Source organism: Rissa tridactyla, chromosome W, assembly GCF_028500815.1.
Source record: "Rissa tridactyla isolate bRisTri1 chromosome W, bRisTri1.patW.cur.20221130, whole genome shotgun sequence".
Classification (NCBI taxonomy): Eukaryota; Metazoa; Chordata; class Aves; order Charadriiformes; family Laridae; genus Rissa; species Rissa tridactyla.
In genome coordinates, this window is record NC_071496.1 from 26324619 (window position 1) to 26396707 (window position 72089).

Below are 72089 nucleotides of genomic sequence, written 5' to 3' on the forward strand. Positions count from 1 at the left end.
GCTAGCAGGTTGAAGAAGGCGATTCTGCCCCTCTATTCCGCTCTGGTGAGATCCCACCTGGAGTACTGCATCCAGATCTGGGGTCCCCAGCACAAGGCGAACATGGACCTGTTAGAGCGGGTCCCAGAGGAGGGCTATGAAAATGATCAGAGGGGTGGAGCACCTCTCCTATGCTATGAAGACAGGCTGATAGAGTTGGGGTTGTTCAGCCTGAAGAAGAGAAGGCTTTGGGGAGACCTTATTGCAGCCTTTCAATATTTAAAGGGGGCTTATAAAAAAGATGGAGAGAGACTTTTTACCAAGGCCTGTAGTGTCAGGACAGGGGGAAACAGTTTTAAACTGAGAGAGGGTAGATTTAGATTAGATATAAGGAAGAAATGTTTTATGATGAGGGTGGTGAGACACTGGAACAGGTTGCCCAGAGAAGTTGTGGATGCCTGTGACGCAAATGGTAATGCAGTCTGACAACATGTTATAAAACATAGCTTTGCTGAGGCAGTAGGAAAGATGAACAACAATGCATCATTACAGAGACTCAGCTGATCACTAATAGCAAACACAGGATCATAAGTGATGCCATGGCTCTGGTGGACTGCCAGGGACACTTGGTGTCCAGGTCATCTGACAGCAACAGCCAATTGTGCAAATGCCTTTTGAATGTAAGAGTTGTGCTGTCCCATGGCTCCACCAATGGTAGTGTGATTTGAGAGAATCATACCTTACGTAAATAATGCGGGTGGCATTCTGCCTATGCTGCCAATGTCAGTCAGGGGGCAGGGTGTCGGCAGTCTGTCTACACTGCTGATATTGGTCAAGGGGCAGGGTGTCAGGAGGCAGAGTGTCAATCATTGAAAGTGTTCAAAGTCAGGTTGGAAGGGGCTTTGAGCAAGCTAATCTACTGAAAGATGTCCCTTCCCATGGCAGGGGGGTTGGACTAGGTGATCTTTAAAGGTCCCTTCCAACCCAAACCATTCTATGATTCTAGCTCCTACCACCTGCTACTGGTGGTAGAGGCGGGGATGGGTAGAAAAACAAAGGCATGTAAAGAGAAAGCTCTGATCTCTGTGCCATGCAAGGCAAGGAAGCAGCTGAAAATAGCAGACTAGCGGAATCCTTTGTTGTGAGGTGATTGAGGTAAACTTGGAATGATATACATATTGTTTACAAGTGGAAAGCAACATGGCATGAGGGCAGAGCTGATGGGAGCAGCGCAGGAACCTGTGTGGAACAGTGCTGTGTATAACCAGAGTGCTGGGTGCAGGAAGCACTGTGGGGTGTAGGGGCACTGGTCACAGTGCAGAATGAAACTGCCCTCTGGTGTGTAGTTCTGGTTAGGGGGGAGGGAAAGAGGATGGGAGGACTCCGTAGCCTACAGTGTGGGGATGTGCTGGGGATGTAGGAACACAGCTAAGCTGTTTTTTCACACGTAGTCCAATTCAGGCCCCAGTAAGGAAAAGGTTCCCAATCCCCCCAAAAAACCTTTTTGTATCTTGTATCTACTCAAGCTAGCTCTAAACCTGTTGATGACAAAAACATGATCTCTGGCACTGAAAAGGTCAACAGCACACAGAGTCTGTACTTCCATTATTTTGCAAACTTTCAAATCAAAACAATTTGATGGCAAGAACAATATGGCAAGAAGATAAGTGCAGTGCAATTCATTAGCTCAGCACGCTATCTGCAAGAGAGGAGATAAATATGGACTTGTACATTCAGGTGCATACACCAAGATGGACATCCAAGAAGAGATCAACTGCCATTTAGACACCCAGCATTTGGCCATGTTTTAGGAGTTGAGCTGTTCTGAATATTCAGTGACAACTATACTTGGAAAATCTGTTGTCATCGCGGTTTTTTTTAAGATAAGGACAGTTCCAAGCAGGGACACATTTTGGCTATCACTCATTTGAAGGCTTAAGACGTATCACAATCAGCTTAATTAGATAAATTCTGCTAGATACCCAGTTGTCCCAGAAGAAGAAAAGATGACAGTGAAATATGAGAGATTTATATATAAAAGAGACTCTACTACTCCATTGGATTTACAAGCTCTTTAGAGTGGAAATCTCTTTGCTGCTAACAGATATATTTCTATCTGAACTCTTTCCGAGTTATATTTTTTCCTACTAATTTGGATTTTTTAGAATGTTTATTTTTTTAACTACTCTATGACTGAGGAATGCTCATGTCCTGAAAATCCTCAGAATATATTCAGACTATTAAGTGATCAATGCTTTTTTTTAGACCTATAGACATGTTGTACTTTCCAAGATAATATTTTCTGGCACAGGAAGGATCGTGTCCGACACAAATATGAAATCATCTGACCAAACCACAGAAAGTAATGACAACAATCCTCTAATGGAAGCACACATTTTGAATAGCCAAGAAAATACTGAGAAATAGATCCAGGAAAGCTCTCATATTCTGAAAGAAAAGAAACCACTGCCTCTGGCATCTGACAATTTGATCTTTGCTTTTTGAACTGGCCAGTGAGAGAGAGTCCAGTAACATACAAAATGTGTGATTTGAAATACAGAAGCAACAGCCTCAAACTAGGCAGTACATCAGGTGATGTGATCACTAGTGATGTGCCCGCCCCCCCGGAAAGAAAAAACAGCAAACAAAACCCAAAACACCCCAAAACAACAAAATTTCATGAATACCAATACCAATTTCATTAAGGGCATTACAAGAAGAGTGGGTTATATGCTACTTTGCATAAAAATCAATCTTTAAGGTTTTCTGGCCAATTTGGTTTGGTAGAGGACTACCTCTAAAAAGGTAAAGCAAAAACACTGAGAATCCCAGCAGTAGGTTGCATATGTACCTGCAACCATAGAATTTATATGAACATGGTGCCTTCAGAACAGGTTCCCAAATACATAAACCCAGACACTTCTTAAAGGAAACTTTCCCATCTGGAATCCCTTACAAATATTTTTTAAGGCATTTAAGGTATTAGCGAGAAATTAATATTTTCACTTAAATTTTTATTAATTAGTTTAATATACTTTGAATTGTACTGCAAAGTCTTTTTGAAGCTTAAGTGAGGTGCAAGGCACAAGAATCATAGAAGTAGAAATAGGCTATTACCTCACCATCTGTAATTTGGGCAGGATGCCTTAACTGGCATGACTGCTGTACTCTTAAGCATTAATTTTCACATGGGAGTGATTCCTCTCCCTCTATAAGAGCCATCTTATGGGCATAAACATGGTGGTCACCATGGAGACATAATATCCTGTTATTTGGAGGGCTGAGCAATAAATGAGATTTGCTGGCTTGTCAATTAGCACTCTGCGAGATCATTTTATTTGGGACTAACCTGATTATAAGACTGACAACTCTATATCAGGCTGGGTGGAGAATGGATTGAGAACAGCCATGAGGAGAAGGACTTGGGGGTGTTGGTGGATGAGAAGCTCAACATGAGCCAGCAATGCATGCTCACAGCCCAGAAGGCCAACCGTATCCTGGGCTGCATCAAAAGAAGCATGGCTAGCAGGGCGAGGGAGGTGATTCTGCCCCTCTACTCTGCTCTCGTGAGACCCCACCTGGAGTACTGTGTGCAGATCTGGAGTCCTCAGCACAAGAAGGACATGGACCTGTTGGAGAGGGTCCAGAGGAGGGCCAGGAGTATGATCAGAGGGGTGTAGCACCGCTCCTATGAGGACAGGCTGAGAGAGTTGGGGACCGCGGAGACCAGCTTCAGGGCAGGTAAGACTGCGCTGGGGAAGGGATCTGCAGCGAAAAGGGCCAACAAAAAGCTCTTTTTGGGGCTTTTGGAAGCCGGCAAAAGCCCTCGGCCTGTGCTGAGGGCTGTCAGCTAGTGAGCGGGCTGCTGAGTGAGCCTGGGGGCGGAGCCAGCACCTCCCCCAGTTGATCAAGCCACCAGGTTGTAAGAAGCCTCCGGAAGGGCAGGGACTAGTCCCTGACCACAGAGTGAGCAACCAGTGCTCACCCCAACTGACCTTCGAGTCACAAGGTGTCACTTGCGTGTAGAGATCCAGCCATGGTTGCTACCCGGTTGAAGGCTGCTGTTAAAAGAACTGTGGGCACCCAGACAGAGGCCCCACGCAAACATATGGGCGTCCAGGCCTCTGGCTGCAGAGAGTGCCGGAGCCTGGCACTTGCGATGGAGGGCAGCAGAGACAACACCTGTGCCAGATGTGAACAGGTAAATGATCTGCTCATTCTGGTGGCTGAGCTAAAGGAAGAAGTGGAGAGGTTGAGGAGTATCAGAGAATGTGAGAGGGAGAGTGACTGGTGGACCCACTCCCTGAGAGAAAGGGAACAGGTTGAGGCCCCACACAAATCAGAGGACCCCCTCCCCTCTCATCACCAGGCAATAGGAGGGGATCGCAGAGAAGAGGGGGAATGGAAACAGGTCCCTGCTCGGGGAAGCAGGCGAATCCCCTCCCGGCCCCTCCCACCTTCCCAGTTACCCTTGCAGAACAGATATGAAGTCCTGCAGGAGGAACTGGCTGTTGGAGAGGAGGATGATACACCCAGGCCAGAAATGTTAGAAAAACAAAGTCCCCATGGACTCAGCATCACCACTGGCTCCAAAAGGAAAAGCAGACGGGTCATTGTTGTGGGTGACTCTCTACTGAGGGGGGCGGAGGGGCCAATATGCCGTCCTGACCCACTTCACAGGGAAGTCTGCTGCCTCCCTGGGGCATGGGTCAGGGATGTGTTGGACAAACTTCCGGCCCTAGTAAACTCCTCTGACTATTACCCCCTCTTAGTATTTCAGGTGGGTAGTGATGAAGTGGGTAGAAGGAGCCCAAAATCAATTAAAAGAGATTTTAGAGCCTTGGGGCGGCGGCTTAAGGGATCAGGAACGCAAGTTGTGTTCTCCTCTATCCCTTCAGTGGCAATCACGAATGAGGAAATTAACAGGAAGAGGCATCAGGTCAACTCGTGGCTCTGGGAATGGTGTTATTAGCAGGGCTTTGGGTTTTTTGATCATAGGCTGCTATACGAGACACCTGACCTGCTGGTGGCAGGTGGGATGCACCTGTCCCAGAAGGGGAAAAGAATTTGGGGGCAGGAGTTAGCAAGGCTCATTGACAGGGCTTTAAACTAGATATGAGGGGGGGAAGGGGAGATAACTGGGCCTGTCAGGAATAAACCCAAGGGAGGCATGCCAGGGCTTGAAGGATGGTTGACTAGCGAGGACTCTCACTCTGCCATTTCATTTGAGAGAAGGGAGAGACATTTAGAAATCATGGAAGCACCTGAGAGGGGTCTGGTAGGAAATGGGGCCCACACTCACAAAAAGGTGTTGGAATCGTTAGCGCATCTGAAGTGCATCTATACCAATGCACGCAGTATGCGCAATAAACAGGGGGAGCTTGAAGCCATGATGCACCAGGAAAACTACGACATAGTGGCTATCACAGAAACGTGGTGGGATGCCTCTCACAACTGGAGTGCCACAATCAATGGCTACAAGCTCTTCAGGAGGGACAGACAGGAAAGGAGAGGCGGTGGAGTGGCCCTGTATGTTAGAGAATGCTATGAGAGCTCAGAAATCAAGTATACTGATGATGGGGTGGAGAGTGTTTGGATTAGGTTAAGGGCCGATAAAGCTGATATCGCTGTGGGAGTCTGCTATAGACCTCCCAACCAAAGCAGTGAGGCGGATGAAGCTTTCTATAAGCAGCTGGGGGAAATCTCGCGGTCACTTGCCGTTGTTCTTGTGGGGGACTTTAACCTCCCGGATATCTGCTGGGAATACAACACAGCAGAGAGGGAACAATCCAGGAGGTTCCTGGAATGTGTGGAAGATAACTTCCTCACACAGCTGGTAAGTGAGCCGACAAGGGAAGGTGCCCTCCTGGACCTGCTTCTTGTGAACAGGGAAGAACTTGTGGGGCAAGTAAAGGTTGGTGGCCGTCTAGGGCACAGTGATCATGAGATGATCGAATTTCTGATTCTTGGAGAAACAAGGAGAGGGGTTAGTAAAACTGCCACCTTAGACTTCCGGAGGGCAAACTTTGACCTGTTCGGAAGACTGCTGGACAAAATCCCTTGGGAGGCTGCCCTGAAGGATATAGGAGCCCAGGAAGGCTGGACATACTTCAAGAGAGAAGTCTTAAAGGCACAGGAGGAGGCTGTCCCCGTGTGCCGAAAAACAAGTAGGCAGGGAAGGAGACCGGCCTGGCTAAATAGGGACCTTTGGCTGGACCTCAAGAACAAAAGGAGAGTCTATGACCTTTGGAAGAGGGGGCAGGTCTCTCATGAAGACTATAAGGATATAGCGAAGCTATGCAGGGAGAAAATTAGGAGAGCCAAAGTGCAGCTAGAGCTCAACCTAGCTACAGCTGTTAAGGATAACAAAAAATGTTTCTATAAATCCATTAACAACAAAAGGAGGGTTAGGGAAAATCTCCCTCCCTTATTGGATGCAGAGGGAAACATAGTCACAAAGGATGAGGAAAAGGCTGAGGTGCTCAACGCCTACTTTGCCTCAGTCTTTAGCAGTGGAACTAGCTGTTCCCTGGGCACCCAGCCTCATGAGCTAGGAGACAGGGAGGGGAAGCTGAACGAGGTCATCACAATGAAAGAGGAAGCGATCAGTGACCTGCTACACTGCTTGGATGCACACAAGTCTATGGGACCGGATGGGTTACATCCAAGAGTGCTGAAAGAGTTGGCAGACGTGCTCGCCAAGCCACTTTCCATGATCTACCTGAAGTCATGGCTAACTGGGGAGGTCCCAATGGACTGGAGGGTAGCAAATGTAGCACCCATCTACAAGAAAGGCAGAAAGGAGGATCCGGGAAACTATAGACCTGTCAGTCTGACCTTGGTAGCAGGGAAGGTCATGGAGCAGATCATCCTGAGTGCCATTACAAGTCATATAATGGACAAGCAGGGGATCAGGCCTAGTCAGCATGGGTTTATGAAAGGCAGGTCCTGCCTGACGAACCTGATCTCCTTCTATGACAAGATGACCCGATTATTGGACGAGGGAAAGGCTGTGGATATTGTCTACCTAGACTTTCGAAAAGCATTTGACACTGTTCCCCATAGAATTCTCATGGAAAAACTGGCTGCTCATGGCCTGGATGAGCATACGATCTGCTGGATCAAGCACTGGCTGGATGGGCGGTCCCAAAGAGTGGTGGGGTTAAATCCAGCTGGCGGCCGGTCACAAGTGGTGTCCCTCAGGGCTCGGTGTTGGGACCATTTCTGTTTAACATCTTTATTGATGACCTTGATAAGGACACAGAGGGTATCATCAGCAAGTTTGCAGATGACACGAAGCTAAGCGGGAGTGTTGATCTGCATGAGGATAGGGAGGCTCTACAGAGAGACTTGGATAGATTGGACCGATGGGCCAATGCTAATGGAATGTGCTTCAACAAGGCCAAGTGCCGGGTCCTGCACTTGGGCCACAACAACCCCATGCATCGCTACAGGCTTGGGGAAGTGTGGCTGGAGAGCTGCCTGGCAGAAAAGGACCTGGGGGTTCTAATTGACAAATGGCTGAACGTGAGCCAGCAGTGTGCCCAGGTGGCCAAGAAAGCCAATGCCATCCTGGCTTGTATTAGAAATAGTGTGACCAGCAGAAGGAGGGAGGTGATTGTCCCCCTGTACTCAGCACTGGTGAGGCCACACCTTGAGTATTGTGTCCAGTTCTGGGCACCTCAATACGAGAGAGATATCGAGGTGCTGGAGCGAGTGCAGAGGAGGGCAACGAAGCTGGTGAAGGGCCTGGAGAATAAACCACAGAAAGAGCGGTTAGACACTGGAATAGGCTGCCCAGGGAGGTGGTGGAGTCACCATCCGTGAATGTGTTTAAGACTCGTTTAGATGTGGTGTTAAGGGATATGGTGTAAGGGAGAACTTTGTAGAGTGGAGTTGATGGTTGGACTCAGTGATCCCAAGGGTCTTTTCCAACCTAAATGATTCTATGATTCTATGTTCAGCGTGGAGAAGAGAAGGCTCCAGGGAGACCTTATAGCGGCCCTCCAGTATCTGAAGGGGGCCTACAAGAATGCTGGAGAGGGACTTTTTACAAGGGCCTGTAGTGATAGGAGGAGGAGTAATGGCTTCAAACTGTAAGAGTGTAGATTTAGATTAGATATTAGGAAGAAATTCTTTCCTGTGAGGGTGGTGAGGCACTGGAACAGGTTGCCCAGGGAAGTTGTGGATGCCCCATCCCTGGAAGTGTTCAAGGCCAGGCTGGATGGGGCTTTGAGCAGCCTGGTCTAGTGGGAGGTGTCCCTGCCTAGGGCAGGGGGGTTGGAACAAGATGATCTTTAAGGTCCCTTCCAACCTAAACCATTCTATGATTCTATGATCTCCCAACTTCATTTTGATGTATTCGTGTATGATTTTTCCCCTTGCTAATTTAGTTTAGTTTTTTTAAAAAATCAAACTACATAAACAAGTTACGTGGATTGATATTTCTTTCTTAAAATATTTGGGTTTTAATTAGTGAGGACAGGACATCAGGTTTGATAACAGACAACTTAGTCTTGTGCACCCACGCTTGGTAAAATGGCCTGGGTAAGAACAGACGATAAGATGCTAATGTGAGTAGGTGTATTTGGTCTGGCTGGGATGGAGTTAACTCTCCCCATAGAAGCCCTCGTAGCACTGTGCTTTGTATTTGTAGCTAGAAAGGTGTTGATAACACACCGGTGTTTTGGATACTGCTGAGCAGTGCTCCCACAGCATCAAGGCTGTCTCTCCAACCCTCCCTGCCCCCAAAGGCCATTAGGCTGGGGGTGGGCAAGAGATTGGGAGGGGACATAGCTGACCCAAACTGACCAAAGGGCTATTCCATACCATATAACGTTATGCTCAGCAATAAAAGCTGAGAGAAAGGAGGAGGAGGGGAGGCATTCATTATTCAGGCATTTGTCTTCCGAAGCAACCACTACACATACACAGCCCTACTTCCCAGGAAGTGGCTGGACATTGCCTGCTGATAGGAAGTAGAGAATAAATTTGCTTTGCTTTGCTTCTGCGTGCGACCTTTGCTTTTCTTCACTAAACTGCCTTTATCTCAACACATGATTTTTTCATCTTTTATTCTCCCTCTGTTCTGCCGAGGAGGGAAAGTGAGAGAGTGGGTTGGTGAGCACCTGGCAGTCAGTCAAGGTGAACCCACCACAGTGGGTGAGTGTAATAGTGGGTGTGAATGGGACACCCACAACTGTCTGAGAGGGCATTTGCCCTAAATTGACAACAATGAAGAGGAAGATGACCATCACCTGATTTAAACAGCAACCAAGGAGTTATAAAGAGACTTTGTAATTACAAAGGACACTCTATTGGAATTCCCAACGATATTCCTTGGGCTTTTTTTTGGGAGGGAAATAATTTCAGCTACTCCTTCTGAACTCCATCATCATATCCAAAGGAAACCCAAACAAATGAAAAAAGCCCCAAATACCCCTTTATGGCATATATCACCAATCCTCATGGCAACATTAGGGAATGGAAGCTCCCTATGAAAATAAGTTTCAGTAGGTAAGCCAAGGGTTGGCATGGCATTGCCTGAGGGTGGAAATGCTTGTACACTAATGCACGCAGTATGAGAAACAAACAGGATGAACTGGAAGCATTGGTCAGCTCCCAGAGCTACGATATCATTGGTGTCAGTGAAACTTGGTGGAATGAGTCCCACAGTTGGAGTGCTGGGATGGAGGGCTACAGGCTGTTCAGGAGGGGTAGGCAGGGCAGGTGAGGTGGAGGTGTTGCACTATACGTAAGGGAGAGGTTTGACTGTACAGCCCTTACAGTTAGTGATGATGTGGTGGAGAGCCTCTGGGTGAGGATTAGGGGGATGGAAAAGAAAGGAGATGATGTAGTGGGTGTCTACTATCAATTGCCCAGCCAGGATGTAAGCACTGATGAGTTATTCTATAAGTAATTAGGAGAAATTTCAGAATTGGTAGGCCTTCTCCTTATGGGAGATTTCAACTTCCCAGGCATCATCTGGGAATATCACGTTGCTGTGATGAGCAGGTCCTGGAAATTCTTGAAGTTTGTGGAGGATAACTTCTTGTCACAAGTACTCAGTGAGACAACTTGGAAAGATGCCCTCCTAGACTTGCTATTTGTGAATAGAGAAGGACTCATGGGGGATGTGATGGCAGGTGGCTGTCTTGACCACAGTGATCATGAAACGGTTTAGTTTAGAATTTTCAGTGTAATGACAAAAAAGGAAAGCAGAGTTGCTACCCTGGACTTCAGGAGAATAAACTTTAAGCTGTTTAGGGAGCTATTTAGCAGAGTACCTGGGGAATCTGCTTTTGAGGGCTTAGGAGTTCACAAGTGCTGGCCAGTCTTTAAGAACCACCATTTAGAAGCACAGGAGCAGGCAATTCCACTGTGTCGTAAGTCAAGTAAGCGGAGCAGAAGACCAGCTTGGCTGAACAGGGAACTCCTCTTGGAACTCAGGAGGAAAAATAAATTGCAGGATCTCTGGAAGCAAGGTCAAGCTTCGCAGGAAGATTACAGAGCTGTGGTTCGCATATGCAGGGAAAAGACACAAAAGTCCAAAGCTCATTTAGAGTTGAAACTGGCCAGTGTTGTGTCAGACAATAAGAAAGGCTTTTTAAAGTATGTTAATAGCAAGAGGAGGTCTAAAGAAAACATTGGACTGATACTTGTTGAAGATGGTCACCTGACTAATAGGGATGAAGAAAAGGCAGAGGCATTCAATGCTTTAATAATACTGATAGACCTTGGGCTGCCCAGCCCTCTGAGTTGGAGGACTACGACTGCGGGAACAGTGACTTTCCATTTGTGGACACTGAAATTGTAAGGGACCGGTTGTATCAGCTGAATGTTCATAAGTCCATGGGGCCTGATGGGATTCATCCCAGAGTGCTGAAGGAGTTGGCAGAAGCTACAGCAGGACCCCTCTCAATCAGCTACCAAAGGTCTTGGGAGTCTGGGGAGGTCCCCACTGACTGGAAGCTAGTCAACATTATTCCAATTTACAAGAAGAGAGTGAAGGAAGACCCAGGAAACTACAGACCTATTAGTCTAACCTTAGTACCTGGACAAATTATGGAGAAGATCATACTGTGTGGGGGGGGATAATTTCAGCTACTCCTTCTGAACTCCATCATCATATCAAAAGGAAACCCAAACAAACAAAAAAAGCCCAAAATGGCATATATCAGCGATCCTTGTGGCAACGCTAGGGAATGGAAGCTCCCTATGAAAACAAACTTCTTTGATGGATGTTCACTCTCACCGATCTTGAACTGGTATACGTAAACTGTGGCAACAGTGTTCTTTTAGAATTTGCCCCTCCCTGTCTCTAGGAAAGTATTAAATTTACTTGAAAAAAAGGAAGTTCTATAAATACTGACTTTGCAAGCAAAACACAGGGTTCCATCATGCAAAGAGAAAGCAAGTTCTACTTCGATGAAATATTTTTATGCAATTAACAAACAAGCCAAATAGGACCATTGGCTATAGACTTTCAAGTCTGTCAAGATGTGCTCACATTTTACCTCCTAGAAAAATCAGAACATTAAAAAAAAAATTCCTTACATCCTCAGACTCAAAGACATGGCAAATCATTTTGTATTGCTTTTTTCCATCTTGGGAGGGGTGAGATGCTTCCACATTGTCCCGGGAATTTGATCGCGGCATTCGTCTACGAGCCATCAGAACAACTATATTCCCTATATCCGCAATGTAAGAAATGGTCCTCAGAGGATGATCCATCATAGTTTCCTGTAGGATATAAAAAAAGGTATCAGATGATGTTTTAAGCAAATTTTTATTACACTTTTGGTGTTTTATAAAGAGATTAATGACAGTATGACACCTTTATTAAGAAAATGCCTACAAAAAGGAATAAATCTCCTTTATGAAAGGAGGTGCCAAGAGGAACCAACAGTCTCACTTTCAAAAAAAGTAAACCAAAAAAAAGCACATTTTGAAAATGAAAGTTACTGTGGAAAAGAACACAAAGACTTGGGTATCTTGGCCTGAACACACACAACATGCTGAGGACTAAGGACTTCAAATTAGTTATCACAACCAAATACTTTAGGCTTGTCTGGGGACAATTGATACTTATCATATTATGATACTAGACTGCCTAGAATGATGTATAATGTGAACAAAGCTTCTTATCTTTTGGGCTGACTGCAATTAGCATACCTGCCAAATCAGTCAGACAACTCTGATTAATTCCATGCGTGACATGGTTCTTCAGCATAGATTTCTGACCAGGAAGTCTTGGAGGGAACTATAAGAGCCAGCACTCCCTGAAAGTCAAATTTTGGCAGGTAGACAAAGTCTGTTTCAAATGACTATTATTGTAACACTGACAAGGCCTGACCTGGCAAAGGTGCTTCTTTGTCCATACCTGTGTGTCTGCATTCAATACTTTTATTCTCTGTGTAGAAATGAAGAGGTCCACTTCAGTCACAGGTTGAGATTCAACTTCTGGAGCCTGCAAATAAATGGAATAGGGTCAATAACATTAGGTAACACCCTTAATAATGATATTAGATCACAAACAAGACATAGTCACCAGAACAGCAATTCAAAACAAAGTATTAGATTGCAGAAGCTAAAGATAAACAAAAAAATATGGAAACACTGTACTAGATATGGAAGTCGGTTAGATGCAATTTGTAAAATTTTTAATCCCATAAAAGCCACTCTTACCTCCCTTCCCATACAGGGGCTTAACAACAGTGACTGCTCAGAATAATGGAAAACTGTGTATCACGGGTGCAGTTTTAAATAACTTAGAGTGCGGTTCTGGCAAGAGGGTCTTCACTGTCAGACAACATACTATTAACGTGCTAACTCCCTCCAGAAGCTGTACCTTTGTAAACAAAAAGCAAATGCTTGCAATTTTAAGTGCCTTTTAAAAAATCTGATAACTTTTAAGAACTCCATAATCATAACATATTACTAAAATATAGGTCAGTCAGCATATAATTGTGTGTCTATACTTTTTTCCTCTATTTGACACAGCTGTGAATGAAGCAAAACTCTCTATAGAGGAATAAAAAGTACTTTTTTTTTACAGTTTACAGAATAAAACCTTTGACACATCAGTCCTATTTCTTTGGTATGCATTTCCAGTACTACCTGTATCCCTTTGATAAGTCCAATCTTTATCCTATTTCTAACACAAAATGTCTAATGATAAGCAACGGATAGTGACGGCCAAACAGGCAATTGATTTCTGAGAAATGTTAACTGATATGGTAGCTCAGAAATAATCCTAAAAAAACTTGCTGGATGCAGAAAAGCAAAGCACCAAATAAAAAGGCAAAAAAATCCAACAAAGTAAACAAAAGAACAGACATAACATCAAGCTGATGGTGGTTGTACTGCACCTTCTTCCTGCCTTTGGCTATCTGGGCCATCTGTTTAGCATGCAATAAACAGAGATGAAAAATAGTTAGAGAATAACTTGCAAATACTCTTAAGTCAAACAGGAATCTATACACTAATGCCAGGGCTCAATCTATTAGCTGTTCTTGATTAGTCTCTGCTTAGATTAATTTCCTCCTCTTCTTTTTGGATAAAGAAAAAAAAAAAGCTTCACGTTTAACAGTTTTTAAAAAATGAAGAGAGATCTGCACCAGAAGAGTATATAAAAGGATTTTTTTCCCCATTTAAACATTACTCTGAAGAAACAGTTTCCTCCCCCACTCTCCAAGAGCCTTTCCTCATTTACAGCAGTACAAATTGAGAGTGGCTCCTCCAAAGTAAAGTCAGTATAAGATGGAAGAAAAGAATCCCACCCATTCTTATGCCAACTTTCTAAGATTTAAAGAATTTAAATACAAATTGCTTAATGGTTTCACACACACATGGAATCATAAATCCCAAAGCTTGCGATCTTTAATCCCGAACACAGAAATATGTTAAATTTTCTGGGAAAAAAAAATGGAAGTTATATCTGACTGAACCCTTCTGCCCCCAACTACATCTCCTCCTATGCAAATACACCCATGCATTTGGAGACCAGATTTTTCTGTGACACCTTCATAAGGATGTTTCGTCACATTCTTCCAAGAATGGGGAAGATAATATACTTCATAAACACGTGAAATTTTCTCTTATCATGAAGCAGTATTAGTGTAACTCTAACTGCTCTATACTGAAAGATATTTCATCCTAATCCCATGAAAACCTCTTATGTACTATTACTGTGACAACAATGATTGAAAATAAGCATCATTGCCATTCTATTGCTTTGCAATTGGTTTAAATATAAACCCAAGGAATCTAAAGACCTGAACTTATGGACCTGCTTATTGAAGAAATGCAAAATTCACCCTACTGGCAGATATCCTTTTTACTTCCAAGATGAATATCTTTTCTTAGATAATTAAGTTAACAGGTGTTCTGTGAGGGGGCAAGGGCCTATTATGCTAAGGTCTTTTATGCTCAAAATATTGTTTATAGTCAAAGAGGAAGCACACCTTTTTAAAAAATATATATATTCAAGAATTTATTGTTGGTATAATTGAAGTCTTAACAGTCTAACCATTATTAGTCCAGATCTAATTATTACAGAAAAAGAAAGAATAATAGTAAAGTTGAAATTGTTATACACCCACTCCTTAGTTTCTACCCCTGTTCCTGGTGTTGTGTTCACCCTTCCACTGCTCCTCTTGGGCCTAAAGTTTGTGGTTTCATTCTGGTGTGGGGGGGAAGGGGTGTGCTACAGCAATTTGTCAGCATCTGGAGTCCCTTCACCAGGAAGAATATGATATTCATGTTGGTGGCGTCTTCTTCACTCCAGGATCCACTTGGAGTAATACGTATATGTTTGCTAACATGCGTTTACAGTCTTTGCTCTTTCTTCATTCGTCTGCAGCTCCAGGTTACATCCGAATTTACTATATATGGTGGCTTTTTACAGATGCTAGGTACTATTTCAATATTCTCTGTTACCTATAAAATCAATTTTGTCCAGCTCCAGGTCTGCATTTCTTTAATTGACCACTGGTGAGTTTATAGCCATGGGGTATCCAGTGCCAAAAGTCTGTGCATTCTTATCATCCCATGCCTGTACTCCTCTACACTGCATCCTATGTCTCCAATTCTCAAGCCCCCTGCTACCATACCAGGCCTGTATTTCTCTACACTACATTATTATGCTAGAATCATAAAACCCATTATTATGCTAGAATCATAAAACCATGGTGGCACCGTACAAAGATAAACAAAATAAAATAATATTATCCATAGACACCTGATCAATTTTACTTTTCCGATTGTCTCCCCCATTCCACCAGGGGGGAGTGAGCAAGCAGCTGTGTGGTCCTAGTTGCTGGCTGGGGTTAAACCATGACACAGCTAAACCAAGTTAAACAAAGCTATGGGAAGATCAAGAAAAGTTCAGACAGAGCAGGTCCGACAAACTTCAGTCCTGAGGCCTTGCAAACTCAACACAAAACTGCCAATGGAAATACAGTATTAGAGGACTACAGGATAACACTTTATAGATAAAGATTTAAAACTAATTAGTATTAGGAACTGCAAACAAAAAGCCTGAATCATGGATGCATTCAACATTTTATGTTCGTGCTCACAACTTAAGTCTGCCAGATTTACTTTAAACCAGTGTGAAAGCAGCCACTGAAACATTAGATTCTGTTTCTTATTTACAAATAAAACCAAGCATTTTCATATTTCTAATAATCTTTTTCAAATAGAGAAATATGCTATAGTTTGCTATCACCAGGCTATTGCAAAAGCAATTGGAACTGGCTCATACTGAAGGCTCTCCATTAAATTAATTGACAATGACATTAAGAAATAACATACATATCCTGAACAACAGCTTCTGCACACACTGGTGTGGGATAATTGATTCCCATTTGACCACTGGTTAAAACTGAAACTGCTGTTGACAGCGATGATGAGATTCACACCACTGTGTGTACAATTCTGTGGTCACCGGCAGAATTGGAAAAATTACAGAAGAAATTCTTCAGGCGGTCAGGGGAATCGGAAGTTGAGTATGTGTGGCGAATTTCTCTTGCGGGGGGAGACAGAATTATGTTAAGTGAGGAGGAAGCCGGAGGCTATTGGAGACCAGGAGTACTTTTAATCACCATGCCAGGAGATCATAATTATTCCTTAACTGCATGAGCAGCATACTGGGCAGGTGGTATAAATCCCCAGGAGAGAGGGGAACTGCTGGAGATTAAAGCTACAGGCTACTCCGATCTGACCGAGGCAGTACAGAAAGCAGCCTGCATACAAGTGATGTATGACAGAGATGCGTTAAGGAAATCCCCAATGCTAGCTCCCATCAACCCAGCACGATTAACCCCTCTTATTTGCGGTCTTCCTGATTGTCTTAAGATGTTTGTAGCAAATGCTCAGGACCGCATACAAGCTGCTTGTGAAAATGCTGGTCATGGTCGTAGACAAGATCAGCAAGCCCCTATACCCACCTGGAGCGAGTTTGTACAAGAAATAGATAGGTATGGATGCCAAATGGGCTGGGTCAGTTCATCCAGTGGAAAAACCCCGGATCTTGCCTGGCAGGTACTAGCAATTCAATGGCTCTCTAATAAATGCTCTGAACCTACTATTACCATTCCCGTTAGACCCTGAAAAATATTGGTAAATTTTCTCATTGATACTGCGGCCCAAATCACTAAAGAAACAGCACAAGCCCTTGGCATAAAACCTGGCCAATGCAGGGTTAAAGTCACAGGAATCGAGGGAGCAGTGAAGGAATTCCCCACTGCAAAAGTAACTCTCTGGTTTCCAGGGGAGCGGAGATTAACCAGAGCAGAAGTATTAGTCGGTGCCACGAACACTGACATTCTAGGATTTGATATACTGTGTGGACGAATGTGGAAACTCCCAGATGGAACTGTGTGGAGTATTGCAGGAAATAAAAAAGAATTGGGCACAATGAAATTGAGACTGTTAGAAACATCTATACCCTTATCCCCCTCTAAAATCACTGATGCTTGGCAATATCCATTGCCAGCAGCAGCACTCATGGGGATTGACAGTGGTGACAGAATTGGAAAAAAGAGATATCATTAAAAGGACTCATTTGTCTTACAGTTCAATGGTGTGGCCAGTAAAGAAACCAACCAGGCAATGGCATTTCACAGTGGATTATCGACAGTTAAATGCTAACACTGCACCTTTAACTGCTGCAGTTCCAAACATCGCTGAGATAGTAACATTAATATAGGGAGCTGCTCATCCTTGGATGGCTGCCTTAGATGTTAAAGACATGTTTTTCATGATTCCTCTCATTGAGCAGGATAAAGCGCAGTTTGCTTTTACGTGGAGGGGGATCCAGTATAATTTTAACAGGCTCCCGCAAGGATATAAACATTCCGCCACTATGACTCACAATGCTTTGGCTAAGGTTTTAGTGGAGATTCCTGTTCCACCTGACAGTACAGTATACCAGTATATCAATGACATCCTGATAGGGGGGAAAAGCCAAGAAAGTGTAAAAGACACAATGGAAAACATTCAAGGAGCACTAATCAAATTAGGATTGGAAATTCCAGACTCAAAATGTCAGGGACCAGCACAGGAGATTAAATTCCTGGGAGTCTGGTGGATTAAAGGAGCTGCCTCTATTCCCCAGGACACCCTAGAAAAAATAGAACAGGGACAAAGTCCATCTAGTGTAAAGGAGTTACAGCAAGTTTTAGGAGCCTTAAGTTATTGGTGTAAACATATTCCTGTTTTTTCCATTATTGCTCGTCCCCTATACAATTTGCTCAAAAAACGAAAATCACAGGAATGGACTGAACAGCATACAAATGCACTAGAATTGTTGATAAAAGAATTAAGGCTATTCCAACAGCTTGGTCCTATACATACGACCAACCCTATCCACGTAGAATGGGGATTTAGTGAGCATGGTTCTCATTGCAACCTATGGCAAAAGGGGCCAGAAGGGTTGGAGAGACCGCTAGAATTTAGTTCCCACTCTTTCAGTGATACTGAAATGAGATATTCAGATTTGGGAAAAGGTTTACTGTCCCTAGTCAGAGCAGTGCAACAGGCAGAACGAATAAGGAGAGAACAGAGCGTGATCATTCGGGGACCCTTCCGTCTCCTGGATGTAGTCTGTAAAGGCACGGCACCGCCAGCTGACATTGCCCAAAAACCCATGGTTCGTAAGTGGTGTGCATATCTAGAAGGCATTAATGAAATTATGCCAATTACCAAGGGTAATGTTAAGATGTCTAAACTGCAAAAGGACATAGACAGTACTCTGTTGTTCCAACCTGCACCGAGAAAACTATCTCCCATTCAGGAAGCGCCTCTTCTGGAGGAAGACAGTGATCTCACTGGAGTCCGGTTTACTGATGCATCATCTCATAGGGAGAACAATGAGTGGAAATACAAGGCTGTAGCACTGGAAGTAGCAACGGGAGAAAGAGTGACCAAGACAGGTGAAGGTAGTGCACAGGTAGGGGAGCTTAGAGCAGTCCTGTTAGCCACACAACATGGTGCTAGCTATATTTATACTGACTCATATGCTGTCTTTAAAAGAGCCACCGAATGGATAGGCCACTGGGCAGACAATGATTGGCCAGTGAACAGAGTCCCAGTTTGTCAAACCAACAGTTGGGAGCAACTGTTAGAGATCGGAGAACAAAGGGTACTACACATTGGTTGGGTAAAAGGACATGATCATTCAAGCTCAATCACTGCCTAGTTCAAACAGTCACACGGCTGTGACAAATTGATGTCATGAATGATGACCAAGAATGGGAACGCTGACTCAAATGGCTACATGTTAAGCACGGCCACACCGGACGAGCCGATTTATATCAGGAAGGCATATCCTGAGGATGGCCTGTATCAGTCAAGCTATGTGAGCAAGTAGTGACTGCCTGTTCACAATGTCATTTACGACTTAATAAAGACCATCCAAGTAAAGTGCCTCCCCTACACATTCAGGATAAGAAAACATTGTGGCATTCCTGGCAGATAGATTATATTGGTCTGTTGCGACCATCAGGTGGGAGTAGAAGTTATATCTGGTCTCACCATGGCCACTGACTTTACATCGGCCACTGGGGAAAACACAGTAAAAGGCCTTAAAGGATGGTTCAGTACACTTCCCCTTCCAGAGGAAATTCAAAGTGACAACAGCTCATGCATTACAGCTACCATGGTACAAGACTGGGCCAAGGAAGAAGGGATTTGTTGGATATTCCACGCTCCCTATTATCCTCAGGCTAACAGCATCATCGAATGCAACAACGGATTGGTTAAGCGTTTTGCAAAAACTCGTGAATCTGGGTGGCATTTGCGATTGTATAATGCCATCTACCAGTTAAATAACAGATGGAGCAGAGATGGCTGCCCTAAAATGAAGCCTTTTGTGTATCTGCTAATACAATCACCCAAAAGTTCATACCAAGTCAGGACAATATCCTACAGGATTTTACACCGGACAACCTGTACTGGTGAAAATGCCTCAGATTGGAATGGTACCCATGGTGTTAACTACACCTAAAAATCCCTATACATGGGAAGCCAGAGATTTCCCAGGAAAAGTACACCGGATTAGCACCTGGTGGATCTCACCTTCTTTTTAACCCTGCCAGTTAAGTAAGACCGAGCACGTTTTCTTTCCTTTTCTGTTCACAGGAATCCTGAATTAACTGCACGTGGATGGATGGATTAGCCTATGCCAACCTTGAATGCATCCAGGGAATCTTGTTGCTTATTCTAGCAATAATATTATTTTTAATGTGTATGAGTATCTGGAGACCCAAGTTTTAAGATGACAAACAAACAGGTTGAATTAATGATATGGTATTTCACCCTGATCCTAATACAGTTTCCTTTGATTTGTAGCCAGAAGGACACGGAATGGCCGTGGTCCCAAGTTTATGTTAAATACATCGGGATTATGGGACCATACTCCATCAATGAAAACTTAAACTTAGCTACTGTGGTAATACATAGAGCTGAACTGTATTCAAAACACGAGTAGAGCTGGGATAAGGACAGTTGGCTTCCACTCCTGAGGGGAAACGCGGGAGAAGAAATCCAGATAGGGTGTAGATTGATCAACAGATCCACACATGAAAAGGTCACACAAATTATAATATCCAATACACTCTCAGTCCCAGTAACAACAAAGGATTGTGTCACTGACAAGTGGGACTGTTGGTACAACTTTGCTCTGGTGAAACCCACTATTGTGACTTGTCTTTGGCAACAGAAGCAAATACCTATCCACCACAGTAGAGGGCTATCGTTTAAGTTCAAAATAGATAGATATGATTGAACCTGATCCAACTACACAACCTAACGCAATCACACACACTCCATCTGAAACGCCTGTCAGTTACCACACAGAAAGGACTTTTATCACACTAGAATGTGGAGTTAGGAATATGCCCATTTTCACCATGGTGCCTGATGATGACCCTTGGGACCATACACTGTCAAGATACCCTGCAAGTGCCGGAACACCACAAAGCAAAAGGGACTTAAATCTCTTCACTCTAGTGTTACATGGAAACAATATTTACTTAAAAGATGAATGGAGTTGGAATGACTCTCTTCGGCTGGTTAGACTCCAAGCCATTCCAGGAGAGAAAATGCAAATCGGTTGCCAAGTAATTAATGGGTCTACCTACCATAGGCCAACCGAAATTAAAACAGTTTACGCTGATTCTTCCAAACTGGAAGACAGTAATAGTGAGTGTCACAAAATAACAGAATCAAATTCAGATTGCTGGTATAATTTCACCTTCACCAAGCCTATAATTGTGTATTGTATTTGGGGCTATAGAGGCACAGAATTACTATTTGAATTTATGATTGATACAGCAACATCTGCGCCAATTGTAAAGGATGAGAAACCTCTGTCTCCACAAATTTCTGAAAATGTACCAACTCAGCCTCCTATTAGTCTAACTCCTTACATCTTCAACACCAGTCCTTACATAATTAAAAATACAGGTCAACAGCAGATGCTGTTTAATCCATCATATTCCCTCAAATGAGTGGAATTATCAGTGCAGATTAATATCTCTGTGGTCAAACCTACCTGTTGGCCATTCCTGAGTACATCTTACGCAGGATGGTCAGCATGGTTACACAGATGGACTCTCATCTCTCCAAAATGATCAGACCAGTATCTTAGAAACTGGACTAGGCCTCTTAAACAGCACGGATGCTGAAGTACTCACAAATAAACTAACCACAATTACCTGTGACCTAAATAGATTGAAACACCCTCTACAATCTTCTCTTTCAGCTCTGGGAACTAACCAATGGCTTTTATCAGATATATTACCTCAGTGGGGAAAAATTGATGAAAAAGACCATCAGCTGATTGTAGATGCACTTGATGTGGTCCAAAACAATGTTTCTCTAGCTCTTAGTTGTATCCAAGCTCAGCTGTGGATGCAATCAATGGCAGCTGCAATTATAAGGGAAGGTGAAGAAGGCACCTTACGTATTGAAATTCAGAAAGTAATTTGGGATAACGCAATCAAATTCGAGAAGAAATTTAAGTCTTGGTGATGTCTAGTTAATTTCACTTCTGACCCCACTGACGGTAAAGCCACAGCTTTTGTTTTGACAATATGCAATGCTTCGGTATACACCATATACACAATCATTGCGCTGGGGTTGAATCGCCATGGAACTATACTCTGTCCCATAGAGCATAGAGTATGGGCCCAGCAGAACAGAAATAAATGGCAAACTGTCGATGTTGATGCATGCATGATATGAGAACAACAAGGATTCATTTGTGAAAGTAATACCATCAAAACCCAAGACATTTGTCTTGACACCGAACAAAAAGTTTGTCATTTCGAAATACATCCCAACGAAACCCCAGAAACGGTACTTGTATATACTGGAAAACGATGCGTCTGTATGAGAACCTGTTGTGATTCTATAGTCATAGATAATACCACTGTAAATACCAGTGATCACTCTAATATTTGTAATTTTGTCAAGATTATAGGATGCGATTTTAGTTACTCAACTCCTGTAACCTCTTATGAACTGTTATGGTCTAACTGCACACTAATCCATGACCTGCTGCTTGCCCCTATTGGAATGAATCTCACTTTGGTGAGAAGACTGCTACAACATGAAGACCTAAAGCAGCTGCTGTAGCGAGTTCAAAAAAATGCACAAAAAACTTTGATTATTGTCCATCACGATGTTGAAGAAATACATCGTGTCTTCGAAAGAGTGAAGAAAGATGGAAAAGATGAATGGTGAGACATTTTTTTTGGATGGTCACCAACTGCTGCAGGAGTCTTCAACAAGGTGCTTCATCCTGTTGTTTTATTAATACTCACTGTATTGTGCTTTGTTTTAACAATTACCTTGTATGTTAGACTTTGGATTATGATGAAATGCTTAACTCACCTGTTATGCCCACAAGATGTATATGTATTCGATAATACCACAGGAATGCATGTGATGTCCCCAATTCCTTCTAAATATCGTGAAGCTTGAGTGACTATAGTCATGGGGTGGATTATGTGGGATAATTGCTGGAGGTGACTTAGAAACTAAAGTTATGTTCACATTTTAAGAAAAGGTACAGCGTTGAAGATACTTCCAGGGTGGAGTGCAGCTGATATGCAAGGAATGTATTCCACCGTAGTTCCCTAGGCCGCATAACCTGCAATCTTAGAGTCATCAGATTCTAAGATGGTAAAAAAAGGCATGGAGAGTGGGGTGGTGTGAAGATACCGTAACCAAACTCTGTGCATCAGTGCAGGGAATGGGAACTTATGGTACTATGAATACTGATAAGCTGCATAGGTGTTACCCTGAGCCAACAGTTTTTTATTTTTTGTAAAAATCACACCCTTAAGTTGAACTTTGCTCATTTATAATGTCATTATAATATCAAAACACACCTCCATCCTAAAGGCTACCTGCCTCCAAGGTGCGACCACCCCTCACTGGGTCTGTGCTCTGAATTTCTGCTAGTCTATACCTTTAAACGTGAAGCACGGAAATTTTACACCAATCATAACAAAGGTATGTATGACTGTAGTCATTCAAGCTCCACCTGAAAGATAAAAAATAGTATAAAGATGGCCTAAGAACAGAGAGATGTTAGGGAAGATACCATCGCAGACAAGTCAGGAAGACACCATCACGAACCATCGCTAACTTCTGGGACCAGTTGATGAGCTGAGCCTCTCTTCCCCTCATAGGGATGCCTATTGGGTGAGATTCGAACACTCAGCTATACCGAGCGCTTCCCCGGGAAACTTAGAAATCTCTATATAGAGTTGTTTTATGGTGATATATTACTCGAGTTGTTTTATGGTGATATATTACTTGCACGTGCTTTGCAGACAGTGTATTATCACTGGCAATCCAAAAGAATCTGCAATTCTGTTGCCTCAATAAACCGCACTATTCATTAATCTAGTCGAGAGAGTTCTCATTGAATGCGACCAAACTCTTTGAATCTGGTCATGCTAGTTCATTGAACACGACTAAACCAAAAGTGCATCACGCTATTGTGCATCCGTAATCATGGTAGTTCAATACATTGAACGTGACTGGAACTATAGTGCCAAATTGGGCATCACTCAGAATCTAAGCCCAGCCACCCCCAGCTCCTCTGATATCTGAGGACAAGATGGAATGCAAGATGGTTTATTTTCTGCCAAATTCCTTTACCCTTTAACACAACAACTGGTAGGATTTATTTTTATTGTTTTAAACTGCACAGATAAGCAATTCTAACTGTTCCCCAAAATCAGATTCTTTTCCAGACAAAACTAGAAACTATACACTATACAATGATGGGTCTCACACATGAAAAAAGAAAAGCACATGTCAAAAACAGAAAGGAAAAAAATCTTGAGCTAGAACTCCACAATGCAGACATCATGTCAAAGGTGACTCAAAATACCCTATTATGCACTTCATTCAGGGCTCTGCACTCAAATTCAATGGGAACAGCATCAGACTGCAGATTTACTTCAGCTTCTTAGTGAATGATTTTCTAATATTTCATAAAATTAATGTAATGGTATGGAACAGCTACTCATGTTTAAGAATGTCTTGGGTTGAGCGACACAGGACTAATTTCTCTTCTAACGCTGGAGAAAACTCCACTTTTGGAAGACTCTAGTGTCTGAATTTGGGAAAATATTTACTTTATAGCCAGCTAGGCTATGTAGGATTCAAGGTCTCAGTGTTTTCAAGCCTTGCCAGGTACAGGAATGAGGAGGAGCAAGGCCTGGGCATTTGACCCAGGCTGGCCAACAGGATTATTTCATACCATAAACGTCACATTCAATATAAATTAGGAAGTTTGCTGCATAGTTTCTCTCTCCCTTGATGGTGGCAGTCCAGAGAAACTCCTTGCCCCGGTGCCGGACCCCTGAGCCCTTCCCTTCCTCCTGAAGCCGTTGTACTCGCAGTGTCCGACATTTGCTGTCCACTGCTGGGAGTGCACAGCTTCCTACTGATATAATTGGTTGAGTATAATTCTTGTATATCTTATATTAGTATTGGGATTAATACTGATTCTTTAGTATTATTGTTAATTATTTAGTCTTATCCTATTAAATCTATTTATATTTCAACCCTTGTGTTTCCTTGCTTTCCCTGATTCCCCTTTCCAGGTGGGGAGGGGTCATCAGGTGATAGAATAATTGTCTAAATGACAATAAATTGTTATGGGTTTTCTCAAACCATAACAAAGAAATAATTCATGCTGCAAAGAAATGTCATTAATGAAGTCGACATTTGTAACCATCTAACAAAGGAAAGTAAGCCGTGAAAGCAACTGTCTATGCAAAAGGCATGATCCGGCAAATCTTACCACACCATCATTTTTGCTTTAAAATCAGAATCATAGAATCAGGGAATATCTCAAGTTGGAAGGTACCCATAAGGATCATTGAGTCCAACTCTATGCTCCTCACAGGACTACCTAAGCACATACTCTCAAACCACAGTAAATCTGTTATGATAAACTAAGTTTACATCATTGTGGAAGGTTCAGACAATGTTTGCAGCCACAAGACAAAATAACTGTTCTTTTTTGTTGTTTCATGTATTCTATTAAAGTAAGAACAAAGGGAAAAAACACCCTGTATGAAAGCTCATGGAAGAGAATAGGGTAAGCACTAGGACAGTGGGAAATGATACTGACAACTGACCTAATTGTAAACTAATCCAATCTGACATTTGCATTTTCAGAAAGTACTGTACAACATATAACAGTTTGATAAGCTAACAGACTGAGTACAGACACGGAAAACAAATCTGCTAAGCTTCCACCAAATACTTTGCACCATATTTGCAGGAGATGAAAGTTACCAAGAGTGGCTTTCATCCAAAACAAATCAATTTACATCAGATTTTAGATTAACTAAGCTGTTTATTATTGGTGAAGTTTTCAAATAGGTCTTTTGGTTTTGGAAAACAAGCACAACCTCAGTCTCTTACCACACTAAATAGGGAGGTTTGCACAACTGTCACAGCAATGATTTGAAATAACCTTACAAGAACAAGATAACCATAAGAGGGTGGAATCTAAATATTCCAAAGGTTCTGGCCTAGTTTTAAATTATGAGCAAACCTGAGTTAATCCAGAAGCTACTTCATTTTAGAGCAGGTACTCCCAAACTGCAACCTGCAGGCTCTTACCTTTTGTATACAGACCATGAAAAATGTTTTTTGATTATTTCAGATTGCATTACAGACTGTTTAAAAACAAAGCTCCATTGTGCTATCCCATCCATTAAATGAAATTTCATGAATAAAATCTGAAGAAACTTAGTCCAGAAATGTCCAGTCTGTCATGATTTTAGAGCAGTATTTCCAAACTGCAGTGCATGGAGGAGGTTGCATAACAGATAAAGCTGGTTTTATGATATCACAGTATTTCTAAACTAAAGGCTTGAAAAGTATTCTGTTGGTTCAAAGGTTGACGATGTCCCATTTGCTCTAAAATGGCAGCAATTTAGGATTTTGCACAGAGGCACTTTACAAAGGTATAAAAACATCACTAGCGTTCATTATGCTCAGCTGTATGGCATGGCAGTTTTAAGTAAATGCAAAAACATAGGATTTTTCATGTCAGTATAGAAGTAGCCTCTAAAAAGCATTCACCAGTTTTGCAGGAAACATTATCCTTGGGAGACTGAAAGATTAAAAACATTCCAAAGGGACTTAAGGAATTCAGAGTGGATGGTCTACTTGACCTAAACCATGATCTCCAGTATGCAACCCTGTAATCCTGTTTCTTTTCCAAGTGCCCTCCTTCTGTATTTTGGCAGGTATATATTTAAATGATATAGCTGAAAGCACAATTACTGTTTGAATACTTTTAAGAGTTGTATGCTTTAAGAAACATTCCACAAAGCAGCTAGGCAACAGGAATATTGGTGCTGGAGAAATGAACTGGCAAATTACATGAAGTTCAATAAAGGCAAAAGCAAATCCTGTACCTGTGGAGGAATAACCCCATTCAACAGGACAGGTTGGAGCCAACTGTCTAGAAAGCAGCTTTGCAGAAAAGGACCTGGGGGTCCTAGTGGACAAGTGGATGATGAGGCAGCAGTGAGCCCTTGTGACAAAGACCTACCCCATACTAGGCTTGCTGTCAGCAAGAGGGGCACCAGCAGGGCAAAGGAAATTATTCTGCCCCCTCTTTTTGGCACTTGTGAGACTGCATATGGAGTACCATGTCTAGTTTTGGGCCCCCCAGTACAAGATAGACATGGACACACTGGAGCAATTCCAGCAGAGGCCACCAACATGATTAGGGCCCTGGTATGCGTGACGAACGAGGAAAGGCAGGGAGAGCTTGTTTTGTTCAGCCTTAAGAAGAGAAGGCTTGGGGGAGATCTTATTACTGTCTACAGATAGCTAATGGGAGGGTGTAGAGAAGGCAGAGACAGGCTTCTCAGAGGTGCACAGGAATAGGATGAGAAGCAACTGGAACAAGTTGGAACACAGGAAACTGCAATTAGATATGAGGAAAACGTTTTTCATCATGAGGGTGATCAGACACTGGAACAGGAGCCCAGAGAGGTTGTGGGATCTCCGTCCTTGGAGATATCCAAAACATGACTGGAAAAGGCCCTGCTGTCATGGTTTAGCCTCAGACGGCAACAAAGAACCACGTGGCTGCTCTCTCGAACTCCCCCCCCCCCCAGGGAAGGATCGGAAGAAAAAGGCAAAACTCGTGGGTTGAGACAAAGGCAGTTTAACAGAACAGCAAAGGGAACAAGAAAACAACAACAATAACGCAGATAGGGGAATATACAAATACAGTTATGGTACCAACCGGACCCTGGACACCCCAGCCTGCTCCCAAGTGGTGACTTCCTGCCCCCTCCCCCGTCAGCTCAGACTGGGCTTGGCTCACATGGGATGGAATACCTGTGTCCCTGCCAGAGCCTGGGGAGAATTAACCCTATCCCTGCCAGAACCAGGACACCTGCTTTGAGCAGGAGATTGGACCAGAGACTTCCAGAGGTCCCTTCCAACCTAAATTAAATCTGTGCTGCAGAGCACTGCCAACAGAAATAGCCATCATATGCAGCATTTTGCACAGAAGGACGCAAAGAAGGGGACCAGCAACTCTGCTCGGAACAGAATATACTTCCTCAGCAATGGTGATACACCACAGGGCATGGGCCCTAGCAGCCATTGGAACAACTGACCCTGTAACGTCAGAGGTTTTGACCCAGACAGAGTTCCAGAAGGATAATGCAGCTCTGCAGGGGATGCCTGGGGCCTCTTGCTGAGGCTGGGGCATTGGGAGACAGTCTTCTAGTCCGCAGGAGTTGTGTGCTCATTGAGGATCTGTGTCACCAAGTTAAGAAGCTGCAGGAGGAGGTCAAAAGACTGTGCAGCATCAAAGATGACAAGAAAGAGGTCAACCAGATCTCTGAGACTTCCATGATGGCAAAGGCTGGAAACTTGTGACTTCTGGCACCAGGAGGAAGGCTCCTGCTCCATGTCAAAAATTTGCAATCACAGGACAGAGTCAGTGCCCTCATAGCTGACAAGAGTCAGCTGACAAGAGTCATAGCTGACAAGGGCCTAGGAGCTTTGTCCAACAAAACACTCAAGCCAGCTGGACCTGAGACATGCAGGAAAAACAGGAGGAAGTGTCAAGCGATAGTAGTGGAAGACTCCCTGCTGCAGGGAATGGAGATCCCCATCTGCCAACCTGACTTGTCATCTAAGGAGGTTTGCTGCTTGCTGGGGGCTTGGATCCAGGATGCTGTTGCAAGACAGTTGAGGCTTGACAGGCTCAATTACCCCCTGCTGCTCTTCCACGTGGGCACCAATGACCCTGCCAGGGGTGACCTGGAAAGTATCAAGCGTGATTACGTGGCTCTAGGGGCAATGGTCAAGGGCATAGAGGCCCAGGTAGTGTTCTCCTCTATCCTGCTGGTGAGGGGGAAGGGCTTGAGGAGGACTTGGATGGATCCTGCAGGTCAATAATAGGTTGCACGGCTGGTTGTCAGCAACAGGGTTTTAGTTTTTATGACCATGGGACCCTCTTTGAAGATCAAAGATTCCTTGGAAGAGATGGGATCCACCTGAAGCTTTTTTGCTGACAGACTGGCCAAGCTGGGGTAAACTAGGAAGGACAGGGAAGGGAGTGACCAACAATCACCTGAGGAAGGGGTGGCCCAGGTTGGCAAGCAAAGTGCATGGGGTAATGTGAACAGAAGAGACTTTGTAATCAACAAAACAGGGCTGAAGGGGGCCCACCCCAAGGGTATCCACATAAAAAAAGAAAGTGCCTACCAGACAGAACTGTGGGGAAAGCTCTCATACCCTTTCTGGGAAATCAGCACAGCTGGGTGCCTCTCTGAAGTGTCTGTACACTCATGCATGCAGAATGGGGAACAAACAGGAGGAATTACCAGAGTTCTGTGTGCAGTTACAGGGTTATGAACTCATTGGGATCATGGAGACATGGCGGGATAGCTCACACTACTGGAGTGCTGCAGTGGATGGATACAGGCTCTTTAGGAAGGACAGGCCAGGAAGACGAGGAGGGGGAGTTGCCCTTTATGTGAGAGAGCAACAGGAATGCATGGAGCCCTGAGTAGGGATGGGTGATGAGCCAGCTGAGAGCTTATGGGTCATGATTAGCAGGCAGGCCAATGTAGACAGCACTGTGGTGGGTGTCTGATCAGGAAGAAGTAGATGAGGCCTTCTTCAGACAACTGGAATAAGCCTCACGTTCACAGGCTCTGGTCCTCATTGGGAACTGGAACCACCCCGATATCTGTTGGAGGGACAACACAGCAGGCCACAAGCAATCCATGAGGTTTCTGGAGTGCATTGATGACAATTTCCTGATGCAGGTGATTGAGGAGCTGATGTAGAGGTGCTCTGCTGGACCTCATACTTACAAATAAGGAAGAACTGGTCAGGGATGTGAAGGTTGGGGGCAGCCTTGGCTGCAGTGACCATAAGATGGCAGAGTTCAGGATCCTGAGAGGAGGGAAACAAGGCATTAAGCAAGATCACAACCCTGGAATTCAGGAGAGCAGGCCAAAGTCTGTTTAGGAATATGCATGGAAGTATCCAATGGGAGATGGTCCTGGGGAGAAGAGGGGTCCAAGGGAACTGGCTGATTTTCAAGGATCACTTCCTCCAAACTCAAGAACAGTCCATCCCAAAGAGCAGGAAATCAAGAAAAGGCAGCAGGAGGACTGCATGGATGAACAAAGAGCTCCTGACTAAACTCAGACATAAAAAGGAAGCATACAGGAGGTGAAAGCAGGGAAAAGTGACCTGGGAGGAATATAGAGATGCTATCCAAGTGTGCAGGGATGGGGTTAGGAAAGCCAAAGCCCACCTGGAGTTGAATCTGGTGAGGGACATGAAAGGCAACAAGAAAGGTTTCTACATGTATATTAGCAGCAAAAGGAAGACTAGGGAAAATGTGGGCCCTCTGCTGAATGGGAATGGGGACCTGGTCAGAAAGAACATGGAGAAGGCTGAAGTACTCAATGCCTTCTTTGCCTTGGACTTTACTGGTAAGACTTGCCTCCAAGTCTTGGTCCAAGATGTTGTCAAGAGGGTACCACAACTTGTCAAGAGCACGGATATATTCTTATTCTTTCACGTGGACATGAATTACACTACAAGCCAGAACCCGGGCAGAATCAAGGAAGACTATAAAGTCCTAAGGGTGCAAGTGAAAAAAAATTGGTGCCCAAGTTGTTTCCTCCATTTTACCAGTTAGAGGAAAGGGAGCAGCCAGAAATGGACGGATAATGCATATCGATTCCTGGCTACATGGCTGGTGCCGTTGTGAGGGTTTTGGTTTTCGACAATGGGACATTCTTTGATGAATATAACCTGTCAGAGAGGGATGGAATCCAACTGTCTAGAAGAGGCAAAGGAATCTTTGGCAGCAGGCTGGCCAACTTGGTGAGGCAGGATTTAAACTGAAGGACTTGGAGGGCGGGGTCCAAAATGGCAGTGCTCACACCATCGCATCCAACTGGGGAATAAGCCAGGCCAACCAGAGCAGCGATAAATGTTCCTTAGCTGACTCCCAAGATGATAATCAGAAGGCCAACCACCTCAAGGGTGTGAATAGCTGTGGTGGATCCTCTTGCACCCCTCCAGGGAAACTTGCATGCTCGATTACCTCTCTGAAATGCCTGTACACCAATGCATGCAGCATGGGGAATAAGAATGAAGAACTAGAGATCTGTGTGCGGTCGCAGGGCCGTGATCTCATTGTAATTACAGAGACATGGTGGGATAGCTCACAGGACTGGAATGTTGTCATGGATGGCTATGTCCTTTTTAGGAAGACAGGCCAGTGGGGCGAGGTGGTGGAGTTGCTCTCTATGCAAGAGTGCAACTGGAATGTATCAAGCTCTGTCTAGGGGTGGATGAAGAACGTGTTGAGAGCTTATGGGTAAGAATTAAGGGGCAGGCTAATATGGGTGACACTGTTGTGAGTGTTTACTAGAGACCACTAGATCAGGAAGAGGAAGTCAATGAGGCCTTCTACAGACAGCTGGAAATAGCCTCACGATCACAGGCCCTGGTTCTCATGGGGGACTTCAGTTACCCTGACATTTGCTGGGAAGACCACACAGCCAGGCACGCACAGCGCAGGAGGTTTCTGCAGAGCATTGACAATAACTTCTTGATACAGGTGGTGGAGAAGCCAACAAGGAGAGGTGCGCTGCTGAACCTTGTGCTGACAAACAAAGAAGGACTAGTTGGGGATGTGAAGGTTGCGGGTAGCTTTGGCTGCAGTGACCATGAGATGGTGGAGTTAACGATCCCGCATGGAAGAAGCAGGGCAATAAGTAGAATTACAACCCTGGACTTCAGGAGAGCTGACTTTGGCCTCTTCAAATACCTACCTGGAGGAATCCCATGGGGCTAAGGCTCTAGAAGGTAGGGGGGTCCAAGAGAGCTGGTTAATATACACTTCCTCCAAACTCAACATCGGTGCATCCCTATGAGTAAGAAATCAAGCAAAGGAGGCAGGAGACCTGCATGGATGACCAAGGAAGGAGATTCTGGAAAAACTCAGATGGAAGAAGGAAGTTCACAGAATGTGGAAAAACGGACTGGCCACTTGGGAGGAATATAGGAACATTGTCAGAGTATGCAGGGATGCAATGAGGAAGGCTAAGGCCTACTTGGAATTAAACCTGGCAAGGGATGTCAAAGACAATATGAAGGGCTTCTTCAAGTACATCAGTAGAAAAAGGAAGACTAGGGAAAATGTGGTCCCGCTGCTGCATGAGGTAGGTGCCCTGGTGACGGAGGATGCAGAGAAGGTGGAGTTACTGAATGCCTTCTTTGCTTCAGTCTTTACTGCTAAGGCTTGCCCTCAGGAATCCCAGACCCTGGAGGTAAGAGACAGAAAGTCCGGAGAAAGGAAGACTTTCCCTTGGTCGAGGACAATCGGGTAAGAGATATCGTTTAGGCAAACTCGACATCCAGAAATCCATGGGCCCTGATGGGATGCACTCACAAGTGCTGAGGGAGAGGGCCAATGTTATTGTAAAGCCACTATCCATCATCTTTGAAAGGTCCTGGAGAACAGGAGAGGTGCCTGAGGACTGGAGGAAAGCCAACGTCACTCCAGTCTTCAAAAAGGACAAGAAGGACGACCCAGGAAACTACAGGCCAGTCAGCCTCACCTCTATCCCTGGAAAGGTGATGGAAAAGCTCATCCTGGATGTCATCTCTAAGCATGTAGAGGAAATGAAGGCTATCAGGAGTGGTCAACATGGATTCACCAAGGGGAAATCATGCTCGACCAACCTGATAGCCTTCTATGATGGAACGACTGGCTGGGTAGATGCGGGGAGAACAGTGGACGTTGTCTACCTTGACTTCAACAAGGCTTTTGACACAGTCTCCCATAACATCCTGATAGGTAAGCTTAGGAAGTGTGGGTTAGATGAGTGGACAGGGAGGTGGGATTGAGAACTGGCTGAATGGCAGAGCTCAGAGGGTTGTGATCAGCAGCACAGAATCTAGTTGGAGGCCTGTAGCTAGCGGTGTTCCCCAGGGGTCAGTACTGGGTCTGGTCTTGTTCAACATATTCATCATTGGCCTGGATGAAGGGACAGAATGCACCCTCAGCAAGTTTGCTGATGACACAAAACTGGGAGGAGTGGCTTACGCACCAGAAGGCTGTGCCGTCATTCAGCAAGACCTGGAGAGGCTGGAGAGTTGGGTGGAGAGGAGCCTAATGAAATTCAACAGGGGCAAGTGGACCAAAGTTCTGCACCTAGGGAGGAATAACCCCATGCACCGGTACAGGATAGGGGTTAACCTGCTGGAAAGCAGCTCTGCAGAGAGGGACCTTGGAGTCCTGGTAGAAAACAAGTTGACCATGAGGAAGCAATGTGCCCTTGTGGCCAAGAAGGCCAATGGTCTCCTGGGGTGCATTAAAAAGAATGGGGCCAGCAGGTTGAGGGAGGTCATCCTCCCCCTCTACTCTGCCCTGGTGAGGCCACACCTGGAGTACTGTGTCCAGTTCTGGGCTCCCCAGTTCAAGAAGGACATGGAACTGCTGGAGAGAGTCCAGCGGAGGGCTACAAAGATGATCAAGGGACTGGAGCATCTCTCTTATGAGGAAAGGCTGAGAGACCTGGGTCTGTTTAGCCTGGAGAAGAGAAGACTGAGAGAGGATCTCATCAATGCTTATAAATATCTAAAGGGTGGGTGTCAAGAGAATGGGGCCAGACTCTTTTCAGTGGTGCCCAGCGACAGGACAAGGGGCAATGGACACAAACTGGAACACAGGAAATTCCCTCCAAGCATAAGGAAAAACTGCTTTACTTTGAGGGTGACAGTGCACGAGAACAGGCTGCCCAAAGAGGTTGTGGAGTCTCCTTCTCTGGAGGTATTCAAAACCCTCCTGGATACATTCCTGTTCAACCTGTTTTAGGTGAACCTGCTTTGGAGGGGGGGTGGACTAGATCTCCTAAGGCCTGTTCCAACCCCTGACATTCTGTGATTCTATGAATCCCCTGTCCCTGAAATGAGTGGGAAAGGCCAGGGCAAGGCAGACTTGCCATTGGTGGAGGAGGATCAGGTTAAGGAATATTTAAACAAAATGGACAAACACAAGTCCATGGGGCCTGATGTGGTGCATCCATGAGTGCTGAAGGAGCTGGCTGATGTCATTGCAAGGCCAGTCTCAATTATCTTTGAAAGGCCAAGGCAATCGGGAGAGGTTCCTGAGGACTGGAGGAAAGCAAACGTCACTCCTATCTTCAAGTAGGGCAAGAAAGAGGATCCAGGGAACTACAGGCCTGTTCAGTCTCATCTTGATCCCTGGGAAGGTGATGGAGGAATGTCCTGGTTTGAGGTAAAATAGAACCAACTTTCTGTTTTGTAATTTTACTTTTTAGCTGGGCCTCTTCTAACTGACTAAACTCTGAAATTAACAGCATATTGTTCAGAAAACTTTCACTCTCAGAGTGATAAGACCTGATTATACCAAGGAATGGTATACAGAGAGGCTCTTGCTTAGACTTATTGCTATAACAACCAAGGTCAGCTAACTTTGTTATTTGCCCTGTTAGAGGGTTGTAAGCGGAAAAGCATAGAGGGGTCACAACTGTAGGGAGGAGTGGACAGGACAGGTGACCCAAAACTAACCAACAGGGTATTCTATCCCATCTGCATCATGCTCAGTATAAAAGCTAAGGGATCAAAAGGTCAACTCTCTTTCTTCAATGGCTGATGTCCGAGGAGGACCCTGTCTGTTCATCTGCTTTTGATCCCAATCCGAGCATTCCTGGCTCCAGATCCGGAATCCAGCTCCTGTCCATTGCTGACTCCAGTCTGGGACTTTCCCTGTGCCTGCTGGTGACGTGATCATCATCCTGGGAGCTGGATACAGTTTTGTATATATTGTATACTCTTTTTCATTATTATTTTTATTATTATTTACTATTTCCTTATTTATTATTATTTTCATTAAAGTAGTTTAGTTCTTTTTCTAAACTTGTAAATCTCCTTATCTCTTCCTCTCCTCTCTTTGGAGAGAGAGTGGGGGGAAGGGGCCATCTGTCATTCTGATTGGCCAATCCAGCCAAAGCCATGACAGATTTATTGGCACCCAATGTGGGGCCCAACTATGGCATGACCAGAGTTCTGATAGATGGTCTGCATACTTTGAATTCCAGCTTGCTCAGAGATTGATACAGACAGCTCACATCATGTCGTTGTTAAACAGATTATTGTATCGTCTCTTTGTAGGGATTTCTTTATAGTTAATTGATACGGCAATGCTTAGCTTGCCTTATGTGTTGTATTGCTTGCTTGCTCTTTGTGTCTGTATGCCGTGGTTCAAATGTGCTATTTTGCTGCTGTGTTTAATTTTGATCCATACTGTGGTTGAATGGATAGGTTCTTTACCTGAATACCTCGGGCATTACATAATGGATTCTGTCACTAATTACACTAATTACACTTTGAATTTTACCTTGGGAATGTTTAGTTCTCCCTTTACTGCTCATGCCAAATTGTCACCATCAGAGCCAGGTATCCTTCGGATAGCGTGAATCACAGTTGTTTTCCTAAAATCATGTTTTTGGTGTTGATTTTCCTGAATGGGTTGCAGGAGTGTTTTTTCTTTAAATCTTGGTGCAGGAATAGGTGTTGTACAATATGCACTGACACTACTCAGACTCCATCGGCACCAGTACAAGTTGCCCCGGTGACCAGAAGGAAAAAGAGGAGGTCAGTAAGTTCCTCTGTCCCTCGTGATAAAGACCAAGTAAGGCCAGATAGCAGGGGAGAGGACTCTTCTGATGAAGATCAAGGAAAGAGTCCTTCAAAAGATAAGGGAGAGGCTCCTGCATCAGCCCAGGAGGAGGAATCAGATACAGAGGTGATCATTAAATCCTTCTCTATGAAGGATCTGTGAAATATGAGAAAGGATTTTACCCAGAATGATGGTGAGACACTTGTCTCCTGGTTGCTCCGATGCTGGGATAATGGGGCTGATAGCATGGAGTTACATGGTAGCAAAGCTAGGCAGTTAGGAAACCTGGCCAGAGAGGGCGGTATAGATAAAGCTCTTGGGAAAAAGTCACAGGCTCTCAGTCTCTGGAGGCAACTCATATCAGCCGTAAAAGGCAGATATCCTTTTAAGGATGATATTGAATGCTGCCCGAGTAAATGGACCAGCACAGAGAAAGGTATTAAGTACCTGACAGAAATGGCTGTGAAAGAGGTGATTTATGGTGACTGTGAAGTGAATGTAGATCCTGATGAAATGCCATGTTGACGACCTATGTTGCGAAAGTTTGCACAGAATGCACCACCAATGTATTCCCATACCTTGTCAGTACTGATCTGGGGAGGATGTGATGATGATTTACTAACTGTAAATGAAGTGGCTAACAGAATGTGACAGTATGAAGACAGTCTCTCTCATCCCCTCACTGTAGCAGCTGTGGAAAGATTAACTGATAAAACTGAGAAAATGATTGAGAAAAATGAGAAACTGTTTGATAAACTGTTTGATAACTATCTAGGATGGAGGAGACATCCTATTCTTCCCCTCCGCAGACCCGTGTTGCAGCCATTAGGAGAAGACACTCTCCTCCAAATGCCTCTTAAACACTGACAGGCTTGGGAGATCGACCACCTCTCTAGGAAGCCTGTTCCACTGTTTGACCACTCTCTCGGTAAAGAAATCCTTCCTGATGTCAAGTCTAAACCTCTCCTGACACAGATTTGAACCATTCCCATGCATCCTATTACTGGATACCAGAGAGAAGAGATCAGCACCTCCCTCTCCACTTCCCCTCCTCAGGAAGCTGCAGAGAGCAATGAGGTTGCCCCTCAGCCTCCTTTTCTCCAAACTAGGCAAGCCCAGTGTCCTCAGATGCTCTTCATAGGACATGCCTTCCAGCCCTTTCACCAGCTTTGTTGCCCTCCTCTGGGTGCGTTCATGGACCTTAATATCCTGCTTAAATTGTGGATCCCAGAATTGCACGCAGTACTCAGGGTGAGGCCACAGCAATGCTAAATACAGTGGGATAATCACCTCTTTGACCGGCTGGTTATGCTGTGTTTGATGCACCCCAGGATGCGGTTTGCCCTCTTGGCTGACAGGGCACAGTGCTGTTGACTAGCACCTCCAGATCCCTTTCTGCAGGGCTGCTCTCCAGCCACTCCTCTCCCAATCTATACTTGTGCCCGGCATTACTCCGTCCCAGGTGCAGGATCTGGCATTTGTTCTTGTTAAATTTCATGCCATTGATGATTGGCCTCTCGTTCCTCAAGAGAGTCAACAGCACCTCCCAGTTTAGTATCATCAGCAAAATTACTAATGGTGCATTCAACTCCTGCATCCAGAACATTGATAAATATAATGAACAGAACTGGCCCTAGAATTGAGCCCTGAGAAACACCACTGGTGACTGGTCGCCAGCCAGATGTAGCCCCATTTACTACAACCCTTTGAGCCCTGCTGTTCAGCCAGTTCTTTGCAGTTGGACAACTTTTCCAGAAGGATACTGGGAGGGACCATATCAAAAGCCTTATTGGAGACCCTAAGGTGCAGGGCTTTATAAGTTCGTTCCATGAATCTCACCTAGAAGCAGAAAAGAAGTAACTGTCAAACAAATGTGTAGTGGCATTACATGCCCTGCAGTTCATTCCAATAAAAAGTGATCTTCTGAAATTCACTCATGGATTCATAAAGTTCCTATGTACATCCTAGGGTTTTACCAAAACAGAAATGCAATTACGTGGACCTCAACTCCAAAATAAATTTGCTACAACCATGTACATGCCTACTCATTTAATAGAGTGCACACAGTAGAACTTTAATTTGTGAAATGAGGGTGGCGGGTCACTCCTCCTTGGGGGGACAGAGGCAGAATATAAGATGAAAAACTCATGGGTCAAGATAAAGGCAATTTAATGAAGAAAAATAAAGGCTGTGCTAATAACTACTACGAGATGAGGTTTTGTAAATACTATAACTTCAGCTGCTGCTGTTGTGTTATCAGGAGAGCTAATAAAACTGGTGAGCAGGAAGAGCTCAGCCTCTTTGAGCTATTGCCTGCTAGAGCCTTCGAATCCTAAGGTTTTGCCTCTCGTCCTGGGCCTGTCCTGACAACTAGCTTAAAGACCTTAAAGAGACCCTCCCTGCTGGGAAAACCAGGTCTGGTCCCCAAGCCCCCACAGGTGTGTCTGCAGTGGATGCTGTTAAAGCTCTGCAGTGTTGTATGGAACAGATACAACAGTTCAAGTCGCAGCATTCATAGGAACTGAGCTGGTTACTGGGTGAGATACGGGAGAAGACTCAAGCCTCAATAGAGCATCTTTGTTATCGTATGGAGGCTCTAGAAAGGGCAGGCTCTGCTTCACCTCCCTGTTCTCCCCCTACTACTATTCTTTTGCATGGTGATGGTTTTTCCCCTATGTCTGCTTGTTCTCTCCTTTCCCATTTACTGGGGATATGGAACCCTCCCTCTCTTTTTGCATTTCTTATGGCGGTTTTCTTGAAGGGTTGAGATAGTGCTTTTCCCAGTGATGGCGCAAAGGTCAGCTTTATTTTGTCCCATTTGGGGGGCAAGGCCTTGCAGTGGGATAGGTCTTTGCATGCTCAAGGAGATGGGGTTGTGGATGATTCTACCTCCTTGCTTATGAGGATGATGGATTTCTTTAGGGAACTTGTGCTTCAACCTCATTTTCTAACCCTCTGCTCAGTCTGCGCCAGAGGGGGCAGAATGTGGCAGAGAGTACATCACAGATTTCTGGAGCTTATCTCACTAGTGATAGGCCTGGGGGCAGCATACCAATGTTTGAGGGACAGTGTGCTAGCGAGGTCCCTCGGTTTGCCATCTCAGTGGAAGTAGGGGATGGAGATGCACGCGACAGCAAAGACACAAGGGTTATTAATGTGTTAGAAACCACAGAAGTGCCTGAGAACAGTCACATAGGAATTAGGGCTTCTCCCCCCAAAAAGGTGGCGGGATAAATAGCCCAACTGAAGTGCATCTACACCAATGCATGCAGCATGGGCATCAAACAGGAGGAGTTGTGCAGCTGGAAAACTATGATATAGTTGCAATCATGGAAACATGGTGGGATGACTCGCACAACTGGAGTGCTGCAATGGATGGCTATAAACTCTTCAGAAGGGATAGGCAAGGAAGGAGAGGCGGTAGAGTAGCCCTGTATGTTAGGGAGTGTTTTCACTGTCTTAGAGCTTGACGATGGTGATGATCGGGTCAAGTGTTTATGGGTAAGAATCAGGGGAAAGGCCTACAAGGCAGATATCATGGTGGGAGTCTGTTATAGACCATCCAACCAGGATGTAAAGACAGATGAAATATTCTATAAGCAGCTGGGAGAAGTCTCAAGATCGCTAGCCCTTGTCCTCGTGGGAGACTTCAACCTACCAGATATCTGCTGGAAATACAGTACATCAGAGAGGAAACAGTCTAGGAGGTTCCTGGAGTGTGTGGAAGATAACTTCCTGACACAGCTGGTGAGGGAGCCAACTAGGGAAGGCGCCCCAGTGGATCTGTTGTTTGTGAACAGAGAAGGACTTGCGGGCGATGAGATGGCTGGAGGCCATCTTGGGCATAATGATCATGAAATAATAGAGTTTTCGATTCTTGGAGAAGTAAGGAGGGGGGTTAGCAGAACTGCCACCTTGGACTTCCGGAGGGCAAACTGTGGTCTGTTTAGGGGCCTGGTTGACAGAGTGCCTTGGGAGGCAGTCCTGAAGGGAAAAGGAGTCCAGGAAGGCTGGACATTCTTCAAGAAGGAAATCGTTAAGGCACAGGAGCTGGACATCCCTACGTGCCGAAAGATGAGCTGGTTGGGAAAAAGACTGGCCTGGCTGAACAGAGAGCTTTGGCTGGAATGCAGGGAAAAAGAGTTTATGACCTTTGGAAGAAGGGGAAGGCCACTCAGGAGGACTACAAGAATGTTGTGAGGCTGTGCAGGGGGAAAATTAGAAGGGCCAAAGCCCAACTAGAACTTAATCTGGATACTGCCATAAAAGACAAAAAAAAATGCAACAAAAGGAGGACTAAGGAGAATCTCCATCCTTTATTGGATGCGGGGGGAAACAGTGACCAAGGATGAGGAAAAGGCTGAGATATTTAATGCCGCCTTTGCCTCAGTCTTTAATAGTAAGATCAGTTGTTCTCTGAGTACCCAGCCCCCAAGCTGGAAGACAGGGACAGGGAGCAGAACGATGCCCCCATAATCCAAGGGGAAATGGTTAGTGACCTGCTACACCACTTAGACACACACAAGTCTATGGGGCTGGAAGGGATCCACCCAAAGGTTATTAAGGGAGCTGGAGTAAGTGCTCACCAAGCCACTTTCCATCATCGATCAGCAGTCTTGGCTAACCGGGGAGGTCCCAGTTGACTGGAGGCTAGCAAATGTGATGCCCATCCACAAGATGGGCCGGAAGGAGGATCCGGGTAACTACAGGCCTGTCAGTCTGACCTCAGTGCCGGGGAAGGTTATGGAGCAGATCATCCTGAGTGCCATCACGCGGCACGTACAGGACAAGCAGGCGATCAGGCCCAGTCAGCATGGGTTTATGAAAATCAGGTCCTGCTTGACTAACCTGATCTCCTTCTATGACAAGGTGACCTGCTTAGTGGATGAGGGAAAGGCTGCGGATGGACTTTAATAAAGCCTTTGACACCGTTTCCAACAGCATTCTCCTGGAGAAACTGGCTGCTTATGGCTTGGATGGGTGTACTCTTTACTGGGTAAAAACCTGGCTGGATGGCTGGGCCCAGAGAGTTGTGGAGAATGGAGTTAAATCCAGTTGGCGGCCGGTCACAAGTGGTGTTCCCCAGGACTCAGTATTGGGGCCAGTTCTCTTTAACGTCTTTATCAATGATCTGGATGAGGGGATCAAGCGCACCCTCAGTAAGTTTGCAGATGACACCAAGTTGGGCAGGAGTGTTGATCTGCTTGAGGGTAGGAAGGCTCTGCAGAGGGATCTGGACAGGCTGGATAGATGGGCCGAGGCCAACCGTATGAGCTTCAACAAGGCCAAGTGCCGGTTCCTGCACTTGGGTCACAACAACCCCATGCATCACTACAGGCTTGGGGAAGTGTGGCTGGAAAGCTGCCTGGCAGAAAAGGACCTGGGGGTGTTGGTTGACAGCTGGCTGAATGTGAGCCAGCAGTGTGCCCAGGTGGCCAAGAAGGCCAATAGCATCCTGGCCTGTATCAGAAATAGTGTGGCCAGAAGGAATAGGGAAGCGATCGTCCCTTTGTACTCGGCACTGGTGAGGCCCCACCTCGAGTACAGCGTTCAGTTTTGGGCCCCTCATTACAAGAAAGAGATTGAGGTGCTGGAGCAAGTCCAGAGAAGGGCAACGAAGCTGGTGAGGGGTCTAGAGCACAAGTCCTATGAGGAGCAGCTGAGGACCTGGGGTTGTTTAGCCTGGAGAAAAGGAGGCTGAGGGGAGACCTTATCGCTCTCTACAACTACCTGAAAGGAGGCTGTAGAGAGGTGGGTGTTGGTCTCTTCTCCAAGTAACAAGTGAAAGGATGAGAGGAAACAGACTCAAGTTGTGCCAGGGGAGGTTTAGATTGGATATTAGGAAAAATTTCTTCACTGAAAGGGTTGTCAAGCATTGGAACAGGCTTTCCAGGGAAGTGGCTGAGTTACCATCCCTGGAGGTATTTAAAAGCTGTGTAGATGTGGCGCTTAGTGACATGGTTTAGTGGTGGACTTGGCAGCATTAGGTTTACGGTTGGACTCGATGATTTTAAAGGTCTTTTCCAACCTAAATGATTCTATGATTCTATGTCAATCTGCATGTCTTTGGAGCCGGATTGGGGGGATGACCCTTTGTTACCTCTCTATATTCATGGCCTGGCTGGCGATGTTTGTAGAGAGGTCACCTGGGGGTTGGTGCTGGCAGGTTTGCAGGCTGCAAATTGCAGGTTTAATAACATGTGTCTGAAGGGGCATAGTTCCTGCACTTGCCTGGTTCTGCTCCGGCTTCAGACCCCTGCTATCCCCAGTGTCCCTCTCTGCTTGGCAGTGAGGCAGATCAGGCAAAAGCAAGTAGCAATCTTACCCCCTGCACCCCCCATTGGGTATATGATCTATCACACTGTTACCAGATGCTCCTCTCCCCTTGGGTCATATCTATCCTCTGTCACGGTCAGAGGTGGTGGCCTTGAAGGTTTATAGTGAGGATGGCTTAGCCCAGGTTTTTAGTCAATACTCCACTTCACCCCTTGGTGCCCCTGGTTTTTTTTGTAAAGCAGCAGGATGGAGACTTGAGGCCATGTGGACTACTGGGGATGGGGTGGAAATTGTAATGGATATACCTTTTAATTGTTGTAACCCATACCACCACCCAAAACATTGTCCAGAGCTGGGAAAGACAGCATGGGTTACTCCTTTTGCTCAGGGACCCAAGTGCACTTGGGTAGGTAATGCAGAAGGATGGGGAAATCCAATGTGCACCTCAAAGAGATTTAACCTTGGGGGAAAATAGCCCATGATTTGAATTGCATGATGCCATAGCTGCATGGAGAAGGATGGAGACTTGAGACCATGTGTGGACTACCAGGGATTAAATAATATTACCATCAAGAACTGGTAACCCTTGCCCCTTATTCCTGAGCTGTTTTGCAACTGGAGTGTTTGCAGTGGGCATGTTGGTTTACTAAACTGGATCTGAGAGGGAGTTTATAATCTTATTTGTGTTTGTTGAGGCGATGAGTAGAAAACTGCCTTTGTTTGCAAGTACAGCCATCTTGAGTACCATGTGATGCCTGTTGGCCTGCGTAATGCCCCTGCCACCTTTCAGCACTTTGTGAATGATGTCTTCTGTGATTTGTTGGACAGTTATGTCATTGCATATCTGGATGACATTTTAGTTTACTTGACCACATGGGAGGAACATGTTGTTCATGTTTGGGAGGTTCTCTCCCACCTTTACCGCCATCTCCTTTATGCCAAGCTGGAGAAGCACGCCTTCTTCCAACAGTGTATGGATGTCTTGGGGTACTCGATGGGCCCTGAGGTGTGAGCATGGACGTGAAGATCGACACTGTTCTTCATTGGCAGGCTCCCTCAATGGTGTGTCATGTGCAGTGCTTTTTGAGCTTTGCCAATTTTTATCAGCGTTTTATTCTGAACTTTGCTCAAAAGGTTGCCCTGCTCACAGCACTGACTTGTAAGCATGTCCCTTTTTAGTAGATGCCTGAGGTTCAGGGGGCCTTTGATGACTTGAAGCAGGCATTTACGATAGCCCAGGTTTTGGCCCACCCAGATACCAGTCGTCCTTTTGTATTGGAGGCAGATGCTTCCACCCATGCCATTGGGGTGGTACTTTCTCAGTGTGGTCTGTCAGATGGACAGCTTCATCCTTGTGCCTATTTCTTCTGCCAGTTGACTGCTGCAGAGAGGAATTATGATATCTGTGAGAGTTGTTGGCCATCCATGAGGTGTTTGCTGAGTGGAGGCACCTTCTCGTGGATCCTGCCAAGCCTGCTTTGGTACTGACTGACTATTGAAATCTGGAATGTTTTAGGAACCTGAAGTGCCTCTCCCCAGTTGACTTGTTGGGCACCTTTTTTCTCAGTTTCTGTTTAATGTCACCTACTGACTGGGCAAACAGAATGGTAGGGTGGATACCCTGTCATGTCAGGAAGCCCCAGCAGGAGCTGCTGAGGCAGATCCACCCCCCGTAATTTTTTTTCTCTGCAGGGTATATTTCACAGAATCTGCAGGAGAAGGATGGTTGTCTGTATCATGATGAGCAGCCGTATATCCCTGCTGGCCCATTGCACACACAGTTCCTTCAGCACTGTCATCACATGCCGACAGCAGGGCATGGTGGCCATCGGAAGACTCTGCATCGAGTCACGCAGATGTACTGGTGGCCTATTGTGCATGCAGATGTCATGAGCTGTGTTCTTGCTTGCAATGTCAATGTCCAGGCCAAGAAACCAACACAGAGGCTGCAGGATCAACTACATCCCTTACCAACTCCTGAGTGGCCATGGCGAATTATTTCAATGGATTTTATTGTGAACTTGCCTGTGTCTCAGGGCAGACAGAGGTGCCTGTGGTGGTGGACTTGTTTATGAAGGCTGCTATTTTTGTTGTACTAAAGAAACTGCCCACAGCCCCTCAGACCATGTGTTTGTTTTTGCATCATGTGTTTTGCTGCCATGGCCTGCCAGATAGCGTGGTGATGGATCAAGGGGCCCAATTCACTGCCCAGTTCTGGAGGCGGCTTATGGGCCTGCTGGGGGTGCAACTCTGTCTTTCCTACCTGTATCACCCACAGTCTAATGGTCAGATGGAGTGGATGAACCAGATCCTGCAGCAGTATCTCCCTTATTATATTCATTACCATCAGGATGACTGGGTCTCTGTGTTATGATTGGCAGAATTTGCCTGTAACAGCAGCATCCACTCTTCCACACAGCAGACCCCTTTTATGTGCAGTATGGTTTTCATCCCCATGACCACCCCGCTATTCCGGAGGCTGTCCAGGGGGTTTTCCCTGTGAAAGGCAAGATGCTAACTGCAATATGACTTCCTTAGAAGTACGAACACTACCTGAGACTATGAGCATTTATTTACCTCAGGGTTGATGTGACTTGAAGACCCAACCTAAGCTGGCTCTCACCAGTTGAGAACACCCCACATCCACGATAAAACAATAGAAGATTTACCTTTTAAAAAAACCCAGGCATATAACTACGGCCAGAACAGCAACAGACCAGAATCCAGTATAACCACACACACATCTGCACGGGACATTGGTTTAGAACAATGAAGATTAACACACCACTGACACATACATCCAAACCACCTGCACAGGACAGGCATGTACTGATCCTGCATGGGACAAATACATACTGATTACGTGAGCAATAGTAACTGATTAGCCCACCCCTTAACAAGTAATTTGATTGGTCTACACAGCTGTATTGTAACATATATAAACCCTGCTTTCCTCTGTATCGGAGTCCTCCATGCATTGGGCTGGGGCACCCCTGTGCGCACAGCTAAAATAAGAGAATAAATTCCCTTGGTAATTCTATGCTAAGCATCCTTGTCTCCCTCCTCAGATGGCAAATAACTGACTTTTACGCCCCTGAGGACTCTCAAGTGGTCTCCCTTGAGCAGTCGTGGCATATATATTTGCTTCTTCATGTTCATTTGGTGTGGTTTTTTTCTAATTTAGACTACCTTTATCTTGGTCTATATAAAATCGTGGCCCAGGTTAGTCTGGTCGCGTTTGGTCTGCAGCTTCCGCGTGCTCTCAAGATTCACCCTGCTGTTCACATCTCCCCATTAAAACCCATTCACCCAGAGCCCTTCTAGTGGCAACCTTGACCTCTGCCTCCAATTACGGTCCAGGGGCAGAGAGAATATCATGTTTGGGCTATTTTGGATTCCAGGATATCCTGGGGTACCCTGCAGTACTTGATTGATTGGGCAGGGTATGGCCCAGAGGACCATTCCTGGGAGCCTGCGTCAGAGGTGCATACCCCAGCTAAGGTTCAGGCTTTTCATGTCCATTATCCTGCTAAGCCAGGTCCACTGGAGGGTGTGGGGGCACACCCTTGGCAGGGAGGGGAATAGGGGGGTGGGGTCAGGTTTATGCTTGCATCTGTTCAAAGGAGATGATGATTTGTAAATAGTATGTCTACGTTTGCCCTTGGTTTGTTATCAGGAGAGCTAATAAAACTGGCTATCAGGCAGAGCTCAGCCTCTTTGAGCTATTACTTGCCTAGAGACTTTGAATCATGTGTCTTTGTCTCATTTCGGGACTGCCCTGACAATGATAGATTTTTGGCTAACAGAATAGAGCAGAAGTTGTACTGTACAAATTAGAATTATCTGGAACTTTTTTTCCTTTCACCCTTGTTCCAAAAGCAGCATTAAATAAGTGGTTTATCTTGCAAAAAGAAATATTAGTCACTTAATGTTTCTGAAACCACAGAGAACCCAACGTGAAAAGGCTTAAGTGTACAAGAAGTTCACATCTGCAGCTTTAAAACACCAACTTGAGAAACAGCAGGAGTCATCTCTCACCTTGATTCTGCTGACAGCCTCTTGTGCCTGTATCATTCTCACATTCTTGGAGGGAGTTTTGTCAGAAAGGAGTTGAGTGGAGCCGAGGTAATTGGCAGCAAAAATTATTCCATCAATCAAGTCTTCAGGATCACAAGGTCCAGGAACTACAAATACAGGGGGAGAAAATCACATTAAACCGTGTTAAAAAAAAATAATATTCTTACTACTTCAGCCTGTACCTAAGAACTATAAATGCTCCTCTGAACTACTTCACTTTAGCATGATGGCACGACAACCAATACTTTTAATCAAGGCATACAAAACACCGAGCATGTTTTCTCAACATCTCTCCAGCAGAAACTAATTGCTAATTCAATTTCTTACAACAGAACATTCTCCTATAAGGAAGGTTTCACTCTGGAGCAAAATAACCTCTTTAGTTTTGTTCTTACATAGAAACAAGAATATTTAAATTGTTCTCTCAGCACTTTGAACAGGTAGTGGAATCTCCTCAGGAGTGCTTTACAATTATGATATACACCCCCCCCACACACACACCCCCATAATAGAGGAGATCAATATTATCGAAATCACACTCATTCCCAACAAGGGTATTGTATTGGGGTGGGGAGGGGGGTGAGGTGTTAAACAAAAAAATTTTGATGGTAAATATTCAGAGCAAAGGCTCTCATGTTTGGAAAAAGCTACTGTCTTAGTCCTGCAAGATACTTAATGGCTTCAGCTCTCATCAGCTTCTGTGTAAAGTTAAAAGTCTGTGAGGTACTTATCACCTTACAAGTCAGTACAGAGGAACATGTATAATATACAGATTTTCAGGTGTTTGGGGATTATATCTGCAGAAGACATGGCTTTTCTCTATATATGTTAAAATTCTCATGATCTGAGAACAAGGAAGGTTTATGCAAGAAGCTTCTTGTTTTGCTACAAGTAAGAAAAAAAAAATCTATGTTCAAGGCCAGTGAAAATCTACAGATAATCATGATTTGAGAGAATTGGTAAAACTGTCTATATTTTATCAAGAAGTATAAACTGGTTTTGCTCTATGTTTTGTTAGGAACAAAACCTGATCCTTTTAGAACAGAGCTTTTAGTCAACTCAAGAGTTAGCCTGAGATTTAAGAGGTGCTAAACCTGAAGTTGAACATAACACAAAAATGCCAATTTTCTTCTAATTTACCAAAGATGACATTAACAAGGACTAAGAATTTTACTTCCAAATGAATGTCATTATTAAGTTAATAAAAAAATGAGTAGCTAGAGCTAAATCTTAATCGCACTCATAATATACACACACTTTATCATGAAGCTTTCCAATGTATGGCTTCTTTATAGATGAAAGTTTATGACTACTGATTTTGAGGTACCTTGAGTGTGCTCAGTCTGTTCAGATAATACATAAATCGACACCCAAAAAATGAAAGTAATTATGGTCACTAGTCACTCTCAAGAACAAAACCCAAAGGAATGGAATTTCTGTTATTAGGGCTGCAGGAAAATGATTGGGCCACTGATTAGGCTGTGGCCCAAGGTTCAGCTAATTGAACAGGATGTGGGAAACTACTGGCTGTGACATGAGAAATTCCCGTACATGACAAGTAACAGAGTGAGAAGCTGCCAAAAGTTACAGGCAACTCAATGAGGGATGGCTGGATTGCACTGGTGGTTAAGGAGGAGCTACGTGAGACTTCACAGACACCTGACAGGGAGCATTGGGGGCCTTTGGAGGAGTGGAACCTTGCAAGGCCAGCAGTGCCTGGGTAACTGTAGCATATAAGGCTGAGAATGTCTAGGGACTGGTATCAGAAATACCAAATTTGTGTACAGATGTAGCAAAATGGACCAGCAGGGAAAAAGTAATTAGATGTAAGTTGTTCATTTAGGAGGAGACCAGGGTGGAGAATGGGAGGGATCAAGGTAGATGGGGGGGAAGTACAAGCATGGGAAAATGGAGAAAAGGGGGGATAGAAGAGGCCGGTCGCATGCAAGCAGGCTGCCAGTCAGTACACTTGTTTGACTGAGCCTTGTGCCTGATCACTGCAGTCTGTCCTGTCTTATAATTAAATCCTTTTCCTTAATTCATTTTCCTGTGTGCTCTCACCCTCTATCCTATGTGAGCGCTGCAAGGTCTAAGTGCCAGCAACTGGAGAAGGGACCACAAGTCACATAGGCCCATAGGTTTAGGTGTCAGAAACTGGAGGAATCAGGGTGTGTTTATATTTCCCTAATGTATTTTAATACTCCGTGTGTGTGTGCGTGTAATTTGCTAGCAAACATCAAGCTGGACTAGCTGGCAAATAGGAGACCCACATTTGTAAAGACTCAAGGTGTGGGTGAGGGAGAGGCCCGAAGTCCAGGCATGGATATTAGAAAGGGAGATACAAGGGTGACAAAGAGGGCCAAGCAGCGGGAAAAAGGATAATAAAGTATGTAAATCATGTGATCTGTGGTGTTTGTGGGCCCCCATTGGGCAACCCTGTGCTTGATCAGTCACTGCAGTCTAAATCAGGACAAAGAACAAAACCTGTTGTTCTGACCACATGTCAAACCTGCTTCCATGATCAGGATGACTGGGGGGTTGGGGTGCTTTTCCTGGCTATCAGGGGAACACCCAGATGGGATAGAGCAAGCATCCTGATATCACTATGTCGGTGCCTGTTGCAGGCCTGACAGCATCAGCATCTTACCAACCACTTCCAGCCAACCACATAGCATCTAGAAGTGCTACATATTGGCATATTATTGCTCAAGCCCTGAAACGATACAGTATTTTAATTACCACTATTTGTTACTCTATGCATATCACTATTTCCATTACCAAACCCTTTTTAGCATAGTTCTTGATCAAAACACAAAATCTTAAACATAGGGTGAAAGAGGTACAGATAAGACAGGAAGCATATTCAAAAGGAGAGGGGAACATGTTTTATTTTTATGAGATGTGAACACACTTGCAGAACGACAGTATTGTTCTTCACAAGCCCCCCTCTGTACATTATGATAGAGTATGAAATTATCAGTTGAATAAAAGCGTAGTGCAGGTGAAAGTTTTTCTCAGGCTATCAATTACCTGCATAAAAATAGTGTGTTACTGCCCACTGGACCAATATCTCAGCGAATGCTAAGAGATTTTTTTATTTGTTGGGGGGCAGGGACACACTTTAAGATGGTCTGTGACGGAAAGAGGGCTGTCTACCAGAGACAGATCCTTCATTGGTTTGAATTTCCAAACCTCAGACAGTTTCAAAGCAACCTATGCAATTTACACCAGTTCATCTGGTCACAGGTTCTAAAACATAACATATACTTTTAAAGACTAAACCAATGCTAAAATGTACAGTCTAAAGACGGTACACTGTAAAGCAATCAAAGAATTTGAAGACATTCCAAATTAAATATGACATCAGTTTTGTGGGTTTTTTTTTCCATTCTATAAAGCAAGGTTATTTAAAGGTTATTTAATCAGAGGATAAGTACCTGAAAATCAGTGCAAGTTTCCTCCTACTTGCCTGCCAATTAAATCTCAGTTTTGTGGAGATTTTGACTGTTTTGTCTAACCTCTGTTCCTTATCAGACAACAAATTACTCTCTACACACATTCACATATATTATGAATTCCACGGTGTTTTTTTTTTTTAATCAGTGATTTAAATGATATTGATAACAACCCAGTAGAAAGGTGGCAGAAGCCATCACTAAAATGTTACAAAATAAGAGAGAGATTTTACTCAACTTCCAAGCAAGCCTACTAGGGTTTAATTCAAGTTCCAGGTTGGACACAGTTTAATCTAAATCAGTTCATCCAACCTTAGCAAGTTTTATGTTCTGTACATAAAAATAAAGTTCTATACATTAAAAACATTGAAGTTCTCCATATAATGAAAAAAAAAATTAAGTTATGAAATATATCTTACCTTCAACATATGTCGGGAACGAAGCCAAGCTTTTTCTGGACTGTAATCGAGACAAATAGGATTTCAAACAGAACAAAGCATGCTTAAATACACATTAAAAATTCCTCCATAAAAATGAAATCACAGTAATAGTTATTAGCAAAAGATGGTGAGAGTTTATTAGGAAAATATTTACTTTTAAATGAAAAGTCTGACCAATTATTAGAGGGTTATTATCCCTAAATATGGTATATTCTGTTAATGTGTTCATCAAGCAGGCAACACACTACATTATTTTGAATTGGCTCTTGGTGTTTGGCAACATGCTTCCTGACTACTAATTAATACTGTGTTCTCTTTAGCAAACAGAAAAATACATAATCTCTCAAAGACATTTTCCAAATAAATACATATGGAGATATTTAAAATGGACCAATACTATTATTATTCATGACAAAAAGCATTGATCTGCTCTGTTAATTATGAACCAAATTTAATTACTTATTAGGATTGTTCTTGACAGGTTATGCAGCCACCTACATCCACTGGAGTAAATGCATTTAATAACAGTCCTACGTTGATTATGTTTATGCTGTAACAAGCACAAAAGCACACATAAAAGTGTATGATTTAGACAATTAAAACTGCAAGCAAGGTATTTATTCCTTGTTTGTTTAATCAAGTAAAGAATCAAGTAAGTCTCACTTACTTTCATGAAAGGTGGACTAATAGAAAAAAAACAAAACGTCCATCCTACATTTGTAAACACACAGACTAAAATAATACCTGATTTCCAATTGTAATTTTCTATGAAAGACTCTGTGGCAACAATATAAACATCTAGAAATGATAACTTCAGGGGGACTCACCATTTTGTTACATTCAACAATATATAGATATGGGAGAATTTACTGAAGACAACTTTGTATGGTAACAGGTATACTAAAGCACATGCTGCTATTAAACCTTTCTGAAATAAAAGTTTTGGATAAGCCAAGCATTACAAGATGCTGACAAACTTGAACCTTATTCTACAATGCATTAAATTTGGAGTGACTCATATATATATATATATAAAAACAAGATCCATGTATGATCAGGATAAAGTATCTCAGAAGAGGTTCAGTTGCATTTACATATTCACATATATACCAAGTTGTTTCCTTTATGATAGGCAGTTTAACAGGTTCTGTACGCTTGTGACAATCACTTGGGAAGTGCACACTTATGTGACAGGTAAATGACTAATCCAGTGAGTCTTTTCCATTTATTGTTACAAGGATGTGAGGAATAAGTAATATTTTTCATCCTACTACACTGTCCTCACTGTAAAATAATTGGTGGCAGAAAAATAAAAGGCACATGAAACAGAAAACAGCCTAGAGAACCTTAAAATACTTGGCCTTTTCCCATCAAAGAGAGTTGCTGAGTTGCCCAACAAAATCATGAAAGCTCTTGTGGTGGATTTGGCAGTGTTAGGTTTATGGTTGGACTCAATGATCTTTTCCAACCTAAATGATTCTATGATTCTTCTCAGAGACAATATCAGCAGACAGAAATTTGTTACTAAGTAATGAACGCCTGCTGTCAAAATGCTTAAGGGAAATCAAGTGCTGAGAGGACACAAGCATTTATTTTCAAATCAGGAGCGGCTGTTCTTTGGCTAATCAATCTGTTGTGATTACTTTATTTTTACTGTGCCACCTACACCCACTTCAACAATTGCATGAAATTGCTGCTACTGTGATGCTAGCAGAGATTCAATTAGCTGGATTCTGACAGGCCTAGAGAACAAAACAACTGTACACTTCCAAAAAATCAGAGGCAGCTTATCTGCATAAGTATCCTTTTCAAAGTATACATTTAATTTTTTTTAAAAGACTCAAGGCCTAACCAAATTTTATGTATATAATTACAGGTTTGACAGATATTCAGTAATCTGAATAGCCAATAAAACTTAATTTCAGGATAAAGATGTGTAAACTAACATCAAATTAATGTTTTTATTACAAAGGCTCTACACAATTTTTTTTCATTCATTATCCATGTCAAGAAACACTGATAAAACTAAAGTAATAACAAGGTATCAGATACTGTTATTGAAAAGGGGGAATCATTTTTTAATTATATATCCATGAGTAATAAAAAAATACGTCATTAATGTTGAATTACTGGTTTTGTCCATCAACTGAACACTGTAAAATTTACATTTTAAATAAAGGTTTTGTTAAGACCTAAAAGCATTTCCCAAAAATGATGAGGCTTTGTCATTATTATTTTTGTAAGGGAGGTACTAAACCATGCAGAGTTGCTTATTTACGTAGGGAAAAAAAACCAGCACCCCACAGCATATCTGACTGAAATTACTTTGAAAGTTTATTACTTTTAACACTGTATGCAATCACATATTGAAAACTAAAATGGATAGCATCTTGTTTGTTCTTTCCTTTGAGTAAGATTAATGATATCTAACAACTGTCAGCCTTTAGAGTTGTCACAAAGCAACTACATCTGTAAACCGAATAAAGTCAGAGGCTTTAGCAAGCTAAAGAATATTGTAGATGAAATCATAAGGACACAATCCAATACTGTTGAAGGCTTTGGTGCAGGATAAATGAAGGACAAAATTACTAAGTCTTCTGAAAGCTTCCATCCCCTTCTAAATGCAAGCATAGATTTAAATTAGTATATATACACAGGCTACAAGCTTTTTCCCCCCCGTAGATGATAAAGAAGAAAAAAAAAGAATGGACTAAGTCTTGTTTAAATTTCAATCAATATTTCTGGTTACAGTAGATTGGTTTATTCGTTTCTAGAAGATATCATGCTGTTAGCTGATAGCTAAGCACAAGTTATCTATCAGCAACCGTGTCTGTTTGCTTACAGATCTCTGTAAACAAATCTAACATTAAAGTCTGAAAAAAAATTCTCATATCAGTGAGATGAGAAGTATTTCTCTTCTCATCTCAATGGAACTACTGCAGTGTGGAAACCTGCCAGGTACAGGCCTTGACAAAAAAAAATGAAGCGTATAGCTTGCTTTCAAAGATCCCAGATATTTTCTTTATGGCAAGATATTTTGCAGAGATAAGGAAGAGAGCTAGCTCCTATTGCCCTGAATACAGAGGTGATGTTGGCAGCTGTTCCTCAATAAATCAATACCCTCTAGCCTGTTAAACAAGTGTTGTTGCGGCCAAACACAGAGTAAGGAATGCCATCACAATTGGTCTTAGATACAGTATGTTATGCATTCAGTCAGACAGGAAGGCAAGCACAAAGGAAAAATGTCAAACCAGTTTTTTCTTTTTGTTGCTGTTTTGGTACAAGAGAGGAGATTACACATGTACAAAGAAGTAAAGAAAATAGAAAGGCATAAGCACTACAGACAAGACGGTAGCTTTTAAAAAGATTGCACTACCTCTTTATTAGTGGAGGTCTCTGCTGTACTGCAGACATCCTGATGATGTTGCCTACTTGGTTCAGCACCCCAGGGTGAAGAGGAATCAGGAGATAGAGACTAGACATGGTAAGAAAATAAAATTACATAGTTTGAGTGACCAATGTAGAAATACCTCTGGTTTGGCAGTGAGAATAAGAAATGAGGAAAACACCAAAACATGACAAACACTTTCTGAAGTGTTATAGTCCTTCCTTTTCATTGCAATGATTGCACAGTCTATTGGGATGTTGAGACTTATCTAAACAGCTAAATAGTCACAGAAAACTTTTTTTCTTTGTCAATAATCTATTAAATTAAGCACATTGAAAAATTAATAGCTGCCCTCAGTGGCAGACAACTGTGGTGGGTTGGCCACGGTCAGCTGTCACACCCCCACCCAGCCGCTCTCTCACTTTCCCTCCTCAACAGAACAGGGAGAGAAGATGGGAAAGCTCATGGGTCAAGATAAAGACAGGAAGATCACTTACTAATTACTGTCACAGGCAAAACAGACTTGACCTGAGGAAAATTCCTTTAATTTTTGCCAATTAAAATAGATTTGGATAGTGAGAAACAAAGACAAATTAAAACACCACCTTCTCCCCATCCCTTTTTCCTGGGCTCAACTTCACTCCTTCATTCCTGACTCTACACCCTAAGCAGCACAGGATGAATGGGAAATGGGGGATTTAGGTCAGTTCCTCTCCACCACTCCCTCCTGCTCACACTTTTCCTCTGCTGCAGCGTAGGTCCTCTCCACAAGCTGCAGCTCCTGTCAGGAAAAATCTGCTCTAGCATGGGTTTTCCACAGGCCTCAGTTCCTTCAGGAAATATCCACCTGCTCCAGTGTGGGGTCCTCCACAGGATATTTGCTCTGGCGTGGTCTCTTCCACAGGCTGCAGAGGAATGTCTGCTCTGGTGCTTGGAGAACCTCATCCTGATCCTCTTTTTCTGACCTTGGTGTTCATACTACTGTGTCTCATTTTTTTTTTCCCCTCACTCCTCTGCTCATCATCTCGCATTTTTGTCCTTTCTTAAATGTTTTCACAGAGGCGCCACCAACTTCGCTGACTGGCCATGCTGGTCTGTTACCATTATTCAGGAGGGCATGAATTGCACTTCTCCAGTTTTATGCACGGAATATCTAACCTAACTGCAGCTGCATAGCCTTTTCCATACAGTGTTAGTTTCTCGATGCTGTTACTCTTGCTGCTGTGCAAAATGAACTGATATTATATTTTAAAACAGATGATACAAAACTGGGAGAAGTGGCTGATACTCCAGAGGGTTGTGCTGCTATCCAGACCTTGACAAACTGAGAAATGGGCTGACAGGAACCTCATGAAGTTCAGCAAAGGGAAATGCCAAGTCCTGCACCTGGGGAGGAACAACACCAATACATCCTGTGGGCCACTCAGCTGGAAAGCAGCTTGGCAGAATAAGACTTGGGTCTTGGTGGACACCAATTTGAACATGAGCCAGTAATGTGCCCACACAGCAAAGGCAGCCAACAGCATCCCGGGCTGCATTAGGAAGAGTGTCACCAGCAGATTGAGGGAGGTGATCTTGCCCTCTACTCAGCACTGGTGAGGCCACACCCAGAGTCCTGTGTCCAGTTCTGGGCTCTCCAGTACAAGAAAGACATTGATGTACTGGAGCCAGTCAAGCAAAGGGCCATGAAGTCAATTAAGGGATTGGAGCATCTCTCATGCATGGACGGGATGAGAGAGCTGGGACTGTTCATACTGGAGAAGAAAAAGATCAGGGTGATCTTAACAATCTCTATTTAACTAGCTGATGGGAGGGTGTCAAGACACAGAGCCAGACTCTTCTCAGCAGTGCCCAGTGACAGGACAAGAGGCAATGGGCACAAAATGAAACACAGGAAATTCCACAATTTCTTTTTTTTCAATATACCATGAGGGTCATTGAATGCTGGAACAGATAGTGGAGCCTACATCCTTCAAGATATTCGAAACCTGACTGGACAATATCCTGGGCAATCCATTCTAGTTGCCCCTGCTTTGAGCAGGGGGGCTGAAAGAGACAGTCCCCGGTGGTCACTTCCAACTTCTGATACTCTCCTTCACGGCATCCTTCTGGACAAGTTGTCCAACTGCGAGATGAGCAGGTACACAGTGCACTGGGTGAAGAACTGGCTGAATGGCAGGGCTCAAAGGGTTGCAGTAAATGGGGCTACATCTGGCTGGAGACTGGTCACCAGCAGTGTTCCTCAGGGCTCAATTCTAGGGCCAGTTCTGTTTTTATCAATGTTCTGGATGCAAGAGTTGAATGCACCATTAGTAATTTTGCTGATGATACTAAACTGGGAGGTGCTGTTGACTCTCTTGAGGAACGAGAGGCTTTGCAGAGGGCTCTGGATAGATTGGAGCATTGGGCAATCATCAATGGCATGAAATTTAACAAGAACAAATGCCAGATCCTGCACCTGGGACGGAGTAATGCCGGGCACAAGTATAGATTGGGAGAGGAGTGGCTGGAGAGCAGCCCTGCAGAAAGGGATCTGGAGGTGCTAGTCAACAGCACTGTGCCCTGTCAGCCAAGAGGGCAAACCGCATCCTGGGGTGCATCAAACACAGCATAACCAGCCGGTCAAAGAGGTGATTATCCCACTGTATTTAGCATTGCTGTGGCCTCACCCTGAGTACTGCGTGCAATTCTGGGATCCACAATTTAAGCAGGATATTAAGGTCCATGAACGCACCCAGAGGAGGGCAACAAAGCTGGTGAAAAGGCTGGAAGGCATGTCCTATGAAGAGCATCTGAGGACACTGGGCTTGCCTAGTTTGGAGAAAAGGAGGCTGAGGGGCAACCTCATTGCTCTCTGCAGCTTCCTGAGGAGGGGAAGTGGAGAGGGAGGTGTCGATCTCTTCTCCCTGGTACCCAGTGACAGGACGCATAGGAATGGTTCAAGTCTGCACCAGGGGAGATTTAAACTGGACATCAGGAAGGATTTCTTTACCAAGAGAGTGGTCAAACAGTGGAACAGGCTTCCTAGAGAGGTGGTCGATGCCCCAATCTTGTCAGTGTTTAAGACGCATTTGGACATTGCCCTTAACAGCATGCTTTAACTTTTGGTCAGCCCTTAAGAGGTCATGCAGCTGGACTAGATGATCATTATAGGTCCTTTCCAACTGAAATATAATATAATATAATATAATATAATATAATATAATATAATATAATATAATATAATATTATATAGTATAATATTATATAGTATAATATATATTATATAATTATAATGTATAATATATATAATATATAATAATGATTCATAGCAAATCTCTAGAGACTGCAAGCAGTTGAGCTTGTATGTTTTCAGATCTGCATCTGTGATATTACCTTTATAGAAGTAGGAAATAAAATTAACAAGTTTTTCATATAAACTGTTAGCTTTATTATCTTCAGAAAACAAAACTGACAAGTCCAGAAATAACAGGAACACACAAGGTTCTATACCATAAGGTAAATTATTTGGTAGTTATTCGAATTATCCAGTGGATGTTAGGAAAAAAAAATGTAGTAGGACTTGTTTCAGAAAAAAAGTCAGTAGAGCTTTCTGTGTCAAATTCATCTCTAGTACAACTCTAATGAATTCAGCAGTGTTTCGTAAAGGAAAATTTGGTGCACTGACAACATATATGTATACTCCTTTTGCATCCTTTTGAATAAACATTTAAAACAGATACAGCATTACATAATTTACTGAGGAATAAAATGAGTCACAGAAGAGTATAACCCTCTCAGTTTCACTGTAATGTGTATTACGCAGTCCCTGTTCATTTAATTGTAACATGTGAGCCTATAGCTCTGTATACTTACATCTCTATCTAGTGGCCTCTGATCATCGCAGTCCCTGGTTGGGCTAATGTCCTGCCTCATCACCCAAATAGGTTCTTTTGGTTCATCAGGGGTATAAGGAGAACGAACAGTCCTTGTCTTCACTTCCTCAATAGCTTCTTTAATATCTTTGATGGCCAGTGATATTGCATCCCTTTTTTCCTTTCTGCACATCTGTACTGACTCTCCTGAGTTGGCTGTGGCTCTAGAGCCAGCTGACAGTTGACCATTGCTTTCGTGCCCCCTACCAGGGAGAGCATGAGCATGCTCTAAGCTCTGCTCTGACTCTAGCACGTCTTCAGCAGCCTTGCCCAAGCTCCGAGAGCTCTGTTTCACCTCTGCCACAATCTGATCAATATCTTCCTCTTGTTCATAGCTGTCTATTCTTGGATATGGAGCAAACTCTGCCTCTTTCTCAGGGCTGTCTGACTCTCCATCAGATCGTTCATCATAATGGTGAAGGCGGGCACCAAGAGCTTCCTTTCGATAGTTGTCAGCTTCCTCCCTTTCCCACTCATAGAGCTGAAGCCCCTCCCTAACATCAATGTCCAGCACATCTGCTATCTCCTCATACACATGCTCCTGCTGCCTATAGTCAGCATAGGGCTCAGCATACTGCTCATCCTCTCCTTGGTGGAGGGGCTGGTGGGCATAGACATAACCTGAGTACGCTGCATTCATGGCTTCCTCATGTTCAGTGGAGTGGAAATGTACATGATCAGGCAGTGTTCGATTATGAACAGCCTCAGTGTGCTCTGCTTCAGCATTTTCTGTGTACTCCTCAGATTCAGGCCTGTACTGCACTGCATATGTACTCTCATCCTCGTTCTCCTGTACTATATCTACATTATAGCCATCCTCTGCTGTGGCTATAACATCCCCTTCCACCACGTCCATGTCATTGTGGAAATCACTCTCAGTGCTGGCTGATCGAGCTAGCATCCCTTCCTCTTCCTGCCCAGATGGTACCCCTGGGTTGCTGTTTCTGTGCCTCGAATAGCAGATCACAGACTGTCGTTCCTCTTCTACCTGTGAGTGCTCCAAGTCAGCTTCCACTGATTCATTCATATCTTCATTTGCTGGCTCTTCATTTACCTCCACCTCAAATGGTATGACCAAATGGTTCATGGAAAGTTCTGGTGTGTAGGCCACTTATTCTATAGACATTTTGTCTACCAGGACTGGAAGGAAATTAAAAGAGTGATGTTATTAAAAAAAAACACATCAAAACCAAAATACAACCACAAACAAAACAAACAGTCAAACAAAAAAGCCCTATAACGTGGAGTCAACAAACAACCCCAGAGTAGCAAAAGGCACCCCTGTTTCTCCAACAGACAAAGTTTTGGCTTCATCAGCTCTGAAGTCAGAGGACAACCAGCACAACAGCATGACCTTCCAATGAAAATTTATTTCTACCAGCACCATTCATTCAGAGGTGGGACCACAATTCCTTTGAGAATTGCAGTTTACAGTTCTATGGCCAAATTCTCTGGGAAAGAATCCACTATCTCAGACCAGCCCAAGAGGTGATTCTATGGACCGGCCAGACATCTAGACAATGCAGACAAGATGCACATCAAAGCAACTAACTTTCACCAAGGCCTCAATTGTGGTAGAGATATTGTGGTAGGATGTGGCAGTGTAAAATGACAAAGAGATTTTATCCCATTGCAGTAGTCTGCAATTGGTCAGATATATGATACCTTTGCAGACTAGACATTTCCAACATGATATCTTCAACTGAGATTCTCGTCCTAGGGCACCTTTTAGTCAATGGAGGGAAAAAGACACTTTTAGGGTGCAATGCAAAGTGCCTGTTTCTCTTCCCTAGAGAAGCATAAGATAGCTATCTCCAGTATAGACATCTTCATGAAATACATCTAAAATTATGCAAAATTACTTCTGCCCCAAATGTCTCTCCTAAAACAGGGAATAGACATTACAAATATTCATAACTCTGACCCTTGCCAAATTGAGACTAGTGAGACATTTTAGTTTTACCAAATGCATTCTGCTCAGAGTAAAAAACCTCAAATGATGTCATAATTACAACAGAAGTCTGCCAACAATGATAATTATATACATCATGGAAATAAGAAAAATCCATAAGAATGCAGCTTATCCTCTAGATGTTTCTGAGAGCAACAGAGTTTACCTAGCTCAGAGGGTATAGTTTTTACCTGCAGCTATTCTGAACCTTGTCCAATGTTTTAAAATGTAGTGTCATAAGACCATCTCATGCATTTAAAGTCTAATCGCATGCTGTGGCAGGAGCACCCCCACTCCCCCCCCCCAAGTCTAACAGTGCAGTACAGGGGCATGGTGGCTAGTTTGGCAGGAAGCATGTGAGCTGCTGGTCACATATGCAAACAACCCCCAGCCACATACCCCAGATACTGGAGCCCTAGAGACCACCTCAGCCAATGAGCCTACCTAGGAGACCCCTCAACCAATGAAAGCTATACATGACCATGACTAATAGATGACCACAGTTCAGATCTGACCAGGCTATAAAATGGGGCCCCGCCAGAGACCCTCTTTGAGTGGTTCTCCTTGGAGCAGCAGGTCTGTGTTTGGAAGCCCTCCCTTTAGGTCAAGACGTCGCCCAAAGTAACTTCCCTGGGACTGAGTGTCCTTGCCTTTTAGGTGAGTGGTTTGTGCATATTGAGTCATCATTCTAAGCTTAGATTTAGTACACATCATGTAGTATTAGTTCTCAACTGACATCCTGAACCTGTAAAAAGTTATATCTGCTGAAGTGTTTGTAGTATAAGATCCCTGTTAAATTTTACCATTCTGCCTTTTCATGACACCATTAAACCTGATTTTTGGAACATATTTTGTTGGCCTTACACTTCTGTGACATGTACCCATGAGGAAAATATAATTTTAGCCTGTGGTTTACTATCAAATATAAGGGGGGGAATACCTGTCAGAACTTATATTTTGATATATAAAATGATGGTTTAAAAAAATGCTATAAAATATGTCAGATACCAATAATAATTTAAAAATAATTCAACTCATAAAATAGAACTTGAACCAAATTTAGTGAACTCAGGCAGAGAGTCTTAAATTACACTGCTGCACTAAACAGGTTCTGTGCAAAGCCACAGAAATGGTTGTTGGGTTTTTAATTAGAAGGTTTTTGTTTGTTTGTTTTTGTGGTGCTTTTTACTCCTGCAGAGAAAAAGCAATAGGGATTTCAGCTGCTGTCCATCAGAGTTCCTGACAGGCAGGGGAGGGCAGCTAGGAGTTATTTGTGCTACAGCTCTATAGGAACCCCCAGTGGGTATAGCTTCCATTTCAGCATCATAGACACCTTGTCTGAGCTATATCCATTGTTTTAGTCTTTAAAACTAAGTCCTTAAAAGAGAGGAAAAGGAAACCTAGGCCCAGGCTCCAGACAGACTTTTTTCACTTCCAGAAACAACACATAAATAACTTGCAAAAATCTAACATGCTATGCTTAGACTCTAATACATGCCTTTCCCACCTTCCTCAAAAACAAACAAACACACACAAAACAAACCAAGAACTTAAGTCATAATACATAGATACAAAAGGCACTGAAACTGTTTGCCCAGGGAAGTTGTGGAGGCCCCATCCCTGGAAGTGTTCAAGACCAGGTTGGATGGGGCTTTGAGCAACCAGGTCTAGTGGGAGGTGTCCCTGCCCATGTCAGGGGGGTTGGAACTAGATGAGCTTTAAGGTCCCTTCCAACCTAAAACATTCTATGATTCTATGAAAATACTAATTAGTAAATCACATAAAAACATTATTGAACAGGTAAAGATGCCATACACAAAACTGACTGAGCTTTCTAGGACTTCATAAAAACAAAAAGCAAACAGAAGTAGCTCATGGATTTAGACTTGCATCAAAAGAAGTATTAGATAATTGGGGGGGGGGTGATGGTGTTTTCTTTAACTGAAAAAGTGAAAGTATGTGAATAAGAACCCTCCAGTGACAGAGTAATGTCTCTTTCATCCAAGATTTCATCTAAGATTTCTTACAACGTGCGTTATAAATAATGAGAACCCCCCCCCAAATCAGATGACTAGAGCTATATATATTATTTAAGGAAACACTATAAAGAACAACAGCATTGAAGAATTTTAAATCTTAAGCATGGATTAAACAAAAAGAAAAGTGAAGATGAAAATACATATTAGGGTTTAGAAAAATCCATTCCAAGAAGAATTCATTGTATGCATTGAAGTTTGTGGTAAAATTCCCATTGATTTACAAAGAATTAGGCCCAAACAGAATGTCACGTAAAAATCCTGCCTTCAATCAGTTGCACTCAAAGCACCAATGACATCTAGGTAAGAGCCAGTGGCTCTCTCACAGAGAAAGGGTATTTAGGTCAGTCCATAACAGTTCCTCTCCACTGCTCCTTCCTCCTCACACTTTTCCCCTGCTCCAGCATGGGATCTCCATGGGCTGCAGTTCCTTCAGGAAATATCCACCTGCTCTAGCATGGGGTCTTCCATGGGCTGCACTGTGGATATCTGTTTTGCAGTGGTCTCCTTTACAGGCTTCAGGGAAATATCTGCTTCACAGTGATCTCTTCTAAAACTTACACAGGATTCAGGGGAATCAGCACCCGGAACACCTCCTCCCCTTCCTTCTTTTCTGACCTTGGTGTTTCTCACACTTTTTTCCTCACTCTGCTGTGCAATGTTTTTCCCTTTCTTAAATGTGTTTTCACAAAAGCACCATAAGCTTCATTGATTGGCTCAGCTTTTGCCTAAGGTGGATCTGTTGCCAAGCCGTCTGAAACCAGCTATGACTGTCATGGGGCAGCTTTTGGCCTCTTCTCACAAAGGTGTTAAGGAATTTTTATTGTACCCCTTAAAGCAAATTAAATACGTTGGTACTTAAATATATATTAAAAAAATATTAATGAACAATGCACTGGACAGAGTCCTACTGCCATAAGTGGTTCTACAAGGAGTCTGCAAAGATGCATCATGAGATGATTCCTTATATACACTTGCACCAACACCAGTCCCCTGAGTCGTTACATGGGGCACCTCAGCCTGGCCGTGGGTCCATCCCCCAGGACCAGCTCTGCTGCCCAAAGGTGGCCCCCAAGTGATCCCTCACATTCCAGGATGGCTGCAAGACAATTCTGTGTCTGTTTGCTATCACAAAGGGAAACTTCACTCCCTTACAGGGAACCCTTCTGTTTATGGCATTCCTGCTTCCAGCCAGATTAACCCATTCTTGCAGTTGGGCCTTCTTGCCCTCCATGCCAGATCGTTCCTCAGTCACAAATTACCACTGCTGAGCAGTTACAATTTGAATTTCCCCTTCAGAGCGCTCCACCAACCTTGCCATGTAAACCCAATACAGGGAAGAAATAAAAATTCAACTGCATGAAGATTATACCTCAACTCAAATAAACTATCAAATACCACAATATTTATTACAGTCAAAACTAAAACAACATCCAAAAAACACATGACCAAATTTTGAAGTCATATAACGCAAGATCATTTTCAAAATACTAGCAGACAAGAGACTGACCAGTACAGCTCTGAAAAATTAAAAAGATACAACCTATTTAAAATATTGTTATAGACAATTTGAAGGTCTCAACATTTTCCTTTTCCAAAATGGAAGTTTCCAAAGTAAAACAGTTTTGGTTGTTAAATCCTAAACATGTTAAAAAAAACCCACACAAAAACAAATAAAAAAAAAACCAAAATCCCCGCACATCCTACACTCAGAAAAGTTCCATTTTTCAAAAAATGTCCGTTTCTGGTTGTCCCTTCTCTAATCATTCCAATTTAATTTTACTTTTTAATTTTCCAAAGAAAAAATGTTTCTCATTTCCTTAAAATATTCATTCCTGAGGCTGTATGGAGGTTTACTTATGAAACTGTAGAACTGAGTAACACTTAAGTTACTGGGGTTAAAGTGACCTTCAGTGAAAAATAAGCTTTTAAATCACATACATTCATTTAACTACTTAACAAACATATGGTCTTTAATAAGACCACTGCCTTTATTGCTGGAAGTCAAGTGCAAAATGAAATTTTCTTCTCTCAGTAACACTACCATCAAGCTGATAAAAGGTCTTTCTGATTATTCTTTACAGGCTTTCACAAAAAGGACAGAAAAAAGCTTCATCTCAAAAATAAAAAAAAAACCCACACAGCACATTTCATAAGATGCAATAATTGGGAGAGAAGATAAGCAAGAGAAGTCATTTGACTCTGTAAATAAAGATGAAACATCCCTCTGAAAAATGTTATGCTCTCACATTAATTACCCAGAACAGCAGCTTTGTTCCAATAATCAGACACTTCAAAGAAAGCACTCTCTAAGCACTACTAGCTCTGCACTGTGCGCGACAGAGTGTGTTAAAATGAATTTGTTACACACATTTATTATATTAAATAGGCTGCCCAGAGAGGTGGTGGAGTCTCCGTCTCTGGAGACATTCAAAACCCGCCTGGACATGTTCCTGTGCAACCTGCTCTAGGTGACCCTGCTCTGGCAGGGGGGTTGGACTAGATGATCTCCAGAGGTCCCTTCCAAACCTACCATTCTGTGATTCTGTAAATAATCGATGGTCACAATGGTGTTTTGTTTGTTCACATGGCTGTGTTATGTAAATTCTTATATGGTCGATGTACTCCCTGCGATGCTGTTTATCGGGTCTGGAAGAGGGATGAGGATTATCATTTTGTAGTCCTGTGTGATATCAGTTTATGATATGATAACATCCCTGTTTATGCAGTTATGTGTCCTGGTTTGAGGTAAAACAGAACCAACTTTCTTTTCAGTAATTTTATTTTTAGCTAAGTCTCTTCTAACTCTCTGAAATTAACAGCATGTTGTGCCGAAAACAGTTCGTTCTCAGAGTGATAAGACCTATGTTTATAGTTCACGCCAAGGAATGGTATGCAGAGAGGCTCTTGCTTATACTTATTGCTATAACAACCAAGGTCAGCTAACTTTGTTATTTGCCCCATTGGAGGGCCGGAAGCAGAAAAGCGTAGAGGGGTCGCACCTGTGGGGAGGAGTGGACAGGATAGGTGGCCCAAAACTGACCAACAGGGTATTCCATCCCATCTGCTCCATGGTCAGTATAAAAGCTGAGGGATCAAAGGGTCAGCACTCTTTCTTCAGTGTCCGACATCCATGGAGGACTCTGTCTGTTCATCTGCCTCTGATCCCGATCCGTGCATTCCTGACTCCAGATCTGGAATCCAGTTCCTGTCCGTTGCTGAGTCCAGTCTGGGACTTTCCCAGTGCCTGCTGGTGATGTGATCGTCATCTGTAAGAAAGGCAGGTATTGCTTTTGCAGAGGAGAAAAGCCATTTCCATCAGAGGTGACATGATAAGGGAATGACTAAGACAAAGAGGCTCCAGCAAAGGCTTGTAGAACATCTCTTATCACACAGACAAAAGGACAAACTGATTCATACTGGATTAGTGTCTAGAAGGGTAGTCAAACATTTAACCAGGGCTAATGACATTGAGCAATTTTTTACCAAAAAGGAAAGAAATAAACTAGTCAGATAATCCCTTTAGGTGTAGCATAAAGAGAAGTAAACAGAGGCAGGGCACCCAGGAAGAATTTTAGGCGCCTCGGACAGACTGTGAACCCTGGAGTACCTAACCAATGGGAAACAGGGGAGGGAAAAATTCGGCCGGGATTAGGAAATAATAAGGTGTGTTTCAAGAACTGAAAGTGTGCCTACTTGCTAGGTCACCCGTTCTTGCAAGAATGTTTAAATAAAACGTGCTTCATATCGTTTACTGCCTGAGCTGTTGCTATTGGATAAGGAGCGTTTCTCACAATTTGGGGGCTCGCCCGGGAGCAGAAGTCATCCCCTCTGGGAATCCCTGTCACTGAAGGACGGGAAGACGCGTCCCGTTGATTTCAACGGTCTCGTGTATCGTCGCCTGGGGCTTCGAAGGGAATCAACTAGGATCCCGAGACTTCATTAAGCGGCAGACCATACGAACCACAAAGGGGAAAAATGAACTTAATGCAGTAAGGCACAGAGATTACGACCATGCAACTCCGTGCATGGACCAAGGTAAGAAAAATCAGACTGTTAAAGTATTACCTTGGTGGTTGGGGACATTCTAAGAGACTTGGTGTGTGTGAGTGACTGAGACGTACTGCGGTACGAAGCGAGTGTGGAGTCTGGATCCACGGTTCTGTAGTCCCGCGAGGGGCGCAGCCAGAGAAGGACGAAGCGAAAGGAAGGGGTGTAAAAAGTCTCTGTTTAGAATGGGAAATAAAGAATTCTAGGCCTAGGAATGAAAAAGGAGATAATAAGAAAGACCCCGGGAACGTTCCCCCAGACAGTCCTTTAGGGGAGAATGTCGAGGTTTTGGAATGATTCTTCTTGTACAAGGGATAAAGATAAAAAGAAAATGATTTGTTTTGTTTGTACCGCATCCCGAAGGGGCTGGGGGGGGGGGTGGCCCATGGACATCCTGGGGGGGGTGGTTCCCAGGGGTGTCCTAGGGGGGCATCCTGGGGACATCCCTGGGGGTCACGTGTCCATCATGGGAGATCTTCGGGGTGTCCCAGGGGGGACATGTTTGCATTTCCATTTGAATTTCTTTGGACCAAAGAACCCATAAGACCTCCTAGTGTATTTTGGCCCAAATTTGGATCTGATGAAGACTAGGTCTGTCAGGCTTTAAACATGTATGTGAATAATAAGGAATAATAAGGAATTAGAAGAAGGTGAATATGCATTTTGCTGGGTCAAGATGAATAGATTCAGGATTCGGGGACGCCCAAATCCATTTCATATGTTCCCAGCCCAGACTGTCGGTGATGTTTCAATCGACAAAGAAATTGAATCCCCAAAGTGGGACCCCCTAGACTGTTACTTGGGGGCGAGGAAGAGGGGTGAATAACAGGGGAAGAGGACTGCCCCAACCACTCCTACCAGCAGCTCAAGGTTCACCAGTAGGGTGTTATCATTGTGGGATTTACAGAATCCCCTAATTTGTTTGGGCAAGTGTTAGAACAAGTGCTTGAACAATTCAAACCTCCATCGGGAGTAGCCCTGCTTCAGTATGTGGATGACTTATTGGTATCTGGGGAGGAAGAAGGCAAAGTAAAAGAAGCCACGAATGAGTTATTGAACCTTTTGGGACAGTAAGGTTTGAGGGTCTCAAAAAAAAACCCCCCCAAAATTTGCAATTTGTGGAAACAGAAGTGAAGTACTTGGGACATCTAGTCAGTGAAGGGAGTCAAAAAATAAATCCTATAAATCCTGAGAGGATCAAAGGAATAGTAGACTTACCTCTGCCAAAGACCAAGAGGGAACTGAGAAAATTTTGGGGGCTGACTGGGTACTGTAGACTGTGGATAGAGGGGTATGCTCAAAAGACTATATTTGGACTATATTCCAAACTGTTAGCTGAAAAACCGAATGTATTGGTTTGGACAGAAGAGGAGGAGGATTTAGTGGAAGATTTAAAACAGAGCCTAACCAGAGCTCCAGTTTTAGCCTTATCTTCTTTGGAGAAATCTTTTCAACTATTTATAACTGTAGACAAAGGGGCTGCATTAGGAACAAAAGAGTGTGGGGGGGGCATAAGCAGCAGCCAGTGGCCTATTTATCTAAACTCTTAGATACGGTCTCCCGAGGGTGGCCAGGGGAATGATAGAAGTTAGCACCCCCCACCAAGTAAAAGTCATTTTAGCCCAAACCACAGGAAAATGGCTAACCAATTCAAGAATACTGAAGTATGAAGGAATTTTAGTTGAAAAGGAAGATTTGATTTTAACTACCAGCCCTTGCCTTAACCCAGCGAGCTTTCTGTGGAAAGGAAAAGTAGAGGCAAACAATGAAGAATTTACACACGAATGCATAGATGTAATTGAGTACCAGACTAAGATACGACCTGACTTAAGGGAAGAACCCCTATCTGGGGGTCTTCATTTGTTCATAGATGGTTCTTCAGGAGTGATAGAAGGAAAGAGGCGTAATGGATATGCAGTGGCGCATGGAGCGAGCCAACAAGTAAAAGCATCTGAGAAATTACCTAGTGCATGGTCTGCTCAAACATGAGAGATGTATGCCTTAAACCAGGCACTTAAATTAATTGGAGAAAGGGGAAGGAACAATATATACAGACTCTCGTTATGCCTTTGGGGTAGTGCATACCTTTGGTAAAATTTGGGAAGAACGAGGACTAGTAAATAGCAAAGGGAAAGAACTTTTACACGAAGAACTTACAAAGCAGGTGTTAGCTAATATATTAATACCAAGTGAAATAGCAGTTGTACACATTAAAGGTCACCAGAGAGGCAATTCAATTACCGCAAGGGGAAACAGATTAGCGGACAAGGTGGCAAAAGAGGCAGCCTTGGGGCAGGAGAAGCAATGACAGAAGCAGGGGCAGTGGAGAAATGTGGTAAATGGATTCTGCCTGATGGAAGGGAAATGGTCAACGAACAATGAGAGAAATAGTGACAGTGTTGTTACAACAGGGAAGCCATTGGGGAACGCATGCAACGTCCGAATAGTTTTGTGGAAGTACAGATGCTTTCACATATACACAATAGCCAAACAAATTTGTGAGGGATGTATCATTTGTAAGAAAGTAAACAAGAAAGCCTTGAGAAAGCAATCTTCAGGAGGAGGAGAGCCCGGCTTGAGACCGTTCCAAAGTATACAGGTAGACTTCACTGAACTACCACCAACAGGCAGGCTAAAAGATCTTTTAGTCCTAGTGGACCATCTTACTGGATGGGTGGAAGCCTACCCCTTGGTGTCAGCTACTGCAGCAGGGGTAATTAACATAATACTAGAACAAATTATTCCCAGATACGGGTTAGTGGAGAATATAAACTCAGATCAGGGCAGTCATTTTACTTCTAAAATCCTTCAAGGAATTCTGGAAAGTTTAAGCATAGTGTGGGAATTTCATGTCCCCTAGCATCCCCCATCATCAGGAAAAGCTGAGGATGAACCAGACCATTAAGAGACAACTGTTGAGACTGATTTTTAGAAACCAAATTACCATGGACTAAATGTTTACCAATAGCATTGTTGAGGATCCAGACTTCTCCTAGAAAAGATACAGGTCTCTCGCCCTATGAGATGCTTTTTGAACTACCTTATATGGGTAACAGAGAAGACTTGCTCACTTTTGAAACTAAAGATGTGTTTCTTAAGAACTATATTCTGGGGTTGTCGTCTTCTTTCTCTCTCCTCAGAAATAAAGGACTTCTTGCCCAAACTCCACCATTGGAATTTGCAGTCCATGCCTTCCGACCAGGAGATTGGGTCTTGATCAAATCCTGGAAGGAAATCAAGCTCCAACCAGAATGGGAAGGCCCGTTCCAAGTGTTACTGACCACTGAGACTGCAGTGAGGATGGCCGACAGGGGTTGGACTCACTACACTCAGCTAAAAGGACCAGTTGAACCCCCGCCAACAGATCCGGTAGAACAGTGGACTGTACATTCTACTGACAGCCTGCTGCGAGTAACCCTAAAGAGACAATAAGCCATGGGTTGGGGCGGGATGATCCAGTTGGGTCTGTGTACGCCATGAATTTTAAGAAGCATTTTGCGATGATACTTGTCGTAGGGGTGGTGTTGTGCTTCCCACTAGGAAGCTGGAGTGTACGCTTAGATCACATACGAAGCGCGCACCCAGATTACCCAGTTAGGCTTATCATAAATATCACTAAACGAAATACCCCACAGACTGTACGCTTTGATGCCTGTCAAGTACTGAAGTGTGGGAATCTAGAGGCCCAAAGATGGTTGAGTGGTGAAAACAAGTACCTGTGCCCAGAAATTTGGAGGGTCGCAGAGGGATATCACGAGGCTGCACCTTGTGACCGATGGAGTGAAGTGTGGTGGACCACCCAAATTGGAGGGTGGACTGTTGATGACAAGTGGATCAAGTCTTCTTATTATTACCCTCTCAAAAAGAAAATACATTTTTACAAAGGATCACCTTCCCCAGAGTGTGGCCTTTTAGAATGTAATCCTCTGTTGATAACTATAACCCAAGTGGATGATACAGCTAACCTAATATATGGAATAGGAGCAGATGTGTCTGGAAGAGATCCAAGGGGAAGATTTAGAATAGACATACTGGAAAACAGCAGTTAAGCAGAAGGGACAACTATGACTACTAAACTCCCAGTAATACAACAGCGGGAACCACTGAATGATCCAGCTTTGGTAACAGTTACTGAGATTAAAGACCTTAGACAAACATTTGAGATTGAGACAGGGTACGGTGAGACAAATGCTTGGGTAGAATGGGTAAAATATACCGTTAATAGTTTGAAGCAAAGCAATTGCTATGCTTGTGCCACAGGAAGGCCCGCAGCACACATTGTCCCTTTTCCCTTAGGGTGGACGAAAGATTCCGTAGGGATGTGGTGTATCATAGCATTATACCAAGAAAGGACCGCCTGGGGAAATGAGACTTGTCATTCACTTTCTTTACTGTTTCCTGCCTTGGAGCCAAGAGATGTTAAAGTGCCACCGGTATTTTCCACAGCAATTGGTAACCATCCAGCATGCCTCTCACGGCAGGGTGTGAATGCTACCAAACCTGGGGGGGAATTCACCCTATGCACTGAAACTCTGAATGTGACCAAGGATGTAGGAGGAAACTACTCAGTGATACGAGTGCCTCGGGCGGATCTCTGGTGGTATTGTGGAGGGAAGACCTTGTGATCTGTGTTGCCGGCTAACTAGAAAGGTACATGTGGAATGGTACAATTGGCAATACCATTCACCCTAGCATTTGAGAAAGGAACAGGATCCCTGAGCTCAGGCAATAGAGTAAAAAGAAGTTTGGGTGTATCCTTTGATGAACAGATATAAATATAGATTCCATTGGAGTCCCTAGAGGGGTCCCAGATGAACACAAAGCAAGGAATCAGATAGGAGCAGGATTCGAGTCTGTCTTTTTCTGGTGGGTAACTATAAACAAAAATGTAGATTGGATAAATTAGATTTACTATAACCAACAGAGGTTTATTAATTATACCAGGGATGCATTAAAAGGAATAGCTGAACAATTGGATGCAACCAGCCGAATGGCATGGGAAAACAGGATCGCCCTGGACATGATCTTAGCAGAGAAGGGAGGTATGTGTGTAATGTTAAGGAATCGGTGCTATACCTTCATCCCAGACAGTACAGCTCCAGATGGTACTATAACTAAAGTCCTTCAAGGGCTCACCACTCTAGCTGACGAGTTAGCTGAGAACTCCAGAATAGACACCTCACTGACAAGTTGGCTGGATTCCTGGTTTGGGAAATGGAAAGGTATGGTGGTATCAATATTGACTTCTCTTATAATGGTAGCGGGAATGTTAGTGGCTGTAGGATGCTGTATCATTCCCTGTGTGCGAGGATTAGTCCAACGATTAATTGAAACTGCCTTAACGAAACGAATGGAAGTAGACCCTCCCCCATACCCTGGGAAAATGCTTCATCTGGAAGAAAATAAAAACTCTCGAGAAGAAGAAGAAAAAGAATGTAACATCATGCTGTCGGCCCTAGAGGCCTCATATGGAACCATGCCCTAGAAATGCAAAAGACAATAAGATTATGAAAAAGGAAAGGGGGAAGTTGTAAGAAAGGCAGGTATTGCTTTTGCAGAGGAGAAAAGCCATTTCCATCAGAGGTGACATGATAAGGGAATGACTAAGACAAAGAGGCTCCAGCAAAGGCTTGTAGAACATCTCTTATCACACAGACAAAAGGACAAACTGATTCATACTGGATTAGTGTCTAGAAGGGTAGTCAAACATTTAACCAGGGCTAATGACATTGAGCAATTTTTTACCAAAAAGGAAAGAAATAAACTAGTCAGATAATCCCTTTAGGTGTAGCATAAAGAGAAGTAAACAGAGGCAGGGCACCCAGGAAGAATTTTAGGCGCCTTGGAGAGACTGTGAACCCTGGAGTACCCAACCAATGGGAAACAGGGGAGGGAAAAATTCGGCCGGGATTAGGAAATAATAAGGTGTGTTTCAAGAACTGAAAGTGTGCCTACTTGCTAGGTCACCCGTTCTTGCAAGAATGTTCAAATGAAACGTGCTTCGTATCGTTTACTGCCTGAGCCGTTGCTATTGGATAAGGAGCGTTTCTCACACATCCTGGGAGCTCAGTACTGGTTTTGTATATATTGTATCTATTTCATTATTTTCTTTTTTATTTTATTATTAATATTTCATTGAAGTAGTTTAGTTCCTTCTAAACTCATAAATCTCTTTATCTCTCTCCCTCCTCTCCTTGGAGCAAGAGGTAGGGGAGAGCATCTGTCATCTCATCATTGGCCAATCTGGCCCAAACCATGACAGATTTATTGGCACCCAATGTGGGGCAGGATCAGGGCTTGACCAGGGCTCTGACAGATTGCCTGAATAGTTTGACTTCCAGCTTGCTCAGAAATTAAAACAGACAGCTCACGTCATGTCATTCTTAAGCAAAATGTTATATCATGCCTTCAGAGAGTATTGTTTAAAGTTAATTGATGCAATGCTGCTTAACCTGCCGAATGCGTTGTATGCTTTATTTGCTCTTTGTGTTTATATGCGGTGGTTTAACATGCTATTCTGGTGTGGTTTGGGATACAGATGTATAATATGATAACTTGGATAACAGTTTTACCTGCATATCTCAGGCATCACGTGATTACTAATTATTAGTTATTACTAATTAAACTTTCAATTTTACCTGAGGAAAGTTTACTTCACCCTTTAACGCTTATGCCAATTTGACACCATCAGAGCTAGGGGATGGAAACCTTTTGGATTTCAAAAATGAATGTTACTTGCTTAAAATCATGATTTTGTTGTTGGTTCTCCTGAATGTGTTGCAGGGGTGGTTTTTTATTAAAAATCGGTGCAGGAGTTGGTATTATATGGCATAAGCTGCTGCTGCTCAAACCTCACAAGCCACCTCACAGCCTGTACTGGCACAAGCCACTCCACCACCTGTACTGGCACAAGCTCCTCCAGCTTTGACAATGACCACTGCCACTATTCCAGCTGCTTTGAGAATGATCACTGTCAGTATTCTAGCCTTGACAATGAGCATCGTTATTACTCCAGCTGCTCGGACAATGGAGGAGTGGAATAGTGGCAGTGGTCAAAGGGAGGAGCCACTCCACAGCCTGCACCAGCACAAGCCACTCCATCATCTGTACAAGGGATGTACTTTAGAAAATGGAATCTTTCACTGAGCAAGAACAAAGAGCTATAAAAAGGTTACAAAGATGTTGTGAAACAGGATACTTTGTATAAACAACGTATGTCTTGCTAATGAATATACACTTGAAGAATAACAGAAGACTGATATTAAG

General features: G+C 43.6%; 1 protein-coding gene across 1 annotated transcript; it reads right to left on the minus strand.

Moving 5' to 3' along the window:
• Nucleotides 1-9044: 9044 nt before the first annotated feature.
• Nucleotides 9045-57873, minus strand: LOC128901913 (amyloid-beta A4 precursor protein-binding family A member 1-like). Its single transcript, XM_054184057.1, has 6 exons — nt 56728-57873; nt 49464-49503; nt 45551-45696; nt 12362-12448; nt 11536-11721; nt 9045-9236 (listed from the first exon to the last, which is right to left on the minus strand). Exons 1-6 carry the CDS (start codon nt 57871-57873, stop codon nt 9045-9047), a joined length of 1797 nt encoding a protein of 598 aa, XP_054040032.1.
• Nucleotides 57874-72089: the final 14216 nt, after the last annotated feature.

Coding starts and splice junctions, on each gene's coding strand:
- LOC128901913 (XM_054184057.1), bottom strand. CDS start 57,873: ATGAACCATTTGGTCATACCATTTGAGGTGGAGGTAAATGAAGAGCCA. Junction 45,697..49,463: donor GTTCCCGACATATGTTGAAG/GTAAGATATATT, acceptor CTGTATTTGTAG/TTCCTGGACCTTGTGATCCT. Junction 12,449..45,550: donor AGGCTGTCAGCAGAATCAAG/GTGAGAGATGAC, acceptor ATTTATTTGCAG/GCTCCAGAAGTTGAATCTCA.